The 69,903-nt window shown below is 53.9% G+C and overlaps 1 protein-coding gene across 6 annotated transcripts; it reads left to right on the forward strand.

The window, feature by feature from the left end:
* The first annotated feature begins 3,683 nt into the window (after positions 1 to 3,683).
* On the forward strand, positions 3,684 to 59,985 carry PADI2 (peptidyl arginine deiminase 2). 6 transcript variants are annotated; one of them, XM_070778087.1, is made up of 17 exons: positions 3,685 to 3,858; positions 22,903 to 23,086; positions 24,154 to 24,226; positions 33,058 to 33,119; positions 38,389 to 38,506; positions 39,278 to 39,403; positions 43,040 to 43,105; positions 44,299 to 44,477; positions 46,537 to 46,691; positions 47,292 to 47,403; positions 47,917 to 48,024; positions 50,181 to 50,332; positions 51,534 to 51,678; positions 52,433 to 52,526; positions 54,283 to 54,368; positions 56,209 to 56,337; positions 56,957 to 59,985. In XM_070778087.1, the coding sequence occupies exons 1-17, from the start codon at positions 3,767 to 3,769 to the stop codon at positions 57,188 to 57,190; spliced, it is 2,115 nt and encodes a 704-aa protein (XP_070634188.1). In that variant the 5' UTR covers positions 3,685 to 3,766; the 3' UTR covers positions 57,191 to 59,985. The 6 variants fall into 6 exon arrangements, with proteins under 6 accessions (XP_070634205.1, XP_070634188.1, XP_070634191.1 ...); XM_070778090.1 differs by having other exon boundaries at positions 46,588 to 46,691; XM_070778094.1 differs by lacking the exon at positions 43,040 to 43,105 and having other exon boundaries at positions 3,686 to 3,858.
* The last annotated feature ends 9,918 nt before the right edge of the window (positions 59,986 to 69,903 follow it).

Consider the following 69,903-nt stretch of genomic DNA (forward strand, 5'->3'; position numbering starts at 1 on the left):
ATGCCTGCTTGGGACGCACTGCAGAGGTTCTTAAAGTGTGTCATTAAATAACACGTACAGTTCGAAGACAGTTTTTATAAAAACTTAACTGTATACAAGCGTAGAAAAGAATTACCATCTACTAGAACTTGAGTCTGTGGTCCTGATGTGCTAAGCATTTTGCTCGGTGTCTGCTGGTTATTCCTTACAACCCTGTGGGCTGGGTGCTGCTAGTATCTCCTGTACAGAGGAAGAAACCGAGGCCCAGGGAGGCCCCCTAGCTCCTGAGGCGCTGAACTGGACTTGACCCCAGGTTTGCCAAGTCCAAAAGCCAGGCATGCTCTCACCTCCAGGCCGATTGCTGCCTCTGTGCAAACTAGGGATATTATTAGCTCCCAGCTCATAGGGCTGTTCGAGGATTAAATGAGCTAAGAGGTGTCAAGCCCTAGAGAAGTTCCTGGCACAGCCCAAGGGCTCAGTAAGCATGATCGCTACAGCAGCATCTCACTGCCTCTGCGTGGGCCCGGTGAGATCACCCCCCACAATGTTCACAGTGGTCATCCCTCTCCTGGGGTCGTGGGGGACCTTTTATAAAACTTTTTCCAAAATGATCAGGTAGGGGAATTCCCTGGCAGTCCAGCGGTTAGGACTGCGAGCTTCCTGTGCAGGGGTCACCAGTTCGACCCCTTGTTGGGAAAGTAAGATCCTCAAAGTGGCAAGGCACAGTCAAGATAATATTTGACCGTAGCATATAATAAGAAATACATATTACTTATGTGTTTCTTTTTAAATTCTTGCCCGTGTGATGCCCTAAATGAACTTGAGAACAAGGCAGGCTTGTGAGATATCTGGGTCATCTCCCAGCTCCCCTCAAGGCCTGGCACAGATCGCCCCCCAGTATAGGGTCCCAGCAGGGAGCAGCTCAGATGGGCTTCTCCCAGCCCAGATTCTCCGGCCACTTGCGTGGCAGGAGCCAGAGTGAGTCGGGGGTGTGGGGTGCAGGTCGGAGCCAGAACTGGCCCCAGCTAAGCCTGTCCTTTGCTGGCCTTCCCCAAAAGGCACAATGAGGTGCCCCGTGGCTCTTCCTGGCCCCAGGGGAGCAGCCGTGATGGGTGAGACCTCCGGCCCTGAATCCACCAACAGCTGTGACCACTTCAGCTATTTTAAACCCTTGGGCACCCGGAGGCTCCTGTCCCACCAACCACGCGCTCTGACCCAGCATCACAGGCCCCAAGCCAGGGATGGGAGCCCTGTAGGTGGGTGTGCCAGGCCTGGGTGGGATTTTTTTTTTTTTTTTCCAGAAGAGGGAATTTGATTTCTTGAGTGCTCGTCTTGTACCAGAGACTGTGCTAATGTTTTCCATACATTGTCACATATCAAGTCATCTTTGTATCTAGGCTGAGAGATCACTTTGTTCACAGATCAGGTAAATGAGGAAAATGAGGTCCCAGGTCCCACAGAGGCACGACTGGGATTAGAGCTTGGGCTTCCTCGTCCGCCAGGCAGGGGCCAGCATCCCTCCCTGCTCTCACCCGCTTTGCCCCACCCCCACCTCACCCACACACACACCTGCACAGTTCCTTTCCTGGCTCTGTGCTCTTAGGCGCTACGAGACCGACCAAGGGCAAATTCTCGACCGCTTCTGTGGCTCAGTTTCTTCACCTGTAAAGTGGCGGGGTGATTGGGAGGGTATAATGATCTCATTCTAGTGCATGAAAATGCCGCTGGAGCAGCGCCCAGCACACAGAGGGCGCGTGCTCGGGGCCCGCTGCCCCTCCTTGTCTCCTGGCAGTCGCCACCTTCGCCTGGTTTTCTCTCTCCCCTGCACCTGTGATGACCCGCCCAGCCTCGGTGGGGGTGCGGTACTGTCCCCCCATTCTGGGCCCCAGCGGGTGACGTGAGGGTGCTGGATTCTATGACCCCCAGGAAGGTGGGTACCCTGGCATATGTCCCGTATCTGCCACATAGTAGGGGCTCGAAACTAATTTTGGTAAAGGACGCCCAGACAAGAGTCCACCCTGGGGGCCTCGGGGTTAGTTCTGAGCTGCACGAATACTGTACCATTTTGGCAGGGGGCCACCCTGCCTTCTGACCGGACGGTGCACTCAGCAACTGCGGGAGCCTGTCAGAAGTTACCAGGTTTTCCCAGGTGTGTGCACCTTGGGGGCAGATGCATGCCCCCAGCCCGACTCAGGCCTTCCCCCTTCCCCAGCTGTGTGCCTCCTAGATCTCAGCTACCCGGGAGCAGCTGGGCTCTTGGCCGTCTCCTAACGTGGGCCTCTCAAGGAGGCCGCTGGGGTCAGGCATCTGGGTGTGTCTCCGCTCTGAGCAGTTGTGAGCCTGAACCCTCTTACTCAGACGCACCCTGTCCCATGGCTCCCCTCCCCCAGCAGACTTACCCACTTCCCGTGTAAGCATCCTCTCCAGCCTGCACGTCCTTCTTACAACCTCTGCCCTCTCAGAAACACCCCACTTCCGGCCCCTTCTACCAAGGGCCACTCAGTCCTTTGTGAATTATTTGGCTTGGCTTCAGAGCTGGAAGGGTCTGGGATGGGGATCCCGCCCAATGCCATCGTGCACCTCCAGTGGGCCCACAAGTCACAGGCTGACCTCTGCAGGGGCAGCCTCTCTTGCCCAGGGCCCCAGTGATCGATCCCTCACTGTCCCTGCACGGGAACATCAATATTTCAGTCCACAAACACTGGTCAGATAATCCTCTCTCTCCAGAGCTCTCAACAGCCCAGCAGGGGTCTTTGTCGACCCTGCCCAGGACACCTCCTGGCACTCCATCCAGGACAGCCAGAAGGGCCTCCTTCAATTCTGCCCCCAGCCACTCCTCACTGAGGACCCGTGCCAGGGCTCTCATTGCCCACCCATCAATCAATGCCTTGGCTTGACATTCCAGCCTCACTGCCACCCCCCTCCCCACTTCCCGTCTGTAATATTGACCTGATTGTTGGGGGGTTAATGGGGGCAGTCAGGCTGTATCTGGCTTCCCCATTTGGTCAGGAAGCTCCCTCTCTGCCCTTCCCTTCAGTCTGCAAACCCCCCCTTTTTTTTTTTTAAAGTTATTTATTTTAATTGGAGGATAATTACTTTAAATCCTGTGATGGCTTTTGCCACACTTGAGTATGAATCGGCCATAGGTGCGCGTGTGTCCCCTCCACCCTGAGTCCTCCTCCCGCGTCCCTCCCCACCCTCTCCTCCAGGTCGTCACGGAGCACTGGCTCTGGGGCCCTGCTCCGCACAGCAAACTTGCCCTGGTTCGGGCAGAAGACCTAAACAGACGTTTCTCCAAAGAAGACACACAGATGGCTAAGAAACACAAGAAAAGATGCTCAACATCGCTCGTTATTCGAGAAATGCAAACCCTTCCTCCAATAAGGCTCACTCCCCAGCCCTGGCTGGGTCAGCGCATCCACTCGCTCTGTCCCCGCCCCTGTGGCGTTTGCATTATCTGCCCGCGGGGCTGGAGTCGCCCAGAGGGGCAGCTGGCTCTGCGTCCTGGCGCCGGCAGCTGGGGGCCAGTGGAAAGTCTGTTGAAAGAAAGAATGAGCAACTCAACTGCTGACGTCACCCTGACCAAGCTGGGGGTGGGGCGTGGCCACGCTTGACGGACGGGCCCGCGGCCCATTGCGCGAGGAGGCCACGGGCTGCCCCGCCCACCGGCGGCCCGATAAAGGCGGGGCGCGGGCCGCGGGCGGACTGTTGCGAGGGGCTCACCTGCGGCAGGTGCTACGCCGAGCGGCCGGGCGAGGACGCGCGCGGGGCCGGGCGCTGCGCGACGATGCTGCGCGAGCGGACGGTGCGGCTGCAGTACGGCAGCCGCGTCGAGGCGGTGTACGTGCTGGGCACGCAGCTCTGGACCGACGTCTACAGGTGAGCCGGGCCACCGCGCCCCTCCGCCTGCTGGCTGGGCCCGAAATCTGGGCCCAGAAAACCCGAGACCCTCGCCGGACTCGGGGACACGAACAGGCTGCCTCCAGCCCGAGTCGCCCCTCGTCCGAGGCCCCCGCGCCCAGAAATCCTGAGAACCAGCACCCAAAACTTGTGTCAGACTCCCCCATATACAGAGACCCCCCCAGATATGCAGACACAGCATGGGAACCCCCACTACCCCTTACCAAGAACCCCCGCCGCTTCTCCCCAGACTTCCCGCCCCCGACCCTCTCCAGCCCTTCTCCAGGGACGACCTGGGCACCCCTCGGCTTCCCCAGCCTCTTCTCTTTCGCCTCCCCGCTCTGCCCTCAGCAGCGCCCTGAAGCCCCCAGACTCTCTGGCTCACCTCCCACCGCAGCCCAGACCCTCCCCCGACTCCCGAACCAGCTGAACTTCCTCCTGGATCCGCCTGGGGCATGGCCAGGGGGAACCTGGCCAAGGGGTGGCCTAGGCTCCAATTTCGCCCTGTGGGGGCTCCGGGTGATTGTCTGTCCCCAAGCACTGGCCAGGAGCACCCTGTCCCCAAATGCCTTCCCCTGACTTCACCCTGGGGTCAGGGAGGGGCCTTGTTCCACCAGAGGGAGGGTGTGGACGTGCGGGTTTTTGTCAGAAGAGCTCTCCTCATTCAGGACCCTGTTCCCACTGGCCCTGTTCTCCCGTCCTCAAAGTCTGGTGGGGTGCAGGATTCCTGGGACCGCAGGCCGTGGGATGGGGGAATGGAATTAAGCACCCCACTGCTCCCGCCCCCGCCAGGAAGCGGCCAAGTCCCAGACTGGTGCGAAGGAAGTGGTGGAGAGTCCCAGGTGGGACCCTGCAGCCCTCTGCTCCGGGTCCTTGAAGTGTTGCGCATTGCTGGCATGGGAGGGCTCGGTGCTGAGAGGAGGGAGCAGGGAGGACTTGGGGTGGGGACCTCATGCTGATGCCTGTGGGCAAGTCCCCCGATCCACTCTGTGCTTTGAGTGGCTTACTGCTCCCACGTCATTCTGTCATCGGGCACCCTGCCTCTCCCAGCCTCTCTGACACCCCATCCCTGTGTCTTCCCCCACACCCTCCCAGCGCATTCCCTCTGTCACCTCCAGTGGCCCTGCCAGCCCTGCCAGGCCAGTCCCCTGCCCCCTTCCTCCTCAGCAGGCACTGGCCGACCCCGAGGGCAAAGAGCCGGTCACCCTGCAGACCTGGGGGCCCTGTCCAGCCGTGGCCCCTGCCTCCAGTCTCCGTGTGTGAACCTCAGGGTCACAACTCAGAAGTGCAGTGTGGTCCAGGCCTCAGTGGCCCTGGGGGCGCTCCCCTCCCTTCCCCACCCCTGTCCTAACTGGGCACTGCCAGCGAGTGGGCCAGGAGCCAGGACACTCAGGCCTCTAAGCCTCAGCTGTCACCATACCCGCCTGTTTGTCCACCGGGGCACTTTTAGTGCAGCCTGAGAGGCTGGCACGATGCCTCCGTTGCGGGGTGGGGAGTCAAGAAGGGGTCAGGCTCAGGCCCACCCTCTGTCAGAGGGGGGCAGAGAGCGGGGAAGGAGGTGCTCATCCCCCTCTAGCAGGGCGCAGAGGTGTGACCGTCCCCTCTGTGCTTTCTCAAGAAGCCAGTCACAGCCCCTGCGACCCTCACCTCCTACCTGCATTTGGCCCAAGACCCTCTCACACCCCCCGCAGAGAAGCAGTACACTCTAGACCCCTGTTGTCCAGTGGAAATAGAATGCAAGCCACAAAGAGAGCCTTAAGGTTAAAATAAGCAGGTAAAGTTAATTATAATAATATATGCATGTGTCGCTTCAATCGTGTCTGACTCTTTGCGACCATATGGACTTGTAGCCCACCAGGCTTCTCGGTCCATGGGATTCTCCAGCCAAGAATACTTGAGCGGGTTGCCATGCCCTCCTCCAGGGGATCTTCCCGACCCAGGGCTGAAACCCATGTGTCTCACATCTCCTGCACTGGCAGGCGGGTTCTGCACCACTAGCGCAGCTGGGAAGCCCTAGTCGCTAAGTCGTGTCCGACCCTTGCGACCCCATGGACGATAGCCTGCCAGGCTCCTCTGTCCATGGGATTCTCCAGGCATTAATACTGGAGTGCGTTGCCATTTCCTTCTCCGTGGGATCTTCCCAAACCAGGAATGGAACCTGGGTCTCCTGCATTACAGGCAGATTCTTTACTAACTGAGCTACGAATAGCTTATACTTTAACCTCAGTTCAATTCAGTTCAGTTCAGTTCAGTCTCTCAGTCGTGTCCGACTCTTTGCGACCCCATGAATTACAGCACTCCAGGCCTCCCTGTCCATCACCAACTCCCGGAGTTCACTCAAACTCATGTCCATCGAGTCAGTGATGCCATCCAGCCATCTCATCCTCTGTCGTCCCCTTCTCCTCCTGCCCCCAATCCCTCCCAGCATCAGGGTCTTTTCCAGTGAGTCAACTCTTCCCATGAGGTGGCCAAAGTACTGGAGTTTCAGCTTTAGCATCAGTCCTTCCAAAGAAATCTGGTCTCCTTTAGGATGGACTGGTTGGATCTCCTTGCAGTCCAAGGGACTCTCAAGAGTCTTCTCCAACACCACAGTTCAAAAGCATCAATTCTTCGGTGCTCAGCTTTCTTCACAGTCCAACTCTCACATCCATACATGACTACTGGAAAAACCATAGCCTTGACTAGACGAACCTTTGTTGGCAAAGTAATGTCTCTGCTTTTGAATATGCTATCTAGGTTGGTCATAACTTTCCTTCCAAGGAGTAAGCGTCTTTTAATTTCATGGATGCAGTCACCATCTGCAGTGATTTTGGAGCCCAAAAAGATAAAGTCTGACACTGTTTCCACTGTTTCCCCATCTATTTGCCATGAAGTGATGGGACCAGATGCCATGATCTTCGTTTTCTGAATCTTGAGCTTTAAGCCAACTTTTTCACTCTCCTCTTTCATTTTCATCAAGAGGATTTTTAGTTCTTCTTCACTTTCTGCCATAAGGGTGGTGTCATCTGCATATCTGAGGTTATTGATATTTATCCCGGCAATCTTGATTCCAGCTCTTGCTTCTTCCAGCCCAGCGTTTCTCATGATGTACTCTGCATATAAGTTAAATAAGCAGGGTGACAATATACAGCCTTGGCGTACTCCTTTTCCTATTTGGAACCAGTCTGTTGTTCCATGTCCAGTTCTAACTGTTGCCTCCTGACCTGCATATAGGTTTCTCAAGAGGCAGGTCAGGTGGTCTGGTATCCCATCTCTTTCAGAATTTTCCACAGTTTATTGTGATCCTCACAGTCAAAGGCTTTGGCATAGTCAATAAAGCAGAAATAGATGTTTTTCTGGAACTCTCTTACTTTTTCGATGATCCAGTGGATGTTGGCAATTTGATTTTTGGTTCCTCTGTCTTTTCTAAAACCATCTTGAACATCTGGAAATTCACGGTTCATGTACTGCTGATATTTTAACCTAATATATCCCAAATATTAGCATTTCAATATATAATCAGTATAAAAATTGTTCAGAGCTAGTTCGACATCCTCTTTTTCATACTAAGTATTGGAAACTCAGCGTGTGTTTCGTACTGTGCAGCACGCCTCGGTGCGGACTAACCGCATTTGAGGCACTCGATGGGCGCCGCTGGCCGTGACCACTGTGTGTCCTGCGCAGCACAGGTCTGGGCGACGCGCCTCAGCCTCGGCACCGCTGCGTTTGGGCCAGGATGGCTCGTTGCCACCAGGGGTGTCCTGGGCACTGTGCCATGTTTAGCAGCCTCCCTGGCTTCTCACCCCCCAGATGCCAGTGTGTGCTTAGTTGCGTGCTTAGTCACTCAGTCGTGTCCGGCCCTCTGTGACCCCATGGACTGTAGCCCGCCAGGCTCCTCTGTCCATTGGATTCTCCAGGCCAGAATACTGGAGTGGGTTGCTGTGCCTTCCTGCAGGGGATCTTCTCAACCAGGGATCAAACTTGCGTCTCCTATGCCTCCTACAGTGGCAGGCAGTGCTTCTCCTACAGTGGGAAGCCCATGGATGCCAGTAGCAACCCCCAGCTGTGACACCTAGAAACGACTCCAGATAACCCAGCCGCCCCTGGTAGGCCAAGTCGCCTCCAGCTAAGAACCGCTGGTCAGCGGAAGGAAGCCCCTCCCGATACCAAGGAGACTGAGCTGTTGTCACTCCTGATAGCTGTAATGATAAGAACATCTGTCAACATGGCAGAGGATAAGAGGTTAGACAGCATCACCAACTCAAGGGACATGAATTTGAGCAAACTGTGGGAGATAGTGGAGGGCAGAGGAGTCTGGTGTGCTGCAGTCCCTGGGGTCGCAAAGAGTCATGACTTAGTGACTGAACAACAACATACCACGTGCATTATCTCCTCTTTTCCTCCCCGCAGACCTTGGAGATTGTGCTTGGATCATCTCATTTCGTAGATGAGGGAAGTGAGGCTCAGGGAGGTGAAGCCATTTGCCTGATGTCACACAGGACTCAGGTCTAGTCCTGTCTGGCTCAGAACTCATGCCCTTAATCTCCTCTCTAACCTCTGTGTCCTCAGCCACTTAAATTGTGTACGACTCTTTGTGACCCCATGGACTGTAGCCCGCCGGGCTTCTCTGTCCATGGAATTCTGCAGGCAAGAATACTGGAGTGGGTAGCCATTCCCTTCTCCAGGGGATTTTCTGAACCCAAGGATCAAACTCGCATCTCTTGGGTCTCCTGCACTGCAGGCAGATTCTTTATCACTGAGTCACTGGGGAAGCCCCTCTAACCTCCAGTTTAGATTGAATTAGATGACCCTCTTAACCTGTGTCCCTCCCAGCCCCAACCAGGGCCATGAGACACTGCTCCCGGAGACTTCACCCACCCCCAACTGACCTTCCGCTTCCCTCCCCACCCAGACACAAGTCCTGACTCAACCCCCGCGTGATGCCCCAGGGTCTCCAGTCTCCAAGGAGACACTGAGGGACAAGGTGGTGGGCCTTGGGCCCTGTCAGTGAGGGAGTGGTGTCTTGACCCCTCGGTCCTAAATCACAAAGATGAGTGAACAGACCGCAACACCCACCTGCTTTCCCAAGGGCTCTGGGTCCCCTCTCCTGAGACGCGCACAGACCTCCTTCACCTCCAGACGCAATGCAGGGCCTCGCCTGCCCCTTCCTCGGCTGGCCCTGAGGGCCACCCACCCTCTCCCAGCAAAACCGGTCCTTTGGGGATGATGACCTGACCCAGCGACATTCTGAGGGCTGGCCTGCAGCACGCTAAAAACAGATGCACAGAAAGAAGGAAGTAGGAAATGTTTTTGTAGAGATTTACTTCGGGATCCTTGTTAAAGACACTTGCTGTTTCCTCTCCCCTCCCTGCCCCCCACGCAGCGCGCTTATCTGAGGTCTGGGGCGGGCCTCGTCTGCGCACCGGCCTCCTCTGCGCGGTCTCCCCCAGCGGTCCCTTCAGCCCACAGCTGCTGCTTTGGTGGGCCGACCTGAGTCCACATCTGATTCTGACTTGTTGTTGGAGAGAAAGCGCTGCGTGAGTGGCACCCCCATGTCAATTTCATCCTGCTGCTCACCTCCGCCAGGTCCCCTGGGAGCCTGGAGAACGCACAGCCTTGGAATAAGGTGACAAGGCGGCTGCACTCTGCCTGACTCGTCCCCTGACCCACAAGCCCTGGGTTCATGCATCTGACCAGGAGGGGAACAGTGCTTGACTGGGTGGTGAGCTCTCTCCATACCCGTTTCCTGAGGTCTGCAGGAGCTTCCGGGCAGAGGTGATGTCATCGGTCGCCTCTTGCTTCTGTAGGGCTTTCTCTTGGCTGCATTTGACCTCATGATGAGCCCACGAGGTTGGAAGTAGAGTGAGCCTGGGTTCCTTCCTCTGAGATTCCCCAAGGCAGAGGCTGGCCAGCCATTTCTCCCAGCAGGGCCTGGCCCGCCACCTTCCGACCGAAGACAGGAGAGGGGGTAGCAGGGAAGGAGTCCCAGACGTCAGTGCAGTAAAATGCTGGGCAAACAGGGCTCAGGGCAGTTGCACATCCTGCCTTGGGGGCACCTGTGTGCTCAGTCGCTAAGGCGGGTCCAACTCTCTGTGACCCCATGGACTGCAGCCCGCCAGGCCCCTCTGTCCGTGGGATTCTCAGGCAGGAATACTGGAGTGGGTTGCCATGCCCTCCTCCAGGGGGTCTTCCCAGAGACAGAACCTGTGTCTCCTGCAGGCTGAGCCACCTGGGAAGCCCCCAGCCTTGGAGGAGAACCTGCCAAAGCTAAATGCAACCCCACGTCACTCCCTCAACTCAACTCAGATCGCCCTCTCTCTGACTCTTTGTTGGTGTGAGTGTTTTACAAAGTGTCCTTAGGACCCGATCGAAGGGCTAGGGCCTGCGGTGCCTGAGCGCCCCCGCACCGGGTGTCAGGCCCCCCCTCCTGCTGACCCACCTGCCTCCACTCCAGCTTCGCCGGTTCTGTGGACGCTGCTCTTGGCCCCTGACTGCAGCTCCTCCTCCCTGCTTCCGGGCCTCTGCAGGTGCTGTTCCCTTTGCCTGGCACGTGGCCCCCAGACCTCTGCAAGCCTGGCAAGACTCAACTCCTGTCACCTCCTCCCAGCTTTCTGAACTCCTCCCCACCCAGCCCGCATTTCGCGGTGCCGACCCCAAGCCCCAGGCGCTCCCCACCTCAGGACTGCTGCTTTTCTTTGTAGATCTTATTATTTACTTAATATTGCTAGCTAACTTATTCTGTACCGGGCAGCCTTATGGGCACTTTGTACATTCATGACATATGCATTTCATAATTTGAGTTCAGTTGCTCAGTCGTGTCTGCCTCTTTGCAGTCTCATGGACAGTAGCCTGGCAGGCTCCTCTGCCCAGGAAAAAATACCAGAGTGGGGTGCCATTTCTTACTCCAGGGATTTGACAATTTATTTGTGTTTAAACCTCACAGCGGGCTTCCCAGGTAGCTCAATGGTAAAGAATCCACCTGCCAATGTAGGAGACACAGGTTGGATCCCTGGGTCGGGAAGATTCCCCTGGAGAAGGAAATGGCAACCCACTCCAGTATTCTTGCCCAGGGAGTCCCATGGACAGAGGAGCCTGGCGGGCGACAGTCCCTGGGGTCGCAGAGAGTCGGAATGACTTAGTGACTGAACAGCAGCAACAAAACCCGCAGCAGCGTCGTGAGCAGGTGCAGTTATGGGGAAACGCACTGGGGGAGCTTGTCCACGGTGGCGAAGCTGCATGATGGCGGCGGCGCGGAGCCCACGCCTGTGGCCGCCCTGGCAGGCCATCTTCTGGGACGGGTGTTGTAGGCGCGTCTTCCCCCTGCTCAATGCCTCCCTCGTTCCTGTGAGCCTCCTGCCCTCAGGTCATTGATGGCTCCTTGGTTGGCTGGATGGATGGATGGATGTGGCCAGGGGCGCACATAGACTGGATTGTCACCAGGCTCCACCACCAGCCTCAGGGATGGGCACCGCTGGACGGAACGGCGGAAGGCCAAGGGCATGTGGCCGAGCTTGGCCAGGGCAGTGTTGCCCCTGAGAGAATGACAGAGGTGGAATTCAGGCCAGGCCAGGTGGCCCCATAAATTAGAACAACACCCAGGGCCCTCAACTCTTACAAACAAGGAAAGGCTCTGGTTCCAGGCTAGTCCCCAGGGAGTGGCAGCTCCCTGTGGTCGAGCCCATCGCTCCCTGCACGGCTGGGGTCCCCCAGATCTTCTGTCCCTAGCCACAGGGCCTGAGTCGGGTGGGAGCACAGTGGCAAGGACTCACCCCAGTGCCCATCCCCAGCTGGACAGGCACGTGATTCAGCTTCGGGGGAGGCCAGTTTTTGGTGGCAGCTTTGTCCTGCCCAGCAGTGCCCGGCCCCATGCCCAGGACACTGACAGCTTGCCTTGGTCACTTATCCTAAGACCCAGGGTAGGATGCCAGCTTTTGGTGTCCACTCTCTGGACTGATGCCCACCTGCAAAATAAGTGGGGGCTTCTCGTTTGATCCTTTCCTGACCCAGGCCTGGCACTCCCCCTCCTTCACCAGGTGCCCCTACCCAGATGATTTTTAGGGAGGACTGGAACCCCTGGATCTCTCCCAGGACAGGAGCAGCCAGGCCTGGAGCTCAGAGAGCTTCAGTTTCCCCCACATCCTGCCTGTCTCTGTCCCTGAGACTCAGAGCAAATGCCTGCCCTCTGTGGGCCTCAGTGTGCTCATCTGTAAAACGGGATGACATTAACACGGGCCTCGTGGGGTTGTCAGAAGGATAGACTGAGATTACGTGGGCTTAGGACTTAAAACAGTGTCCAGCACGCAGTCAGTCGTGGTTTTCGTGAATTGGTATTGGGTTTTGTGCATGCTGAATCGACTCTCTATGACCCCATGGACTGTAGCCCACCAGGCTCCTCTGTCCATGGGATTCTCCTCCAGTCAAGAACACCGGAGTGCTTGCTGTATCCTCCCCCGGGGGATCTCCCACCCAGGGATTGAACCTGTATCTCCTGCGTCTCCTGCGTTGGCAGGCAGGTTCTTTACTGCTACTGCCACCCGGGAAGCCCGTTGGGTTTATTATATTATTAAGACAGATAACAATGAACTGTGGCCTCAAAACGCTTAGAATGTTCACGGGAGAGAAATGTTGAAGACGTGTTAAGTATTGTTTGAAGCACCAGCACAGGGAGGGAGAGGTGGGTCCTGGCTGATAGGATCGGGGAGGACTTCCTGGAGGGGGTGGCAACCCAGCTGGAGGATGGACGGGGGTTCACAGTGTGACCCGGACAGGCCATGCAGGAGCAAGGTGCCTGGCAGGAAAGTAGGGACACTGGGGGGCAGAAAGGGCGTAGTTTCTGTAGCCTGAGTGTAAGACTAGAGAGTGGATTCGTTTAAACCTGGGCTTTGAACGCTGGGATCAGGCATTAACCTTGGATCTGCAGGGAGTGGTTGCAGGTGTCTGGGGAGAGAGTGACCATGGATTAGATTGTTTCTTCCCTAAGGAGAGGGCCCCTGGGCAACTGGAGGCCCCAGTGCCTAGTGAGAGACGCTGCTGAGCCCACCAGGCACAGAAGAGGGCTGGCTAAAAACAAGAGTCACGGTCTGCCTTCACGGATCCCAGTCCAGACCAGCTGCCCACTCCAGGGCTCCAGCTGCCTCCCCCTCAGAAGGCTCCGGGAGGGTGCTCGCCGTGGGGCTGCACGCCAGGCTGGCACCCACAAACTCCCTCAGATTCTTGCAAAGACCTGGGGACAGGATGTCACACCCAGGCTGCCAGGAGCTGGGTTCACAGTGGAGTAAGCCCTGCTGGTGTTAACGAGGCCCAGGGCAGGTGGACAAGCTAGGAGAGCCAGATGCCAGCAAGCTGCAGGCACGTCCTGCCCTCAAGTCTGGGGCAGAGGGAGCGTCCCAGCCCTGCAAGGCCAAGCTGGCCCTCCCCACTGACTACGGGAGGACCACAGAGGCTGATGGCTCCCTTGAGGTCACACGGCATCTGTGGGGCTGAGCAGATGTTAGGCTGCAGCCCCCAGAATCCCCTTGGGCCAGGCACAGTAAACACGCCTCTTCTTCATCTGACACTGCTTTCCAGTCTTGCTCACAGTTCCTTTGTTTGATGCCCGCTGACTGGCCGTGTCCCTCCATCTCCCTGGCCAACACCCCGCCCCACGCCACCGCCAGCGCTCCCTTGGACAGCTGCAGCCACCTTCCCACTGGTCCCCAGCCCCAACGCTCTCCTGACTCTGCCTCCCACCCTGCGCCCTGGAGGAGCTGTCTGTCCCTGTGCAGCGGCCTCGGGGCCTGCAGGGGAGCGGCCGGCTCCTCACCGTCGCCTGGGTCCTCTCCCCGCTGCTCTCCCTCTGTCGTGCTCACAGACTCCAGCCACGTTAACCTTCTTCCAGTTTCTCGAACATGCTGGGCTGACGTCCACCTCAGGCCAGCACCCACGCTGTCCTTGCTGCCTGGAAATCTCTGCCCCTCTTCCTCTCATCGCTTTGGGCAAATTCAGCGGTTCCCACACTGGTCCCTGGACCAACAGCTTCACCTGGGAGTTTGTTAGCAATGCGGTTGTCTCTCACAGTATGTGTATCACATCTTCCATTTATACTCTTTCAGTTCAGTTCAGTTCAGTCGCTCAGTCGTGTCCGACTCTTTGTGACCCCATGAATCGCAGCACGCCAGGCCTCCCTGTCCATCACCAACTCCCGGAGTTCACTCAGACTCACGTCCATCGAGTCAGTGATGCCATCCAGCCATCTCATCCTCTGTCGTCCCCTTCTCCTCCTGACCCCAATCCCTCCCAGCATCAGAGTCTTTTCCAATGAGTCAACTCTTCGCATGAGGTGGCCAAAGTACTGGAGTTTCAGCTTTAGCATCAGTCCTTCCAAAGAAATCCCAGGGTTGATCTCCTTCAAAATGGACTGGTTGGATCTCCTTGCAGTCCAAGGGACTCTCAAGAGTCTTCTCCAACACCACAGTTCAAAAGCATCAATTCTTCGGTGCTAGCTTTCTTCACAGTCCAACTCTCACATCCATACATGACCACAGGAAAAACCATAGCCTTGACTAGATGGACCTTTGTTGGCAAAGTAATGTCTCTGCTTTTCAATATGCTATGTAGGTTGGTCATAACTTTCCATCCAAGGAGTAAGCGTCTTTTAATTTCATGGCTGCAATCACCATCTGCAGTGATTTTGGAGCCCCCCAAAATAAAGTCTGACACTGTTTCCACTGTTTTCCCATCTATTTCCCATGAAGTGATGGGACCAGATGCCATGATCTTCGTTTTCTGAATCTTGAGCTTTAAGCCAACTTTTTCACTCTCCACTTTCACTTTCATCAAGAGGCTTTTGAGTTCCTCTTCACTTGCTGCCATAAGGGTGGTATCATCTGCATATCTGAGGTTTTTGATATTTCTCCTGGCAATCTTGATTCCAGCTCGTGCTTCTTCCAGCCCAGCGTTTCTCATGATGTACTCTGCATAAAAGTTAAATAAGCGGGGTGACAATATACAGCCTTGACATACTCCTTTTCCTATTTGGAACCAGTCTGTTGTTCCATGTCCAGTTCTAACTGTTGCTTTCTGATCTGCATCCAGGTTTCTCAAGAGGCAGGTCATATGGTCTGGTATTCCCATCTCTTTCAGAATTTTCCACAGTTTATTGTGATCCTCACAGTCAAAGGCTTTGGCATAGTCAATACAGCAGAAATAGATGTTTTTCTGGAACTCTCTTGCTTTTTCGATGATCCATGCAATTCTATTTGTCAGTTCTCCAATAAAGTTGCAGGGAAGAAATGCATGTTCCTCAATCTGCTGAGTCAGAAACCCTGGGGTAGCCTGACAATCTGCATTTTAACAGGCTTTGCAGGTGTGGCCAGTGCAATTCAAATTTAAGAACCACTGATCTAACAAACTCCAAGCTATAATTTAGAGTGTAAAATTAAAACCTCAACTCAAATGCCACGTCTTCCAGGAAACCTTTCTCGACCTCCAGACCAGGACCTCGTGGAACCCCATACTTTTCCTTTAGAGCAGTTTTCACAGCTGTCATCAAAACTGTGCAATCCATCAAGAGCCTTTTTCTCTTCCACTAGAGTATTTGCTCTATGGCCCCAGGAGCATATTTTCTATTTTGCTCTATCCCAGGACCTGCTGCTGCTGCTAAGTTGCTTCAGTCATGTCCGACTCTTCGCGACCCCATGGACTGCAGCCCACCAGGCTCCTCCATCCATGGGATTTTCCAGGCAAGAGCACTGGAGTGGGGTGCCTAGCACACGCCTGACACATAAAAAGTCCTCAATAAATTCTGTCACATGAATGGCCACATATGCAAGTCCCCTCTTCCAGCCCTTCCTGGGGCGAACATTGACTGACCGCATGCCTGTGCTAAGCTAGGTGCTGAAAGTGAAAGAAAATACACTCTCTGCCTCCAAGAAGATGAGCTGCCACCAGGGAGAATAAACATGGATGGAGCCAAATCAGTTGAGTTGAGTCATCCGGGAAGGATGAGTTGCCAGGCAGAGAAGCCGGGGGAAAGGGTTACAGGTGGAAGGGCCAGCACATGCAACATGCATGGCGAGATGAGACAGCGCCGGGAGTCGGGACGGTGGGGCGTTGCAGGCGGTGAGGCGGGGAGTCAGTTTGGGATGGGGTGGCTGAGTACCACTGTGTGAGTATCAGGCCCCAGAGTCTGAATTTTACTGTTTGGTGGTCACTGAAGAGCCACTGAGTATTTTCCAGCAGGCAAGTAACCTGATTTCTTTCCCTTTTTTTCAATCACTCTGATAATACAGTTTGGAAAACCAAGAAGGGTGGGTCCATTCATTCATTTATTCCTGAAATATATACATTGAGTGTGGCCGTGTCCTGGGTGCTGGGATATGATGGGCGGTGCAGATGTGGCCCCCGCCTGTCCTTCTGTCCACATATCTTTAGCCTCTTTCTCGTAAGCCGGAGGTCATGGCCACCGTGATCCCAGCTCTGTCCCCTCCATAACTGTCCCCCTGAGCCCCTCCCTGCAGCCTCCAGGGAGAAGCGAGATGCCCACAGCCCCTGGCTCTTGGGTTTCTGCAGGGGATTCTAAGAGGTTCTTCCTGGGGAGGGAGGCAGCCAGCAGGCTCCACAGGGAACAATGGGCGCCTTTGTTGCTTCTGCCAGGGCCACTCCATGAATAGCTGTTTGCTCAGTTCAGAGCAGGGCTGGGACAGGAGGCTGTGGGGCTCTAGAGCTCCAGTGTAGGTGAGGTGTTAACCCCCAAGCCTCTGGGGCCTCCTCTAGTTTCTCACTGGCTCCGAGGGATGAAGGAGGTGGGGAGCATCACTCAGAGCGACCATTGTCAGAGTCGGGCCCTAAAAGATCATCCTGCCCTGTGAGTTTACAAAGCAATTTTTTAATAGAGTTGTATGCAGAAACAAAATGAAATAATAGTGCTCTGGTTAAAGGGGGTGGGCGTCTAGCAGAGGGATCCCCGCCTGGTCAGCACCTCTTCGTCACCCCTTTGTCCAGACCCGCCCCTCTGCGCTCCCCAGACTCCAGCCAGCCTTGTCCTGGTCCCATCCTTTCCCTTTACTCTTGAAACAGAGAGGACAAGTGCTTTGGCCAAGGCCATCCAGCAGCTTTATGGTCAAACCCAGGGCTTGCACTAGAGTGATATCTCCTAGACCTGAGCGCACAGCTACCCAGACTCCCATGATTTTTACCAAAAGCATATTCTAACTCTAGTATCATTGACTTAAAATTTTCTTTAAACCATCTCTTATTTTTCTTATAACTTTAAGTGGAGATCTTATATCATTACCATAAATGCCAAGCCTTTATCAATTTCCATAAAAGATAACACGTTTAATGAATACCTATCTTCTTTTAAATTATGCCACCTAAAAGTATCTCATGGGTACCCACATCTCCTTTTGGGATTTCCAGCCTGGCATGTCTAAAAGGTTCACTTCTGTCCTGCTCAGAACATGTGAAAATGTTAGTCACTCAGTCATGTCCAACTCTTTGTGACCCCATATACTGTAGCCCACCAGGTTCCTCTCTCCATGGAATTTTCCAGGCAAGGATACTGGAGTGGGTTGCCATTTCCTTCGCCAGGGGATCTTCCTGACCCAGGGATCAAACCCAGGTCTCCTGCATTGCAGTTGGATTCTTTACCATCTGAGTGACCAGGGAAGTCTGTCCTGCTCAGCTCCACCCCCTCTGCTGAGTGGGTGTGATGTGCTCAGCCCTGTGCTAGGCTCTGGAGGAGAACAGACCTTGCCCTCAGGGCCTTACAATCCAGAGGAGACAGATTGGCATCCTGTGGCAACAGGAGACGTACCCCGCCCCAGGGAGGAAAAGACAAGGCCTGTAGGATGGGAGGGATGGGTGGTCATTCTTCATCTTATGGGTTGACAAGTGGACACTCAAAAGGTGCAAGAGACACACTCAAGTCCCCCTCAGCATGTCAGTGGCAAAAGGGGTTGAACCCAGATTTTTGGCACATATCCCCCCAAGCCAGGGTTTCTGCCTTCTGCCCAGACTCTGTGCCACAGCACACCACAGCCAAGTGTCCCCATGATGGGCTGAGTGGTTTGGAAGAAGACAGACAAGAAACAGAGTGATTCTGAAACCTTTTTTCACAATCTCCTTTTCCAGCCCTGGGCATGGGGCTGCCCAGCCCTTGCTGCTCTCTCCTGACAGTGCCCGGGAACGCAGTAGTCTTCACCAGTAACTCTCACCGTCTGTGGCCTGGATCAACGAGGCCCCGCCTGGTGGTCTGTTTGCCTGGTGGTCTCGGCAGACTCCCACTCACGGCCTTGGCCACCTGTCCCAGGACTCTAAGCACCAGAGTGCAGTGCTGCACGTCTAGACCAGTGGCTCTCGAGCTGTGGTCCGTGGAGCAGCAGGACCAACAGTTCCCAGAAACATGATAGAAATGCAGCTTCTCAGGCCCCACTTCAGGCCTCGTGTTCAGTTGCTAAGTTGTGTAACTGAGTCCTTGCGATCTCCTGGACTAAAGCATGGCGGGCTTCTCTGTTCTTTGCTACCTCCCAGAATTTGCTCAAATTCCACTGAGTCAGTCCCACTATCTACCCATCTCATCCTCTTTCGTCCCCTTCTCCTCCTGCCCTCAATCTTTCCCAGCATCAGGGTCTTTTCCAATTAGCTCTTCATATCAGGTGGCCAAAGTACTAGAATTTCAGCTTCAGCATCAGTCCCTCCAATGAATATTCAGGGTTGATTTCCTTTAGGATTGACTGGTTTGATCTCCTTGCTGCCCAAGGGACTCTCAAGAGTCTTCTCCAATGCCACAGTTCAAAAGCATCAATCCTTCAGCACTCAGCTTTCTTAATGGTCCAGCTCTCACATCCATACATGGCCACTGGAAAAACCATAGCTTTGACTAGACAGACCTTTGTCAGCAAAGTCATATCTCTGGTTTTTAATACGCTGTCTAGGTTCGTCATAGCTTTCGTTCCCAGAAGCAAGCATCTTTGAATTTCATAGCTGCAGTCACCATCTGCAGTGATTTTGGAGCCCAGAAAATAAAGTCAGCTACTGTTTCCACTGTTTCCCTTTCTATTTGCCATGAAGTGATGGAACCGGATACCATGATCTTCATTTTTTGAATGTTGAGTTTTAAGCCAGCCTTTTCACTCTCCTCTTTCACCCTCATCAAGAGGCTCTTTAGTTCCTCTTCGCTTTTTGCAGTTAGAGTGGTATCATCTGCATATCTGAGGTTGTTGATATTTCTCCCTGTAATCTTGATTCCAGCTTGTGCTTCATCCAATCCGGCATTTTGCATGATGTACTCTGCATATAAGTTAAATATGCAGAGTGACAGTATACAGGCTTCTTTCCCAATTTTGAACCAATCTGTTGTTCCATGTCCAGTTCTAACTGTTGCTTCTTGACCTGCATACAGGTTTCTCAGAAGAAAGATAGGATGGGCTGGTATTCCCATCTTTTAAAGAATTTTCCACAGTTTATTGTGATCCTTGCAGTTAAAGGCTTTCATGTAGTCAACGAGGCAGATGTAGATGTTCTTCTGGAAATTCCTTGCTTTCTCCATGATCCAGTGACTGTTGGCAATTTGATCTCTGGTTCCTCTGCCTCTTTGAAAACCAGAATCGGAAATGCTAAGAAGGGGCCAGATAACCCATGCTTTGACAAGCCCTCCAGGTAATGGTTCTGCTGCTGCAGCTGCTGCTCTGAACTCTGAGGACCGCTGTTCCGAAGCTCGCATTCATCCCTGGCCACTGCCCCAGGCGCACTTCCGTCATGCCAGCCGGACTCTCTGAAAATGGCACCCACAAATCTGTAGCCGCTAAAAACAAGAAAGTGAAGGTTTAAACAGTACCCGCTAATGATTCTGATGCCCGATCATAGTGGAGAACTCTTTGGAAGCCCGAGAGCATCAGGCCTTCGAGACAGCAGCTGTGCCTCTGAGGCAGACACTTGCACCTATATCTTTGCCTAAACCCCACGAGAATCCGCTTAAATCCCTCTGAGCCCTCTTGAGCTTTTGGGAACCTTCAGACCGTGGGCTGGAGATTTAGCAAAACCGTCAATCCTGGGCGCCTTCCTCCTCTGTCTCCCAGTCCTTCCTGTTATCGCCCTGTAAGTCGGAGTGTTAATCTGCTTGAACTGCCGAAACAAAATACCACGGGCTCAGTGGCTTAAAAACAAACATTTATCTCTCCCAGGTCCGTCGGCTGGAGTCTGAGATCAGAGCACCAGCCTGGCTGTCCCCCTGGTCTGCACCCAGGGCCTTCCGGCTGTGGGCTCACACGGCCCCCCCTCGGTTCCCGTGGAGGAAGACCGCACTCTGTCAGCCTCTTCTTACGAGGAGACAAGCCCTATCGCTTAGACCTTACTCTCCTGACTTCATCTAATGTTCAACGATGATCACACTGGGGGTTAGAGCTTCAATGTGTGAATTTGGGAAGACTCAAACATCTAGTCCACAGCAACCAGCTCAAACCAGTTATTTTCCAGCCCCGAAATCTTGATGGCTTCTCAAGAATTCTATTTCCCATTCAGTAGAAAACTCCTCCAGAACCCCGAGGAATGACTCTCAAATAGGAGAATTCCAAGCCGTGAAAGCTGCAGCGAAAAGGAGGTGTCTTTGTGCAGAGCCCACCCACCCCTGCCCATTAAGCTCCTAGTTCATGGCTCCGTCTGTGTGCAAACCCAGCACCTGGAAGCCTGCCTCCTCGCCGGCAGCCGAGCTCCCCTGGTCTTCAGCTCAGACACTGAACAGGGCTTGGGAGACAAGAGTTCTAGGCCCAGCCAACTGTCTTTGCTGCAAATTCGGTCTTCTGTCTGAGCCTCAGACCTCTACCCTTAGAGTAGCAGGTGGCTTCCAAGCTGGTTGCCCATCAGAAATACAAGGAATCTTGTTAAGGACTCAGGTCCCCAGGAGGGATGACTAGGTGGAGCACAGGGGATTTCTAAGGCAGAGAAATTATTTTGTACAATACTATGAACGTGTATACTTGACACTGTGCATTTGACAAAGCTCATAAGACTACAATGCAGAGTAAACTCTGGACTCTAGTTAATAATAGTACATCAATATTGCTTCATTAGTTATAACAAATGTATCACACGAATGCAAGATATTCATAATATGGGAAACTGCATAGAGGAGAAGGGGTATATGGGAACTCTCTGTACTATCCAATCAACTGTTCTGTAAACCTAATACTGCTTTAAAAACAAAGCCTACTAATTTAAAAAATAAAAGCAGATTCCCCAGGCCCCAACCTGGAACATTCTGAATCAGTGGGTACAAGATTAGCCCAGGGAATCCATATGTTTCTTCTAACTTATTTATTTTTGGCAGTGATGGGTCTTCATCGCTGCTTGGGCTCTTCTCTAGCTGCGGCGAGTGGGGGCCACTCTTCGCCGAGGCGGATGGGCTTCTCACCGCAGCGCTTCTCCTGCTGTGGAGCACAGGCTCTGGGCGCGAGGGCTCAGTAGTTTGGCTCCCGCTCCTGGAGCCCAGGCTCAGCAGTCGCGGTGCACGGCCTTAGTTGCTCCTTGGCGTATGGGATCTTCCCAGATCAGGGGTCGAGTCCATGTCCCCTGCATTGGAAGGTGGGCTCTTCACCACTAGCACCACCTGGAAGCCATACACATACAGACTCTTTTTCAGATTCTTTTCCTTCAGTCCAGTCGCTCAGTTGTGTCTGACTCTTTGCGACCCCACGAACCACAGCAGGCCAGGCCTCCCTCTCCATCGTCAACTCCTGGAGTCCACCCAAACCCATGTCCATTGAGTCGGTGATGCCATCCAGCCATCTCATCCTCTGTTGTCCCCTTCTCCTCCTGCCCTCAATCTTTCCCAGCATCAGGGTCTTTTCAAATCAGTCAGTTCTTCGCATCAGGTGGCCAAAGTATTGGAGTTTCAGCTTCAGCATCAGTCCCTCCAATGAATATTCAGGACTGATTTCCTTTAGGATGGACTGATTGGATCTCCTTGCAGTCCAAGGGACTCTCAAGAGTCTTCTCCAACACCACAGTTCAAAAGCATCAATTCTTCGGCTCTCAGCCTTCTTCACAGTCCAACTCTCACATCCATACATGACCACTGGAAAAACCATAGCCTTGACTAGACGGACCTTTGTTGGCAAAGTAATGTCTCTGCTTTTCAATATGCTGTCTAGGTTCATAACTTTCCTTCCAAGGAGTAAGCATCTTTTAATTTCATGGCTGCAATCACCATCTGCAGTGATCTTGGAGCCCAGAAAAATAAAGTCTGACACTGTTTCCACTGTTTCCCCATCTATTTGCCATGAAGTGATGGGACCAGATGCCATGATCTTCATTTTCTGAATCTTGAGCTTTAAGCCAACTTTTTCACTCTCCTCTTTCATTTTCATCAAGAGGCTCTTTAGTTCTTCTTCACTTTCTGCCATAAGGGTGGTGTCATCTGCATATCTGAGGTTATTGATATTTCTCCTGGCAATCTTGATTCCAGCTTGTGCTTCTTCCAGCCCAGCGTTTCTCATGATGTACTCTGCATGTAAGTTCAATAAGCAGGGTGACAATACACAGCCTTGACATACTCCTTTTCCCATTTGGAACCAGTCTGTTGTTCCATGTCCAGTTCTAACTGTTGCTTCCTGACCTGCATACAGGTTTCTCAAGAGGCAGGTCAGGTGAATTTTCCACAGTTTCTTGTGATCCACACAGTCAAAGGCGTTGGCATAGTCAATACAGCAGAAATAGATGTTTTTTTGGAGCTCTCTTGCGTTTTCGATGGTCCAGTGGGTGCTGGATTTCCATTACAGGCTTCTGCTGTTCCCTGTGCTCCTCAGTAGGTCCTTGTTTATCCGTTTGATGTATAGCAGTCTGTATCAGTTCATCTCAACCTCCTAATTTATCCCTCCCACACTGAAGGAACCTGTATTTTTAGCCAGTGCCCTCTTCACTACCGGGTGGTTACCTTACAGCTGAGTCCTCTGGGAGACCCGGCCGCCTGGGGAGCCCTGCAGCCTTGCCCCCCAGGGGTCTCTTCCTGAAGGCCCTGGCCCCTCCCACCCAGCGGTCCCTGTGACGCCGCCTCCTCTCTCCCTCCAGCGCGGCCCCTGCGGGGGCCCAGACCTTCGGCCTGAAGCACTCGGAGCGCGTGCGGGTGGAGGTGGTGCGCGACGGGCAGGCCGAGGAGGTGGCCACCAACGGCAAGCAGCGCTGGCCCCTGTCGCCCAGCACCACGCTGCGGCTCACCATGAGCCAGGCAAGCCCCGAGGCCAGCAGCGACAAGGTACCGTGGGCGGGGCGGTGCTCCTGCGCGGGCCTGGGGGCCGGGGGCCAGGCCGGTATCTGGACGGGCCGGATCCGCGCGGGCAGGAAAAGCCGAGCATGGACCACACATGTCGGTTTCAGTTTTCTCACAACCACATTAAAAGAGCAAAAAGAGAGACCTCCCCGGTAGTCCGGTGGTTGGGACTCCACACGGTCTCTGCAGGGCTCATGGGCGCGATCCCTGGTCAGGGAACTGTTAATAAGGTTCCCCTATACTGGGCGGGATGGCTGATAAGTAAGTAAGTAAAAGAGCAAAAAGAAATAGATGGACTTAATTTTGATGATTTTTTTTACTTAACTCCATATATCCAGATACTGTCATTTCAACGTGATATCAATATAAAAAACAAGACCAAGGTTTTCTCCACGCCGAGTCTAAATCTTCTGTGCATTTCACACCTGTAGCCCATCTCAGTTCAAACCAACCACTTTTTAAGAGCTCAGTAAATCAGCTCATGGCTACAGCCACAGAAGGATGAATTCATGGCAGGTTAATGTCACGGGACTCTTAGCACAGACTCTTAGACTACTGGAAGCGACGGCCACGAACGTCCTTGGTTTCATTGTGTATCAGATGGGATGCTGGGCGCCCATGCCCAAGAGATAGAGCCGAGACCAGACCCTTTGTTCCCTGGGTTCTCTAATTATTAACATGAACGTCACATGTGTCCCGTGTCAGAGATGGCACTGGGCGTCGTCCAGTGAGAACAGCCTAAGCTCCATTGTTGCTGAGTGGGAGCTAGATACACACCCCAGTAGAAGTGGGGGCCGGCAGCAGGACGCACAGGGGGGCAAGTAGCAGACAACACCCTGGATGCCCTCTGAGAGAGGGGAGCCCCCTGTCTACTTAGATATTCTGAGAGAAACAGCCCACCAAGCCAGGAGCACTTCCTGGAGGAGAGGGTCCAGCTGGTTAGAGCGGATTGGCTTGACAGACTGTGAGGTGGTCCCTGCGGGTCTGCCTGCCTGTGACCTGTCACCTCTGTTCTCTCCCTCCCCCTGTGCCCCTCCCCCACCCCCATCAAGGTCACCGTCAGCTACTATGAGGAGGAGGGGATCACGCCCGTCGACCAGGCTGGGCTCTTCCTCACGGCCATCGGTGAGTCTGCGTGGCTCCGGCCTGGGCGCCTTTGTTCCCCAGGGGCTGGCACTGCTGCCCTTCCCAGGCGCTTGGACTGTTCTCAGTGCTGCCCGCCTGGCACTCGGAGCTTCCTCTAATAATGCAGGCCTGGGGGGTGCTGCGGGGGGAGGTGTGCCTTGGTCCTCCAGCAACTCAGCTGGCTGTCACAGTCCCTGTCACAGGCTCTGTGGACCGTGGGGAGAAGGAGCCAAGGCTGCTCCTCCCCCGTCTCTGCCCTGCAGCCCGGAGAAGAGCTCGCTTGTCAGAGGAGAATGGCCTGTCTACAAAGCCTGCACTGTCCTTCCCAGCCCCAGCTGCACCCCTGCCTTCCCCAGACCCAGCCCTCAGGGTGCAAAGATGCAACCTGGGTCCTTAACCCACCTCGTCCTAGCCCTTCATTTGATTCACAAGGACACTGAGGCCCAGAGAGGCTAGGGACCTGGTTCAAAGTCACGCAGCAACACGGTGCCGGTTGGGGCCAGAGCTCAGGCTCACTCCTTTGCGGGTTCTTCTGTTTGCGCCGCGCTCCCCTCCCCTGGATGCCAGGGCACGTGGAATGCGAGGTTCCAGGGCTTCACCCCATGGGCTCTTCTGCAGTGAAGGTATTACTTGTCCTTTCCGTTTAGCTCCTATAATGTTTAAGCCAGGGGGACATTTCAGTGAGTCCTTAGTTTAACATTGACAGAGTGGCGACAGGTCAGGGGAAGGTAAGCTACCTGTTCCTGAGCATCAGCTATGTCCTGAGGGCGTTGAAGATAACAGTGATGTCTATTTGCTGAATAGCTGCTCTGTGTCCAGGACTTTGGTGTGGAGGTGGCGATTACTGAGCACTGACAGTGTTTCAGGCTGCAGCGTGAGGTGGTTTAGCTATCATGAGCTCAGTCTATTCTCACATCTATTCTAAGAAGACAAGCTATTATAGTCCCCATTTTACAGATGAGAAAACCAAGGTTTGCCTGGGGCCACACAGCAGAATGTGGTCTATGGGACACCCAGCCGTTTCAATTATGTCATATTCTCCCGGGGCGTGGGGGGGGGGGGGGAGTGGGGGCGCGTAGGGGGGATATAGGGGGGTGTAGGGGAGGTGAGGGGGTGGGCTCAGAAATCCCCCCACAAAACAACTAGCTCCCAAGCCAGCCTTTCCTTCTCCAACCCTGTGCTTTTAGCCCCAAACAGGCTCAGTAGTATTGCTCTCCCACTTCTGAGCTGATTCCCAAACGGGCTTGACTGCCGGTCACTTGCCCCTCTTTCCGCACTGAGGGAGTGAGTGCCCGGTCTCTGGGGGCCAGTCCTCAGGACTACGTGGCGGGAAGGGACCTTGGGAGAGTAAACCAAAGCTTCCGGCGCTGCAGCTGAGGGCTGGCACGTGTGAGCCTCACGGGTACACGGTGCCCCAGGCTGTCTCAGGTGACCGTCCCTAGGAAACCCAACCCCACAGAGGCAAGGACACTTGAAGACATCAGCGGGACGGGCAGCAGCCCAAAGCCTGGCAGAGGAGGGAGCTCCCAGGGGGCTAACAATGCCACTGACGATACTCCCGCAAAACGCAGCGGCCCCGGACGGGCGGCGCTGTGACACTGAGGAGGCCGGTGCGGGCTCAGGACGGACGGCGCAGTGACACTGTGAGGAGGCCGGCGCGGGCCCAGGACGGATGGTGTAGTAACACCGTGAGGAGGCAGGTGCGGACCCAGGACTGACGACATAGTAACACTGTGAGGAGGCCGGCGTGGGCCCAGGACTGATGGTTGTTTAACACACTGTGAGGAGGCAGGCGCGGGCCCAGGACGGACGGTGCAGTAACACTGTGAGGAGGCCGACACGGGCCCCAGAAGAATGGTGTAGTAACACTGTGAGGAGGCAGGCGTGGACGCAGGACGGACGGCGCAGTGATACTGTAGGGAGGGAGGCGCCGGCCCAGGACGGATGGTGTAGTAACACTGTGAGGAGGCCGACACGGGCCCAGGACGGACAGCGCAGTGACACTGTGAGGAAGCAGGCCCGGGCCCAGGACAGATGGTGTAGTAACACCGTGAGGAGGCAGGCCCGGGCCCAGGACAGATGGTGTAGTAATACTGTGAGGAGGCCGGTGCGGGCCTAGAACGGATGGTGCAGTGACACTGTGAGGAGGCCGGCGCGGACCCAGGACTGACGACATAGTAACACTGTGAGGAGGCCGGCGTGGGCCCAGGACAGACCGCGCAGTGGCACTGTGAGGAGGCCGGCGCAGGCCCAGGACGGACGGTGCAGTGACACTGTAGGGAGGGAGGCGCGGGCCCAGGACGGATGGTATAGTAACACTGTGAGGAGGCAGGAGTGGCTTCCCTGGTCTTTCAGGGGCAGAGAGTCCGCCTCCCAATGCAGTCGACATGGGTTCGGTCCCTGGGTTGTTGGGAAGATCTCCTGGAGGAGGAAATGGCAACCCACTCCAGTATGCTTGCCTGGGAAACCCATGGACAGGGAAGGCTGGGGGGGGAGCTACAGTCCATTGGATCACAGCATCAGACTGACTTAGCGACTACACAACAGCCAGGAGGCAAGCGAGGGTGCCATAGGGCTGAGACTGGGCAGAAGATACCGAATACATGATGAAGGACCAGGCTTGTCCTGGGGTGCTGACACTTTCACTGAAGAGTTATTTCTGTAACTGCCACAAGTTCCAGATATTTAGGCTCCATGGGTCAGTAAAATGTCCCCTCCCCTCCCCACCAAATTAGTAGACCTAACGATTTTGAAGGTTGGCCGAAAAGAAACAAAGACATTAATAAAGTAATTTACCATCAATTATTACCATCTTGTTAACATGTTAGCACCTAAAAAGTAGGCAGGGCATGATCTCAAACTACCCCACAATTGCACTCATCTCACACACTAGTAAAGTAATGCTCAAAATTCTCCAAGCCAGGCTTCAGCAATACGTGAACTGTGAACTTCCAGATATTCAAGCTGGTTTTAGAAAAGGCAGAGGAACCAAAAATCAAATTGCCAACATCCGCTGGATCATTGAAAAAGCAAGAGAGTTCCAGAAAAACATCTATTTCTGCTGTATTGACTATGCCAAAGCCTTTGACTGTGTGGACCACAATAAACTGTGGAAAATTCTGAAAGAGATGGGAATACCAGACCACCTGACCTGCCTCTTGAGAAACCTGGATGCAGGTCAGGAAGCAACAGTTAGAACTGGACATGGAACAACAGACTGGCTCCAAATAGGAAAAGGAGTATGTCAAGGCTGTATATTGTCACCCTGCTTATTTAACTTATATGCAGAGTACATCGTGAGAAACACTGGGCTGGAAGAAGCACAAGCTGGAATCAAGATTGCCGGGAGAAATATCAATAACCTCAGATATGCAGATGACACCACCCTTATGGCAGAAAGTGAAGAGGAACTAAAAAGCCTCTTGATGAGAGTCAAAGTGGAGAGTGAAAAAGTTGGCTTAAAGCTCAAGATTCAGAAAATGAAGATCATGGCATCTGGTCCCATCACTTCATGGCAAATAGATGGGGAAACAGTGGAAACAGTGTCAGACTTTATCTTTTTGGGCTCCAAAATCATTGCAGATGGTGATTGCAGCCATGAAATTAAAAGACTCTTACTCCTTGAAAGGAAAGTTATGACCAATCTAGATAGCATATTAAAAACCAGAGACATTACTTTGCCAACAAAGGTCCATCTAGTCAAGGCTATGGTTTTTCCAGTGGTCGTGTATGGATGTGAGAGTTGGACTTTGAAGAAAGCTGAGTGCTGAAGAATTGATGCTTTTGAACTGTGGTGCTGGAGAAGACTCTTGAGAGTCCCTTGGACTGCAAGGAGATCCAACCAGTCAATTCTAAAGATCAGTCCTGGGTGTTTATTGGAAGGACTGTTGCTAAAGCTGAAACTCCAATACTTTGGCCACCTCATGCAAAGAGTTGACTCACTGGAAAAGACTATGATGCTGGGAGGGATTGGGGGCAGGAGGAAAAGGGGACGACAGGGGATGAGATGGCTGGATGGCATCACGGACTCGATGGACATGAGTTTGAGTGAACTCCGGGAGTTGGTAATGGACAGGGAGGCCTGGCATGCTGTGATTCATGGGGTCGCAAAGAGTCGGACACGACTGAGCGACTGAACTGAACTGAACTGAATCTCAAAACAGAAGACAGTCGTTCACATTGCAGAAATAATGCTTTATGAAAAACTCACCCCCACTGAATTTATGTTTCACCAGGAAGCCTGGTGAAAACTAGGTTTCCCTTGGGACCCATCCACTGGTCTGTCTGACCCATCTGGGTCTTGTCTTCCCTCAGGGATCTACCCCAGGAGCCCCACAGCCTAAGTGATCATTTGAGGGTGGCGGCTCAGAGGCAAGAATGCCTTGAATGACCCATGATGGTGGGACTGTCCCCCAGGGATGTATTAGTGTCCATCTCACCCTACTTCTGTCCTGAGTCCACACTGGGTAGAAAGAACACTGGCTTCAGAGTGCACGGAAATACAGTAGGTCTAAGTTCTGGCTCTCCCCTCTCCAGCCACATTAAGACCACCATTCCGCTGAGCCTCAGTTTCCTCATCTGTAAAATGGGTTTCCAGTGTGCTCTTGCACAGTGCTTATAGGGTTCAGTGGGATGGGGCATCCCCAGGCCTGGCAGGGGCTAGGTGCTGAGGTAATGCTCTTGCTTTTGTCGCTTCCTCTTGGGGCACGGGGCAGCCCACTTTCTCTCTGCCTATGTGACGCTGAAGAACCTTATTGTGCTTCAGTCCTCCTCCTGGTATCAAGAACAAAATCATGATGCCCTTGGTCAAATCAGGCTGTGGTTCTCGGTCCTAGTCTTGCCAAAAACCTGTGATATGCCCTCTCCCTGTAGACCTCACTTTTTTTTTTTTTTTTTGAGGGGGGGGACTGTGCCATTTGGCTTGTGGGGCTTTAGTTCCCCAACCAGGGATCAAACCCAGGCCCTTGGCCATGAAAGCACAAAGTCCTAACCACTGGCCCACCAGGGAGTTCCCTGGACCTCACTTTTTCGAGGCTATAAAGTGAGTTTCGAGCTCATTGATCCCGGAGAGCCTCCGAGCCCCTGGGTAGGGCTGATTCGCAACTTCCTCGCTGTTAAGGGGGTTTGAGGGGAAGATGGTGGAGAGAGGCGTAGCCTCACCCTCTTTGCTGAGGTCCTGCAAAGGGAGGAGCACGTGGACGGGACCCTGGAGGATTTTTTGCATCAACCTAAGGCCCTCGTTCCTTGTACCCTGTCCCAGACCCAGGATAACCGCCCTCAGTGACTGTCGGGGAGAGTCCCCTGCCCACCACACCCCAAGCTGCCCCGTCAGGCAAGAAGGCCTGGTGCCCCGCCACCATCCAGGGGCTGGCAGCCGCCAAAGCGCTCGTGCGGAAGCTGAGGCCAGTGTCTTGATTCCCCAGGGCAGGCTGCCTTGAGCCCAGTCCTGGTGACATTTCCAGTTAATCTATCTCACACCCTGGGTGCCACCTGACACCTTGGGGCTATTCTGGGGAGCTGAGGCAGGATTTGGAGCCTCCGGGAAATGTCTGGAGCCCAGAGGCCCTGAAACAGATGTCGCCTCCCCCTCCCCAGGGAGGACAGAGCGGCTCCGGGAGGCAGAGCCCTGGGCAGGCCACAAGCCTGCTCCCATCCCCTCAGGAGCATCCCATAGGAATTCAGTTAAACTGGACCTTGAGGGAAGCTTTGAAGGGGAGAAGTCCTCGAGGAATACCTTGTAACTTGGGGGAGTCTCCGAGGGAGGGCGGCAGGGTGAGGAGGCCGTTCCAACTGACCATAAAGTTTTGTCAAGAGTCACAAGAGAGAAGGTGTCAAGCACCGTGGGATGTCAGGAGGTGGATGATAAGGGAGCCCGATTATGTGATTTCATGGGAAGTCAGTGAAATTTGTCCCAATTGAATAAACCGAAGAAAAAATAATAGGCATATTATTCGGTATTATAGAGCTTCCCTCAGGCGGTGAGGGGACAGGCTAAACAAAGAACCCCTGGGTTTATTTAGAAGCTGTTTGGTACTCTCTTTGGGTTTTTTTTGTTTGTTTGTTTGGTTTTTTGTTTTTGTTTTCTTTTTTCACTTGTGCAAATATTACATTGATAACAAAAATTTAATGTAAGAAATTCATAATGGGGAGTTCCTTGGCATTCTGGTTAGGACTTGGTGCACACCACAGGTTCAGTCCCTGGTCAGGGAACTAAGAGCTCGCAAGCCACATGGCGCAGCCCAGAATAACGAAAAGTTCATAATGAAGTACAGGGAAATGCTCCTGATTTCTCTCCTGTGACCACTGCTTTCATGGACCACAGGAGCCGTGATGCAGTGGCGCCTTGCAGCCTAGAGACCAAAGCCACAGGGTCACCAGGGTGGGGAGTTGGCCCCTCCTCTGGGAACGACCTCTAGAGGAGTGAGTCCTGGGTCTTGGAAGGTGGGCTTTGGTTTTGGAAACAACCCAGGGCGGAGGTCAGCCTGAGACTGTGGAGAAAACAGCCAAGGGCAGGGGTCTGGAGTCCAAGACCTGAGGGCGACCCCTGGCCCTGCACTTTTCGGGGTCTTCATGGTCATTGCCCTGCTGGGAGCCTTGCTTCCTCCTATTTATGGCAGGATGGCCAGGGTGGTGACTGAGGGAAAACACCCATGGGAAGTGCGCTCCTGTCCACAAAGAACTGTACACCCAGGAGAGATTGTTTTCTTGAAAAGCAAAGAGTCATTCCTGGAGAGGGCTGGGTCTGCAGCAGGTCCCCTGGGAGAAGCTTCAGGAAGGCAACCTCCCCAAACAGCAGCATTCCCTGGGGAGTGTCCCGCTGGAAAGTCCGTGGCAGTCTGGGAGCCAGCATCAATATTGGTGCTTCTAAGCCTTCCGTCTCTAACAGTAGCTGGTGGGGCTGCCTTCTCCACTCTGTCCCTGGGAGTCTTATCCCGCACCAGCCCCCCAGATCATCAGCCCAGTGTGCTGACAAGTGACATCTCCAAGTCTGAGTTTGCTCGCCTATAAAGTGGGAACAATAATATTTATCTCATAGGACTTTCCCTGGGTGCTCAGACGGTAAAGAATCCACCTGTCGATGCGGGAGATCCGGGTTTGATCCCTGGGTCAGGAAGATCCCCTGGCGAAGGGATAGGCTGCCCACTCCAGTATTCTTGTCTGGAGAATCCCACGGACAGAGGAGGCTGTGGTGTACAGTCCATGGGGTCGCAGAGTTGGACACGAATAAACGGCCAACCACACACAGAAAAGACTGGGGGCTCCTTGAGAGCAGGCACTGTGGGCCGATTGCCCACCCCGCTCCCCATGTGTGGGGCCTAGAGGCAGTCGATGCTCAGTAGTGATTTGCTGTGTGAATGGGATCAATGGGAGGAGTTTATATAATTATTTCCTACAGCACCTAATGTGGGGCGCAGAAGTGGGGATACTGCCTCCCTCTCCCAAGGACTCGGTGCCCTTAGAACCACCCTCCTACCTCCTTCCAGACCTGGAAGAGCCGCATTCAGAGTGAGGAGGGAACTGGGCTGTGGGCAAAGGGAGGCCCTCCGTATAATCCCTGACTTAAGAGAGAGGAGGCACGCCACCCCTCCAGGGAGACAGCTCAGCTGCCAGCAGGACCGACCAGGAACCCGGTCATTCTCACCCAGCTCCGACCTCCGTCCAAGTCATGCTCAGCCCAAGGCCGAGCCCACAGGCTGTCCGCGACCTGGACCCAACTCGCCTCGCTCCGCGTATCGCTCCCACCACCTTCCCAACATTTCCCCTGCCTCACCCTCTTGGTCTCTAACTCAGGGGGCCATGTTGCCCCTGGGGGACCTTTGGCAATATCTGGAGACCTTTTGGTTGTCTCAGCTGGGGGAATGTTATGGGCACCCAGGGGGTAGAAGCCAGGGATGTGGCTAAACACCCTGCAATGCACAGGGTAGACCCACAACAACAGCAGCAGCAACAATCTGGCTCAAAACGTCAGCAGCGCCTACCGTTGCAATTAGGACAACTCATCTAATGGGAAAGCGCCTCATTTTTCAGGTAGAGTGACTGGGGCTCAGAGAAGCTGTCTAAGCCACCCAGCACCACACAGCTTACAAGCCGCAACCACGGTTCAAGCTCAGTCCTGTCTAATGCTGAACTTTGGGCTCATTTCATTGCCCCACGAAGTCCCCACAGCAGGCCTACGAACAAAGAAGGTCCCTCCCCCAGAGGAGGGACAGCGAGGACCCCATCCTGGATCCTCTATCTGGCGGCTTGGCCTCTTGGGCACAGTCAGATCAAGAGGAGCTGACAATGCAGTTTCCCACCCAAAGTAAAACCCTCGGTCCTTAGGTGTGGGGTCTAGACACCCTGGAGTTCTGGAAGAGAAACACACAGACGCATATGTGTACACACCCCCAGGACAGGCCAGGAAGGCAGGTAGGGAGTCCCGTGAAAGTTTCCAACATCTGAGCTTTGATTCACACGAAATGCGGTGTATGCTTCAGATCTCCTTGTGTGACCCTGTGACCTTGTGCCCTGGGCACGCGCCTTGACCTCTCTGAACTCCCAGATCTGCCCAGTGCGGCTCATCCCGCCCACCACCCAGAGCTGTAGAGGAGCAGCAAGGGGGCGGGAGACCCCAGACCCACCTGGCAGCACCTTCGTGAGTTTCGCAATCTGCACGGTATCCGCTCGTGTCTCCATCCAGCAGTGTGGTGTTGAGGCAGGGGGTTGGCTAAGGTGACCTCAGCACAGCTCTTCCCTCGGGTGAGCTGCACCGTAACCCCGTAGGTCCCCCTCCTGCCCCCTCCCCACCCTCTCTGGCCAGCCCAGCAGCTCACCCACCTGTCTGTCCCCAGAGATCTCCCTGGATGTGGATGCAGACCGCGACGGCGTGGTGGAGAAGAACAACCCAAGAAAGGTACCTCACTCCCAGGGCAGGCGGCCCTGAATGGGGGGCTTCCAGGGCCAGAGCCCCAGCCTGGGGCCTACAGGCAGCCGGTCCTCCCAGCAAACTCTCACTTTACAGATGAGAAGACAAGTTCCCAGACACACACACCATTGACAGAGCCCACCGAGGAGCAAGCTCCTTAGAGGAACAGCCACAGAGCTGGTCCCCAAGTCTCAGTGGCCCATCCAGAGGGTGGGGACACCCAGGTCATGCAGTTGGTGTAAAGGATGAACGTCCTGCCACAGAGGAAGTGCCGCCAAAGCATTTGCTCTTACAGTTTTGCCTTTTTGGGGTTTTTTTTTGGCCATCTGGAGCAGAAGATTGCAGTAATCATTCCCAATTCAAGGCGTGTCATCTCTAATGATGCACACACACCCTCTTCCTGGTTTTGTGTATTCATTTATTTGTTCATCCGGTCTTCCCTGGGGGCTCAGACGGTAAAGAATCCGCCTGCAATGTGGGAGACCTGGGTTTGATCTCTGGGTTGGGAAGATCCCCTGGAGGAGAGCATGGCAACCCACTCCAGTATTCTTGCCTGGAGAATCCCATGGACAGAGGAGCCTGGTGGGCTACAGTCATGGGGTCACAGAGTCGGACGCGACTGAGCACATTTGTTCATTCATCATTCACTCATTTGTTCATTCATTCATTCTCCCCAGTCCTACATTCCTTCACTCCCACTCTGCTCCCCTGCAAAGGGCCACGTGGATGATTTTAATGGGTCACTTTCCGTTCTTGTGATTCTTGTGAAACATGCAGTGTGGTTAGGGTGTGTGTATTTTTAACTTGTGTAGGCGGCATTGTGTTCTCCAAGTCGTCTTCCTCACCCCCGTTTTATCTATTTTTAATTGAAGGATAGTGGCTTTACAGTAATGTGTTGGCTTCTGCCATACATCAACATGAGTCAGCCACAGGTATAGATATATCCCCTCCCTCTAGAACCTCCCTCCCACCTCCCACCCCATCCCACCTCTCTAGCCCTGGTTAAAGTTCCCGGAGTCGTACAGCAAACCCCCACTGGCTGTCTAGTTTATATATGGTAGTGTGAATCTCAACCCCATTTTTAAGTTCCGCTGGTTTTGCTCTGTGCACATCCTGGCTTCTATTTTCCATTTTCTGCTCTTCTAGAGCACTTAGATGTTTGCCATGGGCATACACTACTTTTATAACAACAACCTGTGTGCTGGTTTAAATTATATGGAGATGGGTACTTTAAAAAGTAATTAAATACAGCCCAGTGAGAAGCCTGGGGCCTGGCAGCCAGCTCCAAACTCTTGACGTGCCTCTGGGGGTTCCTCGGGGCTGTAGGGGAGCTGGCTCCCCGAGGTTCCCAAGGAGGGGCGTCCGCCCAGCCCTGCCTTCCTGAGGCCGAGTCAGCCCCACAGATCTGTGCTCAGTGTCTGCGGCCACATGAAGGCAGGCCCCAGGGCGGCCCCTGAGGCATCCTGCTTCCCCCGAGGAGCTGGGGGCTCACCCAGCCCCTGTGGGCCTGGACTTGCCCTGACTTCCTTCATCTGGGCCAGTGCAGTTTAATGTGATCTTCATTCATCTCATAAATATTTTTAACTTCATTGAAGTATGGCTGATTTACAGTGTTGTGTTAATTTCTGTTATGCAGCAAAGTAACTCAGCTCCACCTGTGCATTATTTTTCATGTTCTCTTCCATTACGGCTCATCACAGGACATGAACACAGCTCCCTGTGCTAACCAGTAGGGCCTTGCTGTTCAGCCATCCTGTATGTACTAGTACGTCCGCAAATCCCAGGCCCCCGGTCCTCCCCCGCCACCGCCTGGGCAACCACAAGTCTGCTCTCTATATCTGGGAGTCTATTTTTGTTTTGTAGATGTGTTCATTTGTGGCGTATTTTAGATTCCACGTGTAAATGCTGTCACTGGTATTTGTCTGTTTCTGACTTATTTCCCTTCGTATGACACCTCCTAAGTCATCCATGTTACTGCAGACGGCGTGTACCATTCATTTTGGTGGCTGAGTCCTATTCCATCATACCCATAGGCCGTCGTGCGCGCGCTCCACAGCCCCTCCGTTCGTCGTCGATGGACACGGAGGTTGTTTCCGTGTCTTGGCGACGGTGCCTAGTGCCGCAGTGAACGTGGTGGAGCATGTATCTTTTCATATTATGCTTTGTCTGGGAATATCTCCAAGTATGCGATTGCTGGATCATGCGGCAACTCTGTTTTCAGTTATTTGAGGAACCTCTGTACTTTTCTCCACAGCGGCTGCATCAGTTCACATTCCCACCAACAGTTCCCTTTCATCCACACCCTCTCCTGCATCTATTATTTGCAGACTTTTTAATGATGGCCGTTCTAACCAGTGTGAGGTACCAGTGTGTGTTGTTGTTTTGATTTATCCCATAAATATTTTTTCAGCGTCTCTTATGTTTCACGACTGGGTCAGGCCTGGGGGATGGCGAGAGCAGGACAGACAGCAGCCCCTGCCACCGGGGCCCGCAGTCCAGGGGGCATGGGGGCCACGGTGAAGGAAGACTGGCGGCGGTTTCGGCACAGTTGTCCTGAGTCCGCCCCAGAAGGAGCGCGTGAACCCAGGGAAAGCTGCTTTGGTCCAGAATATCAGAGAGGCTTCCAGGAGGAAGGGGGGTTATGCTCTGGGACCGGAAGGAGGGGTGGACTTGGCGAGGTGAAGCGGGGCAGGGCCGCTTTCCAGGTAGAGGGGGCAGCGCGCGAAGGCCCGAGCTTGGAGTCTTCTGGGAGCCGGGAGGCGGCCAGCGAGGGGGAGGCGGACGGAAAGGGGCCGAGGCGGGCAGGTCTCGCGGGGCCCCACGGCCCGAGTCAACAGGGGCCCCTGACAAGGCGTGAAGCAGGGAAGCAACGCGATCCGGTTGGAGTTTGTCCTAATATCGCTCTGGCTTCAGTCTTGAAAAGGAATCACCTTACAGGTCCCACTTGGAGCACTCAGAGCAAGTTTGAAAATGGCCGGGTGTCCGTTCACCCGAGAGCCCTGAGCCCCTCTGGGTGCCTCTTCTTCCCTCCAGTGTTACGGAGATATAATTGACGTATATCAGCGTGTATGTTTAAGGTACCGCAGAATGGCTTTGTTTATTGATTTGGGCTGCGTCGGGTCTTGGCTGCAGCACTCGGGGTCTCTGTTACACCGTGCGGGATCTTTCGTTACAGCGCGTGGACTCTCTAGCTGTGGTGCGTGGGCGCAGTAGTTGCCGCAGCGAATCCAGAGCACACGGGGCTCAGTGGTGGTGGCCTGTGGCTTCAGTTGCTCTGTGGCACACAGCCTGGTGATGACTCACATCATGAAATGGTCACCGCACTCAGTTCAGTGTAAATCCATCATCCCATATAGGTACAGAGTTGTTGCTCAGTCACTCAGCCGTGTCCGACTCCTTGCGACCCCGTGGACTGCAGCGTGCCAGGCCTCCCTGTCCTCCACCAACTCCTGCGGTTTCTTCAAACTCACGTCGTTGTGTGGGTGATGCCATCCAACCAGCTCATCCTCTGGCGCCACCTTCTCCTCCTGCCCTCAATCTTTAGAAATAGAAGAAAAGAAAGTTTTCCTTCCGATGAAAACACTTAACATTTACTGTCTTCACAGCTTTCATTTATAGTACATGGCAGTACTTGTCTCTCTCTGACTTACTTCACTTAGGTTCATCCATGTTGTTGCAAATGGCAAGATTTCTTTTTTTTTGTAGCTGAATACTATTCCATTGTGTATGTGTACTGCATCTTCATTATCCAGTCTTTTTTTTTTTTTTCTCACTATGTGCCAGGCACTTTTTTTTTTTAACTTTACAATATTGTATTGGTTTTGCCATACGTCAACATGAATCCACCACGGGTGTACACGTGTTCCCATATCTATTCATTATTGATGGGCACTTAAATTCCTTCCATATCTTGGCTATTGTAAATAATAATGCAGTAACATGGGAATACATATGTCTTTTCTAATTTGTGTTTTTATTTTCTTCAGATAAAGACCCAAGAGTGGAATTTCTGGATCATACGGAAGTTCTATTTTTAATTCTTTGGAGGAATCTCCATACTTTTTTCCATAGTAGCTGCACCAACTTATATTCCTACCAGCAGTGCGCAAGGGCTCCCTGTACTCCCCATCCTCGCCAGTGCTTATTCTTCGTTGTCTTTTTTGTGGTAGCCGTTCTGACAGGCGTGAGGCATTTCATTGTGGTTTTCATTTGTATTTCCCTGTTGATTAGAGATGTTGAGCGTCTTTTCACATATCTGCCCCCCTTTGTATGTCTTCTTTGGAAAGAATGTCTGTTCAGCTTTGCTGTCCATTTTTAAAATCAGGTTGTTTTCTGACCTTGAGTTGTATGAGTCCTTTGTATATTGGGGGTGTTAACCCTGATCAGATGTATCTGTTACAAACGTCTTTGCCCATTCAGTAAGCAGCTCTTTTATTTTGTTGACGGTCTCCTTTGTCGAGCACAAGCTCTCTAGTTTCGTGTGATCCTGTTTGTTTTCGCTTGTGTTGCACTTGCCTGAGGAGATAGATCCCAAAAAACTGTTTCTAAGACTGATGTCAAAGAGCACACTGCTTGTGTTTTCTTCTAGAAGTTTTATGGTTTCAGAGCTCACATTTACATCTTTATTCTACGTTTATGCTTGTGTGTGGCATTTGTAAGAAAGAAGCCCAGTTTGGTTCTTTGGGCATGGCTGTCGGGGTTTGCCCAACACTGTCTGTTGAAGAAGCTGTCTTGCCCAGTGTAGGCTTGCCCCTTGTCGTGGGCTGACGGCCCCGTAAGTGTACTTCCTCTCCGGCTCTGTCCGCGCCAGTCGTCTGTGTGTCTGTCTCCGTGCCCTCACCTTGCTGCTTTGACTGCTGCAGCTTTGTGGTTTGGTCTGCAGTCAGGCCCCGTGTTGCCTTCCCTCTGCCTTGGAGCCCGTCATAAAATGTCTGCCTGTCCATTTCTCTGGGCCCTGCCTCCCCACCCCACTCCAGGCAGTGGGGCACCAGATGTGAGGCTCGTGATGCCCGAGCCAGCCTTCTGTATCTGTCTCTCTGCCTGTCTGTCCCCACCCTGAGCCTGCCTTGGCGCTAACCCTGGCTCTCTCCAGGCATCAGACGAAGGACTCATGCTTGCCAGGTCACAGCTGCCCCCGTGGCTGCTCTTGAGTCTCACCCTGGGCCGTCTCCCCAGTGTCCTGTGGGGTCTGCACTGAGGTTGGGAACATCTGCAGAAGTAGAGACAACAGCGTTGCCCTCTCTCCTCGCCGACGCAGGCATCCTGGACCTGGGGCCCTGAGGGCCAGGGCGCCATCCTGCTGGTGAACTGTGACCGAGACACACCCTGGTTGCCCCAGGAGGACTGCAGTGATGAGAAGGTCTACAGCAAGGAAGGTGCGCGGGCTCAGCACTCGGGGCTGCGAGGAGGGCAGGGAGGGGCAGTGGGGACATTCGGGCCAAGTCTTGGGCAAAGCGGGAGGCGGGTGTGACCTTGGCTCTCCTGAGGACTGGACTCAGGTATCCACTCTTGCTAAGAGCAGATGGCAAAACTATCAATACCGCTCGGTTGGATTGGAACCACGCTCTTTACGAAGCTGCACCTATGTTAAAAAAGGAGCAGAAGGATGTTCCAGAAGTGTTATGGGAGGTCATCTGTGGTGTTGGAGATAGCAACTAGTTCTTACACTTTTCATAATATATACGTTTCCATAATATATACGTTTGGGGTTTGCTTTGTCCTGCTTGTAAAAGTAACAGGCCAACATTCCAGCCACAGTTCTCCTTTGTTTTTCTTTTTTAATTGAGATATGATTGACATACAGCAGTATGTTAGTTTAAGGCACACAGCACAGTGATTTGATTCCCATACATCATAAAGTGAGTATCTCAAGAAGTTTAGTAAACATCCATCATCTCATATAGGTACACAATTAAAGAAATAGAAAAAAAAATCCTTGAGAGGAGACCTCTTAGGATTGACTTTCTTAACGACTTTCACGTGAGACGTGCAGCAGTGTCTGAGATCAGTCGTGTTGTTCCTCACATCCCGAGGATAACTGGAAGTTGGTACCTCCCAAGTACCTTCATCCAGTCCCCCCGCACCTCGGACCCCTGCAGCCCAGAGCGGTTCTCTCAGTTCCAGCATCCTCTTGCCTCTGCCCGCAGACCTGAAGGACATGTCCCAGATGATCCTGCGGACCAAAGGCCCTGAGCACCTCCCTGCCGGCTACGAGATCGTCCTCTACATCTCCATGTCGGACTCGGACAAAGTGGGCGTGTTCTGCGTGGAGAGTGAGTGTCCCCTGCCCACCCTCCAGCGGCTTCTGCCCTCGGGGAGCGTGCTTCACCCTCTAAGGCTCCCCAGGGCCCCTTAGTCATCACAGGGGCAGGTGGCTGGAGAGGTCCAGGACTGGCCTCTTGGTAATGGACCAGCCATCATCCAGGGCCACCTCGGCCCTGTGAAGTCAGGGCCCCAAGGGCGCGGCCTCTCCGCCCTCAAGGAGTCAGCGGTGACAGTCACGGGCTTTGTGAGTCATCCTCCCCAGACTCCTGTCGCCTTCATGACGCCTGAGGCAGGGACCCACCCTCTCCCCGGCCGGTGTTTCTCCTCTCCGACTTTCTGAAAATGAAAAACTGCCCCGACTTTTTTTTTTTGGCATGCCGGGTCTTCATTGCAGCATGGGGGATGGTTAGTTATGGTACGTGGGCTCATGTGGGCTCACGTGGCCTCTGGTTCCCTGACCAGGGATCCATCCCGGGCCCCCTGCAGTGGGAGCGTGGGGTCTCAGCCACTGGACCACCCAGGGAAGTCCCCCCGCCCCGACTTTGAAAGAGCCCCTGATGATGCTGTGTGCACCCTCAAGGAGTAGACCCCTAGTTCATCTTGCCAAGGACAGGGCGTCCGGGGCCCCTTGTGTGGGAAACATGCTTTGCAAGGGGCTAATGCCCACAGCTGCCCGCTCAGTCTCATGCCTTCTGTGGTTGGCTGTTGAGCCCCTCCGTGCCGGGTGCTGGGTCTCAGCACCAGGATCCCTGGGTCAGCACCCTGCCCTCAGGGAGGGGACAGCCTGTGAGGGAGACGTCACGGGGAGCTTGACAAGGCAAGGACACAAAGCAAGTCGTAGGGGACAGCAGGTGGAGGCGGGAGCCACTGGCATAGAGGGTCGGGGGGCCTCTCCAAGGGGGGCGACGTCTGAGTCGAGACCCAAACCAGCCATGAGAAGTGCTGAGTGCTCAGTCGCTCAGTCGTGTCCGGCTCCCTGCAACCCCACAGACTGCAGCCTGCCAGGCTCCTCCGTCCATGGGGTTTTCCCAGGCAAGAATACTGGAGTGGTTTACCATGCCCTCCTCCAGGGGATCTTCCCAACCCAGGGATCGAGCCCAGGTCTCCCGACAGTGAGAAAGAACCAGCCATTCCCAAGCTGAGGGAAGAGTGTTGCAAGCGGAGGGAACCGGTTTGGAGCACTGGGGGAGCAGGCAGCAGACCGCAGCAAGGGATGTGTTGGAGTCAAGGTCGGCGGACTGGGCAGGGGCCAGGGCAGACAGAGGGCTTGGATTGACTCTAAGTGCAGCCAAAAGCCATTAGAGGCTTTTAAGCAAGCGACTGTCAAGCTCTGATTTATGTGTTAAAAAGCTCTCTCAGCAAAATAGTTCGCTTTGCAATTTGCCATGGTGCGGGGTGGAGCTGCCCTGCGTGCCTGTCCCTCCAGGAGCCTGGGGTCTCCTAGCTCTGGAACCCACCTCACAGAACAGGCCCACTCAGAACCGGGGCAGGTCCCGGTGACCCCGGGCCCTCGCCTCCAGGAGGGGCTCTGCCAGGACCGCAGTGGACAGCTGCCACCTGAAGCCCGTCCTCCTGCTGATCCACCCCGGGATCGGGCAGTGACTGCCTCGGGCTGGAAGGTCCCCAGTCAGGCCGGCTCCACTGCCCCAGGGGGCCCGAGCCGTTGCTGTTTACCCCATCCAGGCCGGGGTTACCACGGCGGGTGGGGCTGCTGGCCGGGCCGGAGGGGTACGGGCGGCCCCTGAGGTCACATTGTGACGCTCGGCCTGCTGCTCCCGGCGGCCCCCAGCCGTGACCTGGAGGCCTTTCCGAGGGTGGCGGTAGCCTCAGGTGTGGCTCGGGATTACGTCCGTCCCCCACCCAGCCGTCCGAGCTGGGCCCCGAGCAGACGGGAGCCGCCGCTGGAAGCGCTTTGCTGCGCCATCCCCAGGCTGTTATCGGGTTGCCATCCCGTGGAGGGGCACGGCCTCACTGACGCAGCGATGAGCCCGGGAGAGTCCGTGTCCCCCAGAACCGAAGCCCCGGGTGAACACTCGGCACCAAAGAGCAGGCTGAGAGGGATTTTGTCGATGGCGCGGTTTCCTTTTCTTCCTTTTTGCGACATTTTGAGGTCTCTGCCAAACTCCAGGTGTACCGTGGGTGAGGCTGTGTGGTGTTACACGAATGTCAGGTGCCACTCGTACCCAGCGGCCAGGGGCTGGGCTGGGGGCTCAGGGGCCCTGAGACGCCGTTCTGGAGCCCAGGGGCTTCACATCCTGGGCGTGGGCAAGTCTCAGCAGGCCAGCCCTTGGGTACCTCGTGTGGGATGTCACTCGTGGCTAAGGAGAGGCCTGACTGTCCCCCTGGCGACAGAGATCAAATAAGAAACATGTCAGCACTCAGCAGCCGGTCCGTGGAATGCTCCCTGTGGATGACACTGCTTCTCAGGGGGCTGTTACTGTGATCGTTGATTACAGTCAGTGACGTGGACAGGCGTCCCCAGTGCTGTTAGGAAGGCCCAGGCGTGTGTGCCCCAGCCTCAGACTCTACCCTCGGGTCTCAGAGGTCGGCTCCTGACCTTTCTCTGCGGGGGTCGGCTCCTGACCTTTCTCTGCGGGGCTGCGGTGACCGGCTTGCACCAGTTTTCCCAGGACTGTCCTGGTTTTGCACTAAAAATCCCTCATTCTGATAAGCCCCTCAATCTCGGGCAAACCAGGACAGTTGCTCACACTCTCAGAGTCTCCTTGGGAGGTGGAATGACTCCACCCTGACCGGAAGGGTGATGTCACGTGCCAGCCTGCGGGCCAACGCCTAGGGCTAAGGGGAGGTCAGGGTGGCTGGCGGGGCCAGCCCGAGGCGCGTGGGCTGCACCATAGAGGGGCATTGTTGGTTCCTGCAGGGGGAGCTGGCCACGCGGAGGCAGGCCCGCGTCCAACTGGGGATGGGAGACAGGGGAAGGAGGCTCCGGGGACAGTGGCTGATTGTTCCACCGAGTGATCGATCTGCCCAGAGCTGGCCTGAGATACTGTGGGCCACAGACAGAAAAGACTACACACAGATGGGCCAAAACGTGTCCTCGTACCCCACCCAGCTCCCCTGCCAGAGCCCCACCCTCCCAGGCCCAGGGGGAGCACACACGCACACACATCCCACCTAGCTGCCCTATTCCTAAACCATTCAACGAGAAAGTCGTGTTTTTCAGTAAAGGGTCTGCCGATACATTCACAGGTTCTCATAACAGTAATACCAGCGGGTCCCAGCTGTGTTACCGGTTGTCACCCTTGGTTACCAAGCTTACCTCGGTTCCTGATTTTATCTTGCAAGCACCTTGTGGCATGAATGTTACTGTCTCCCATTTAACAGATGAATAAACGAGGCTCGGGAAGGTTAAGTGAATTCCCTGGGGTTTTGCAGCTTGAAAGCCAAAGAGGCATCTCTCTGACTCTGGAAGTCATAGCCACTCAGGTAACCCACCCTCAGGGAGCTGTATTTATAACCAAGATCTAATTGAGCACCTTCTCCTATGTGAGGTGCCATCCCGAGCCCAGGCCTCGCTGGTTCCTCTGTTCATTTTGCACACGTTGTAGCCCTCGGGCGCCTGCTCATTAATCGTTCCCTTTGTTGTTGACGACAGCACTAAGCTGAGCCTTACTCTGCCCTTCCAGCTCTGCAGGGCATAAAGAAACTTCTCCTGGAACTGCCTAGGGTCCTACCTCCATGCGTTTGGCAATGCAAGTATTGCATCTTCTCGCTGTGCCCACCTCTGCCACCCCCAAGGGCATCTCAAAGGCTGCCTTTCTTCGCTCAAACTCCTCCCATCCCGCTCCCTTCCTCTGCCTCCCAGTAACCCCTCCAGCTCACTCACCGCAGAGCTCTACTGTGACGCTTCCCTCACCTGTGCGATCTTACCACCAGCTGAGCCTTGCGAGGGGCCACTTCTTGACCCTCTCTGTCTCGTGCAGAGGTCCTTGCCCATGTGGTCAGAGAGCAGTAACTCAGTATATGCACTCTCAATTGGCCTGAAAGTGCTCCCATATGGTGACATGGGCGCACTGGTGCATTCAGCAGATGTTTATCAAACCCAACCTGCGCTGGGCCCGGCCGGGCCTGTCTCAGCCATCATGCAGGTGACAGGCTCTGGGGGCCAACAGCTGAACACTGAGATCATGTCCGTTTGGGCTGGGACAGGGAAGGCCAGGGGTGCAGACGCTGCAGACAGAGCCCCTGGCTTGGTCTCTGGGGGATCTGGGCGCAGTTCAGAAGCCTGAAGGTGGGAGACAAGCCTTCTAAGCAGAGGGAACAGCACTGTGAGGAGCCAGGAGATTTCAGTGGCCTAGGAGTGTAGGAGAAACCGGCCTTTCCTCCCAGCTGCAAACGTGTGCAACCAGGAAAAAAAAATGCACAGCGAGAGACCCACACGCTGATACGGCTTCCACTGTACAGAGGGGAATGGAGGGCATAAGTGGGTGTTTTCTTTATATAAAGGGGAGGAGAGATTGGGGTTCAGAATTAGGGATTTGATTCCCAGCTCAGCTACGTACTGGCTATATGACACCAGACAAGCCATTTTCCCTTCTGGGACTCAGTTTCCTCCTCTGTAAAATGCGAACAATAATTCCCTTCTTCGCCACCACTGGCTGCCCAGTCCTCAGCTTCTCTCATCTCTGTCTCCTTCCTGGGGAGAGCTCACTCACTCTATAGCCGAGGAAGCTGGAAGCTGGGAGGGTGTCTGGTCCGGGGCCACAGGGCTAGGGCCCAGCAGGGCTGGGACGGTGCCCGGGCCGCGGCCCTTCCGGTGGCGTTGGCCGCTCGTGCTTTCCCTGTGTGTAGAGGACAAGGGGCTTTGCTGTCGCGCCCCCATCAGCGAGCCCGCCCCACGGTCGGCTGGGGGAGCGGGGCCTGAGCTGGGTCCTTCTTCCTCCAGACCCCTTTTTCGGCCAGCGTTACGTCCACATCCTGGGCCGGCGGAAGCTCTACCACGTGGTCAAGTACTCGGGCGGCTCTGAGGAGCTGCTGTTCTTCGTGGAAGGCCTGCGTTTTCCCGACGAGGGCTTCGCGGGCCTGGTCTCCATCCACGTCAGCCTGCTGGAGTACATGGCCGAGGTGAGGGCCTTCGCCGGGAGGGGCTCCCGGGGGCGGAGCGGGCTCCCCTTGGAGGAAGCCCAGGTTTGGAGATCTAAGTGCTCCCATCACCTGCACACATCCGCCAGGGCCTCCGAGCCCCGCCCTGGGGGTCCTCCTCACTGTACCTCCTCCCGAGGATGCTCTTCGGGTGTGTCTCTGACCTCACGCCTGTCCCCAGGTCTGCCTGCTCCCTGGAGAGAGTGTGTGTGTGTGTGTGTGTGTGTGTGCGCTCAATCACTCAGTTGCATCTGGCTCTTTGCAACCCCGTGGACTGTAACGACGTGCCCAGAGCAGAAACAGGAAGGCTGAGCCTGGCCCGATTATCATGTGAGCTGACTTCAGGAAGAAAACTTTGATGCAGTGAGATCAGACATTACTTGAGGAGCCAGGCTCCTCTGTCTGTGCAATCTCCCAGGCAAGAATATCTGAAGTGGGTTACCATTTCCTTGTCCAGTGGTTCTTCCTGACCCAGGGATCCAGCTTGCGTCTCCTGCGTTGGCAGGCAGGTTCTTTACCGCTGCGCCAGCTGGGAAGCCCCCATCCATGTGCAGGGTGGGTGTAGTTCTGGGCACAGGGAACCATTGGTTGGCACGAGGAACAAACTAAGCCACGCGCGTGTGCCCTGCTCTTCCCTCCCTAACGGGCCCTGCACCCTCGCCGTGGGAGCTGCCGAATCACAATCCTGAACCACGTCCCCCTGCTGCGGCCGGACATCTCGCGCACGTGCGCTCCTGGTTTGCAGAAAGTGAGCGGGGAGGCGAGTACTCGCCCCCTAGGGGAGCGGTGCCCCCAGCTGAGGCTGCTTCCCACCCGTAAGGACCTCTTACCAAAACTGCAGCCCCAGAGCCCTGGCTCTCAGGCCCCCTTCGCTCAGATAGAGGGAGGGCCTGGCTGCCCCCTCAGACACGGGCTTGCTCCTCTGCTTCGCCTCTCGACCACTTCAAGGCGAGATGCCATGGGCTCGGCCGCAGGTGAAGCTGGGCCTCAGGGTTATGAGAAGGAGCTCGAGTCAGACTGCCCGGGTCTGAGCCCACGAGACATTGGGCAAGTGAACTGGCCCCGTGTGCCTTGGTTTCCCCACGTGGAAAATAGAAATGACACATGCTTCTGCTTCCTGGGGTGATTGTGAGCATCCAAGCTTGGAGCAGCTCATTCACAACGTGCTCTCGAGTCCCTGGGAGGAGGGAAAGGCAGAAAAAACAGAGATAACGAGATGGGGCGGGGAGGGGCTGCTCCTGCACCCGCAGTGCATCAGGGTCTCAGAGTGGCCCCTCCAGCGGACACCAGCGGAAGGCAGACCCATGCGGGAAAGGCCACCCCTGTGCTCCCCACCAAGGGCGGGACGCGGCTTCCTGTAGCTTTCCAAAGCCAGCCATGCAACGAAATCTTACCTCATCTTCCCTCAGGTTCCGGGCAAGCTTCCCGAACCTTTCCTTAAAAAAAAATCTGGACAGAGCAAAATTTCGCCCGATAACATTAAAATGTTCACACGTAGAAAAGAGCAAGGTACCCAGAGCAAAAACTGAGGAAGGCTGGGTCTGACTCAGTCATCGTGTGAGCCGATTTCAGGAAAAGAACTTGGATGCAATGAGATCAGATAGCAGTTGAGATTGAGCTCAACAGTCTGGGTTTAAATACAGGCTCACCCACTTACTGATCACTTGACCTTGGACAGCTTTGTACAGTTTGTGAATCAGAGGTCTGTGACTCAGTTTTCCCATCTACAAAACAAGGATTAAAATAGTATGTACCCCTGAGTATGGCAGAAGTGAAATCTCACCTGTCACAATAGGACCTGGCATACAGTAAGTGCTCAATAATGTACTACCATTGGGAAAGACTGAGGCAGAAGGAGAAGGGGACGACAGAGGGTGAGATGGCTGGATGGCATCGCCGACTCGATGGACGGGAGTCTGAGTGAACTCCAGGAGTTGGTGATGGACAGGGAGGCCTGGCGTGCTGCGATTCATGGGGTCACAAAGAGTCGGACACAACTGCGCGGCTGAACAGCAGTTATTGGTCTCACCTACTTTGTTAGACAGGAGTGAAAAGCACCCTGACAAGACCTCCTGATCTCTCCCACGCCCAGGAGATCCCTCTGACGCCCGTCTTCACGGACACCGTGACGTTCCGCATCGCTCCGTGGATCATGACCCCCAACATCCTGCCTCCAGTGTCGGTATTTGTGTGCTGGTAAGCGGTAGGCACAGTGCAGACAGGCCAGGCGGCTGGAGCTGGGGCTTCAGGAGGTGAGAGACCTGGGTCAGGTCACGCTCGTTGCTTCTCGGCTGCGTGACCTTGAGCACTAACGTGACCTCTCTGTGCCTCTGTTTCTCTGAGATGGTGACATCACAGAGTCTCTGCGAGGATTAAGTGGGGTGAAGCAGGCAAAGCGTTTGTCAAGGTCCTGGAGCAGTTTTTGTGCTCTAAAAGCGATAGCTGCGTTTCCTTTCCCATATCCTTTGGGCCTGTGCTGTCCATGTCCTAAGCCCATCCCCTACCTCCGGGTTAGGTTAGCTGTTTCTTGGAAATCTGGGAGTCAGAGGTGGAAGGCTTTCAGGAGGTGGGGTGAGAATTCCCCTCCTCGCTTTGTTCATGACCGTGGCAGACACTGCAGGAAGGGCTGAGTTTGCACGGCCCTTGACTCCAGCAGCCTCTGCACAGGTGAGCACAGAGGGGCTTCACCTGCCCAGCAGGGCCCAGCCCAGGGGCCCGCTGCCGCGCCTCCCCCATGGCGGGCCTGTGCCTCCTCACGCTCCCTCCTGGTCTCTCCCTCTTGCCCACGCTTCTCAGCATGAAGGACAACTACCTGTTCCTGAAAGAGGTGAAGAACCTGGTGGAGAAAACCAGCTGCGAACTGAAGGTCTGCTTCCAGTACATGAACCGGGGAGACCGCTGGATCCAGGTGAGGCCCCCAGGCTGGGAAGGACGCGGCTCAGGACTCAGGCAAGAGGGGCAGCTTAGTGTCAGCAGCCTGGCAGCCAGCTGCTCCGCACGTGTGAATTCTATGTCAGATCACGCGTGTGCGTGTGCACAGGGACATAAACGCACCAGGCGGCTCACTGCAGCTTCTTAGAGGGGCGGAGACTGAAGCAACGGAGACATCCGTCCGTGGGGAGGGGCGACTGCGTGACCGGTCGCCTCTCTGTGGAGCACCCTACAACAGCCAAAGAGGAGCCCATCTGTGAATACAGCATGGCTCTCGAGTTAAGGTGTTCCTTGCAGGAAGATGCACACAGGATGTTACCAGCTTTTTACAGCGGGGTCAGTGAGTGCAAGCACACCAGGGGCCTGCAGAGCCTCTGAGGAAGGCTGCATAAGAAACTCCTGCCGTCGTATGCGAGGGACCGGGGAGGCAGCTGGAGTTCCCTGGAGGCCCCCTGGGCTCACTGGATGGCTCTTCCCACTGTCCCCACAGGATGAAATCGAGTTTGGCTACATCGAGGCCCCGCACAAAGGCTTCCCCGTGGTGCTGGACTCCCCCAGAGACGGAAACCTGAAGGATTTCCCGGTGAAGCAGCTCCTGGTGAGAGGCTGAGGGCCGCCTTGCCGGATGGGGTCGGGGTGCAGCCCGGGGCTGCAGGGCAGAGCAGTGGGGAGGCCTCGGGCACCCCTCTGTCCCCGGGAGTCTCAGGCAAGAACCCCGGAACGGGTTGCCGTTCCTTCTCCAGGGAATCTTTCGGACCCAGGGATTGAACCCGGGTCTCCTGTGTTGCAGGCGGACTCTTTACCGTCTGAGACACCGGGAAGCCCCTTGGCAAATTAGTCTGTTGCTTCCATCTTCTCATCTGCAGAATGGGTCATTGGGATAGTAACCTCCAACATCCCTTCCTGCTCTCATAACTGATTCTATGGGAGACAGAGATCTGCCCCTGCCCCCACCTCCAACTTGCAACAAAATACATTTCAAGGAGGAAACTTATAAGCAGTTGTTGGAAAGCCTGGTTCCAACTTCAAAGCTCAGTAAGGCTGTGATTTTTTAGTTCATGAGTTTTTAAAAAAGCAATCTAACCCCCACCCTTGATCCTAGAGGTCATTACCACTCTCTTTTTATGCCCTCAACAACCAATTGGATGAGGACAGAACCCAACTCAGTCTTCCTTGTCCTGACCTTCTGCCCTGAATAGGCAAGGAGAGCTTGGCTGGAGCATAAAATGTAGGTTAGGGGTCTTTCCCAAAGTAACATGCAAGACAGCCTCCCTGAGACACCAGAGCTGCTCAGCCCTTAGCCAAGTCCGCACCTGCTGCTTGAGAACACTCACTAACCTTGTCCCTCATCACAGGAGATGGCAGGGCCATGAGCACACGGCTCTGGAACGCCAGATGGAGCTGGCCTCGAGTCCCAGTTCCGCCCCTTAGCAGCAGCGTGGCCTTGGGCAAGCAACTTAACCTCCTCAGGCCTCAGTGTGCTCGTCTGTGGAACGGGGATTGGAATGGCATCCGTCTCACAGACTTGCTGCAAAGACCGAAGGCGTGATCTAAGACACCCATGCTGCTCCCGACACAAGGACTATTATTAGCTGCTGTTCTGGTTCTCATTCCCCAGCCCTGGACACCGTCCTCAGTATGGACTGTCCACTTCCTCCAACACGAGGGGCAGTCATACCGTTCAGCAGTTGCCACAGGCCTGAGAACTGAGGCCTCAGATCCTGTTCTCACTTTCTTCCTGGCTCACCACTGCCTGCAGTGTTCCCGGCTGGCCTGGTACCAGTGCCCTGTGCTGCGTTGTTCCTGGAGGCCCGGGCCAAGCCCGGCTCTGTGCTGCGTGCCTGCCCCCCGCCCCCTGTGTGAGGCTATAAAAGCCCAGCTGCCCCAGCCTCTGGCAGATCACACCTTGCCGTCTGGGGCTCCCAGGAGAGAAAGCGCTAAGCTGCAGCCATTCACCCCTCTGGGCACAGCTGTCCCTTGAGCCTCTGAGCTGGGCCAGGATAAGCCACGTCTTCTCACTCTATGATTTTTATTAGCAAGGATGTCTGTCGGACAAGCTTCGTTCCAGCCCCAGTGCAAGCTCTCAAGCAAGATCCCTACCTTTTTACCAAAAAAAAAAAAATCATGAAAGGAAACTTAAAATTCAGGGAGTCACAGGGGCTTTACCATACTCATTACGGGGGTTGTATCATGTAACTCCAGTCTGTTAGAGCTCTGTGCTAAGAAGGAGTCTGAGGCTGCATCTGGGCTCAGTGAACACACATGGTTGGTTGGGGCTGGATTGAAATCGTATATGTTACTTATCTGACGTTCTTGCATGTTTGGCCAGCTTTCCCTTGGTAAGATCATAGTAACAAACAGCCCCCATCCGTCAATAGCTAACATCAGCAAAGGTCCGTTGCTTGCTCACATCAGCAGAGGAACAGGGATGTCAATGGCACAAAACAAGGACCAATCATGAAATCGCCAGTATTTCTCTGTGTTTAAGAAATAGAGACGGATGCAGAGACACAGATGTGCACGCGTGCACACACACACACACACACGCACGCTCATACCGACGTGCTCACAGTCTCCCCATGCCGGGTTCCTGCTCTTCAGCGGGAGTAACAAGCAAATGGGCAACCCCCAGAAGCTAAGTGCTCTCAGGGCCATACCAAAGGTGGTGAAAAGTGGTCCTCAGAGGGTGGCTGGGCTGGGACTGAGGGCTCCTGGCCACGGGGGACTAACCACAGGTGTGTGCCCCCTGCCCAGGGCCCAGACTTTGGCTATGTAACCCGGGAGCCACTCTTTGAGACTGTCACCAGCCTGGATTCCTTCGGGAACCTGGAGGTCAGTCCGCCAGTGACCGTGGATGGCAAGACATACCCGCTGGGCCGGATCCTCATTGGGAGCAGCTTCCCTCTGTAAGAGAAGCCAGGGAGGGGCTGGCGGGGGGGGGGGGGGGGGTTGGGGGGTAGCGGTTGTTTCTGTCGGAGCAGACTGGGTTGCTCCAACATGGAGTGATTGGCTGGGAGAATTAACCTGCCCATGACTGACAAGATATAGACATTCTTGGAAAGAAAATCAAGTTAGCCTTTACATCTTAGTGTGAATTAGGATCTAACGTGAAGTGAAGTGAAGTCGCTCAGTCTTGTCTGACTCTTTGCGACCCCATGGACTGTAGCCTACCTACCAGGCTCCTCTGTCCATGGGATTTTCCAGGCACGAATACTGGAGTGGGTTGCCATTTCCTCCTTCAAGAGATTTTCCCGACCCAGGAATCGAACCCAGGTCTCCCGCATGGTAGGCAGACGCCTTACCGTCTGAGCCACCAGGAAAGAAACTAAGTAAATGACCCTCTTCCCCAAATGGGAGGGTATATGATGAGATTATAAATGCGGTGGGGAAGGGGCGCAGGAGCTGGAGGAGGGACAGCACTGAGAGAAGATGCGTGGGGGCCTCGGCAATATAGAAAACAAACGTGGGGGCAAGCGGCCAAGCGAGGTACTTCTGGGTGCTAACAGATGCAGTGAGGAAGATAAAGCAGGCACAGACAGAACAAGGAAGAGTAAGGTGAAGTAGGAGACATAGACGGGGCCCAGATCAAAAACGAATCTTCTAGCCACTGTGAAGATCTTGGGTTATAGTGTAAGGGTAACGGGCAGATTGAAGACCTCAGGGAGTGTAGAAGTCAAGAAGGGCTTCCTGGAAGAGGCGTCACTTGATGGAAGACTGAAAGTGAGATGTTACTCGCAGAGAGGGACATAGGCAGGGGCAGATTGTGCAATGCTGCCTGAGCCTTAGCCCCTCCAGCAGTCCAAGAAGGACCCCTGGGCACGAAGCTGGCCTCCCTGTACCCACTGACACCCTCAGGGCCTAAAGGCCGGGCTCCATGCCCTTCACACACACCGTGGCTGCAGCTGACACTTCCTTATTCCCCCCTGGACTCAACTGCCTTTCTGGCTGGGCAGTGTCTCTGCAACTCAGGTTCCTTCTCATGACTTTTCTGCTGATGCCACGCTGGGTCCAGGCTGGGTTCCAGGGGCTGAACTCCTGCAAGCCCTCTGGCGAGACAGGCACCACGGGCAACCTTCTGAAGAACTGCCCCCTCCCAACCCCACCCAGGTCCGGTGGTCGGAGGATGACCAGGGTGGTGCGGGACTTCCTGCAGGCCCAGCAGGTCCAGGTGCCCGTGGAGCTCTACTCAGACTGGCTGACCGTGGGCCACGTGGATGAGTTCGTGACCTTCGTCCCCATCCCAGGCACCAAGGTGAGCTGACCTCTGAGGCTGGAGCAGGGAGGCTGGTGCGGAACCCCTGTACTACCAGCTCTTGTCAGCAGCGGGGTATCTAGTGGAAATGGACTGTACAGAGGAAGAAGGAAGGAGGCTGAAGCTGGTTTATATGTTGTTGCTGTGGCCAGTAAATGTTTAACCCAATAAATCTGAAATTTTAGCATTTCAACATGTAATCATTATAAAAATTAATAATGAGAGGTTTTACGTTCTTTTTTCATACCAAGCATTCAGAATCTGGTGTATGCTTTATTCCTCACACATCTCCACTAAGACCAGCAGCACTTGAAGTGTCCGATAACCCCACAGGCTGGCGGCCACGGTACTGGCCGTAATGCCCTGGAGAGCAATGGCCTATGGGCCTGGGGCCCTAGAGAGAGTCTTTCGTTTTCTGAAATGCAAAGAAATGTCTGCAACTTAATAACCCTGGAAATCTGGAGCAAATGGCCGGGCCTCTTGGCCCCTTGGAGATGCTCTCCCTCTCTGTCCAAGGTCACCTTTTACTCGGAGCTTCGACTCGACGGCGTTGCTGAGGCAGGAAAATTTCTGTGGCAGGAAGGGTGAGAAATACTCCTCTGAAATAGAGAAATCCTGCCAGGCAGCCTTCGCCACTCGGTGTGGGTGGCTGAGACAATGTGCAGGCAGGGCCCCGGGTCTTCAGGGCGGGAGCCCCCCACGCAGCTCGGCCACCTGCCCTCTGCTGACCGGCCGGCCGGACGGTCTCTCGCAGAAATTCCGGATGCTCATGGCCAGCACCTCAGCCTGCTACAAGCTCTTCAGAGAGAAGCAGAAGGAGGGCCACGGGGAGGCCATCATGTTCAAAGGTGAGTGCCCACGGGGCCCTGGCAGCGAGCCAGGCCCCCAGGGGGCCTTTGGGAGGATGGGGCTGGTAAGCGCTTTGTCCCGGACAGCCAGCTCCACTTCCGGTCGTCCAGCCCGCTCTGAGGCCGTGGGGTCATCCTGGTGGGAGGCGGCCCTGGCCTCTGTGGGCCTCGCGGTCGTCACCCCCACCTCAAGCCGCCCACCGCCCCTTATGACCCTCGACAGTGGCCTGTGGTTCTTCGGGACATGGTGTGGGACACTTCAAATGGCACCAGCCCCGAGGAGAGTTAAATGGTTCAAAACCAAAGTGCCATCTGCACTCGGGGACCTTGCGCTTTGGAAACGAAGCTAGAGAAGAGCGTACATCCTGCAGTTTAGGGGCAGGAAGAAGAGCAGAGCTGATGACGCAATGCAGGACAGCTTCACCATGAGTCCCGGAGCGAGAAACCGTCTGCTTAATTCAGACACGTAATTGAGACAGACAGACTGGGAGGAGCTTTGCTCTTAAATTAACCATGGAAACAAAGGGAGCTGATCAGGTGGATTCAGTGAGGCGCCATGACAGTTTCTTAAGTGTTTTTCGTAAATTAGTTGTTGTCACTTTTCAGGTTGGCATCTCTAATCCACCTGATCCCAAGAGTGTATCCCTCAGACTGGTTGATACTTAGTTACATGACCACCCTCCATGTCCAAAGGCAGCGTTCCTGATGGTGACTAGTGTCTGGGACGGACAAGATAAGACCACTATCCTTTTTTAATTCCCACCGATAGGAACGTTTTAGGTTGGCAGGCATGAGTCTCAACTTTCTGAAAGCTTCTTTCTATATTAACCCCTCAAAGCCCCCCATAGGGCACAGGAGCTGTTATCTCTGTACAGATGCGTCCAAGGGGTTGGAGACCGCTCAGCAGCAGCCCCCATCTGTTTGCCACTAACAAGCTAGGAAACGCAGTGGACCAGCATCAGACACGGAAGAAAGGAGTCAATGGCTGGGCTCTGCAGTCTGGCTTCCTGGTCTGCTTACGGGCTCAGCCACCAGCTATAAGGCCTCGGATGAGTCAGGGAGCGTCTCTGTGCCTCCGCTTCTTCATCTTTAATGCTGGAAGCTACCTGATAGAGATGGGGGGAGACTATTGAGCTACTGCGGTGAATTTCCAGACGGCTCCCTGCTACATAGCGGGTGCTCCCTAAGCGTTGGGGGTCACCAATCAGAAACCACACAGGTCCCCACGAGCGGACAGGAGATAGATGCAGGCCCAGCACAGCACGGGGGCGGGCGTGAGGCGGGCCTGAAACAGGAGGGCATCGCTGCCTGGCCCCCTGCTTCTGCCACCCTCCCCCCTGGCCCGCTGCTCGTCCTTGGAAGGAGGTCGCTTCTGCCACCCGCCCCCTGGCCTGCTTCTCATCCTTGGAAGGAGGTCGCTTCTGCCACCCCACCCCCCCCCGGCCCGCTGCTCGTCCTTGGAAGGAGGTCGCTTCTGCCACCCTCCCCCTGGCCCGCTGCTCGTCCTTGGAAGCAGGCCTCTTGTGCCACCCCACCCTCGGGCCAGAGAGAGAGCAAGGCAGCGGCCCCCCTCTTCCCTGGCCCTAGTGACATGGCCAGCCCTGGGGAAAGAAGCGTCCGCAGGGGCTGCCCTCCCACGCTCCTGCCTGTTCCTGCTCCATCGGCCTCGTCCTGAGAGAGCCCAGAAGCTGAGAGTCTTGGCAAAGAAGAGCACGAGGCAGGACATAGACCATCCCCTGTCCTCTCACCCCCACAGGCCTGGGCGGGATGAGCAGCAAGCGCATCACCATCAACAAGATTCTGTCCAATGAGAGCCTCGTGCAGGAGAACCAGTACTTCCAGGTGAGCGCGGGCTGGGCCTTGTGGGAGGGAAGAGGCTGCGCCTGTCACAGCCTTGGGGCCGCCCTAGGGGATGGCGGCCCGCCTGCCTGACTTACTCCCTACTGGAAGCTGAGTGTGTGACAGCGGTGGGAGGTGCAGGCCAGCAGAGGCCAGAAGCAGACAGGAGACCTGGGAAAGAAGATGTACCAAGCGGTGCTCAAGAGCCGAAGTTTCTGTAAGGCTAGAGCCCACAACATTTGGGGGAGACCCACAGACAGCAAAATACGAAAACTACAGACCTACTTCCAGGAAAACTCTTATATGAAGATATGCCCTGAAGTTTTATTTTTTAGGGGTCACAGATTCCTGAAGTTTTCTCTCTATGGATGAATCCTACTTTCTGAATTCCTAAATCTCAAAATTATATCCAGAAGTAGAAACCAGTGAACAGGGTCCTATTTAGTTGAATTAGATCTCTGTTTGCATGGGCATATTTAAAGCACCAAGTTTAAAAAAAACTCGGACATATTGAGACAAAAGGGCACGATTGGCTCATACAAGTGGAAAGTTCGACAGTGGCGTGGATTTCAGGCGTAGGCTCATCAGGGCTCTGGCTCCATCCCTGCACTTGGGCTCTGCAGGATTCATCAGGGCTCTGGCTCCATCCCTGCACTTCTTGGGCTCTGCAGGCACCCTCCTGGCAGAAGCTTAGTTGCAGCAGTTCAAGGTCGTCCATCCACCCCCCATACCTCCACAAAGAGAGAGGTCTTACATGCCGCCAACAATTAAACAAAAGCTTTGCATTTCACTCTGCGCTAACCTGAACCGATTCTTATAGCCAGAGGAATTTCATATGCTGACTGCCTCAATCCTAGTTTATTGCCCTTGAACTGACCCCTGGAACAAAGAGGCAGGGGCACCAGCCGTCTCAAGGAGGTGACAGCTCAACCCAGCGACTGGCTGCTGCATTTCAAGGGGAGGGGTGGAGGGATGCTGGAGAAGCAACCCCAAGTTTCCCAAAGGTCCCCAAACGTCTCACGGCCGGTTGAAAGTTGACTTTATCACAACCCCTCTCTGTTTCACTTTTTGGCATCAGGTAGATCTGAGATCAGACCACGACCCCTCGCTTTCCGCACTGGGACTCTGGGCCGCTCACTAAGGAGTCTGTCTTAGCTTCCCTCGTCTCTAATACTCGAGATGTGTGTGCTCAGTCGCTCAGTCGTGTTCGGCTCTTTGTGACCCATGGACTGTAGTGCAACAGCTTCTCTGTCCATGCGATTTCCCAGGCAAGAGTGCTGGAGTAGGTTGCCGTTTCCTTCTCCAGGGATCTTCCCGACCTGGAGACTGAACCTGAGTCTTGTTAGGCAGATTCTTCACCACCGAGCCACCTGGTCTCCAATAAGGAGATACTAACAGCGTCCACCTCACGAGACTGAGGTTGAGACAAGGAACGTACGTACAGCACTCAGAACCGTACACTTAGGGTGCTCGTACATGTTAGTTTTTATTATTATTAATCAAGACCATCGTCACTGTTACTCTTTCCACCTGGGGTGGCCTGAGGATTCAGTGGGACGCTGCATGGCAAGCGCTTAGGGTCTGACTCGTAGTTGGTGATCAGTAAATGAGTGCTGAGTATCATTGCTGTGAGCTCCTGGTACGAATTCTGTAACTTTCTCGCTTCTCCATTACTCCCAGTGCGGGTGGGAGGGGCATGGGAGAGGTGCCCCGTGCTGGAGGAGCCCTGCACGCTCCCTGGAGTGCTGGGGCCCCGGGTCTGATGCCTCAGGCAGGGCTGAGGTGGACAGAGGTGTTGGGGTGCCCCTCACTCGCCCGCCCTCCCTTCTTCCCCGTCACCCAGCGCTGCCTGGACTGGAACCGCGACATCCTCAAGAAGGAGCTGGGACTGACGGAGCAGGATATCATCGACCTGCCCGCCCTGTTCAAGATGGACAAGAACCACCAGGCCAGGGCCTTCTTCCCAAACATGGTGAGGTGTTGTGGGCTCCGGACCTCACCCAAACTGTCAGTAGGGGCGGGCCAGACTTGGAGGGACCCCTTGCTGAGGCTGGCCGAACGGGAGGCCCAGACCCCAGGCCCGGCTGAGCTGCCGTGTGGCCTCCCACCCCAGCACTCACCCTGCCTGGAGGACTGCTCCTCCTGGTTGCCCCTTGGGATCCTGGGGGAGGCTTCAGCTTAACACAGTGGAAAGTGCTTTGTAAATTCAAAGGCCTTTATAGACGAGAGAGATTCTTGTTATCATAGAGGAGAGTCTTCTAGAGCTAGAAAGAGGTTAAAAAACTCACACACAAGAAACACAGCTGCGTGTATACGCACATGAAAACACGCGTTCACGCGTGCAGTGCACACACCGATGCACATGCAGCTGCATGCACACGTGTGTCCACACACACACACGGGGCGGTTGCTAGGCTTTCCATGTAGCTGTGCCGTGTATGGAGTGCTGAGCCCCCTCTGAGCCTCCGCTTCCTCATCTGTAAAGTGGGGATACTCACAGTCCCGGATCGCAGGGCTGTTGGAGGGCTTGGAGCAGGGCGGGCAGAGCAGGCGCTCAGTGACGGTGACTGCCGCCCCCCTGCCCGTCCCAGGTGAACATGATCGTACTCGACAAGGACCTGGGCATCCCCAAGCCGTTCGGGCCGCAGGTGGAGGAGGTGTGCTGCCTGGAGACGCATGTGCGCTGCCTGCTGGAGCCCCTGGGCCTCTGCTGCACCTTCGTGGACGACATCTCCGCCTACCACAAGTTCCTGGGCGAGGTGCACTGCGGCACCAACGTGCGCCGGAAGCCCTTCGCCTTCAAGTGGTGGCACATGGAGCCCTGACCTGCCCGGGGCTGCCGTGAGCGGGCCGCAGCCCCACGGCTGCCGTGCTGGTGCCGGACCAGCCTCTGTGGTTCTTAGTGTGACTGCAGGATGCCCTTCAGCGATAGCCATCAGGGAACTTGGGGGAAACGTTTCTACTTTCAATTTCACTTTACTTACAGGACCCGGAAGTTGCCTGGCACACTGGGCCACACAGCTAGGTCGTGGGGAGAGAGAGCCCAGGAAACTGGGCCTCTGCTTGCATGCGAGTTGAGGGTGGGGGTCTGGTTTTTCGAGGGCTTTCTCTTTCTTGGTGAATTTTAAATGGGAGAGTGGAAATTTAAAGCGAGGGAAGAGGGGGGAAAAAAGGTAGCCCCAATTGTCAGTTATCAGAATCAACTAAGATCTCTAGAAGAGAGGGCCTCAGTGAGGGGAGGCGGCCTGGCTCCTTACCTGGTCACGTAGCTGGCAGTGTGTTCACTCAAGGTCACCATGTTTGAAGTGAGTACTCAGCAACCAAAGCCGAGTCAGGCGCTTGTATGACAAAAAGGAGGAGACCCAGCTGTCGGGGCTGACACCACAGGGCCCGGGTGCCCCCCGCCCTCCCTGACTTCTCCAGACTCTTCGTACCCCCAGAGCACCCCCTGCCTGGACTGGACTGCGGGCCGCCCCTGAGGGGCCTTCCAGCACTGGGGACGGGTGTGGGGTATCCGTGCCTTGCCTCCCTCAGAAGGGCCTCAGCACCCACAATGTCATCTCCCCCGTGACCCTCCACGTGGACCGTCCTGAAAGTAGCTGAACGTTTGGCCAGAGTCTGTGTAGCCCTGATGTGAAAAGCAAGCCAAAAACCCCAGGGCCCAGAACCTTCCCCAGTCTTTAGTCTGTTGTCCAAAGCGGAATGAGAGGAGACGGGAAGAGGCTCTGGGACGGCCAGTTTGCCCAGCAGCCGTGCCCCGAGGGCCAAGGCAGCCGGCATGAGGGGATTCTGGGATCCAGGTGTACCTAGAACTGCCGTCATCCTTTGAAATCCACTGCTGTTTGTCCAGGGGGCCACCCCATTTATTCATTCCTTTCCAGGCTGCCGCAGATCCCCTTGCTTGCCCTCTGCAGTGTAGACACCACTGGCAGCTCCCCACTCCCCGAGGGTCCAATCATCGAGCTTAGACCCTTCGCTGGCAGCAGATTTTATCAGCACAGCCTTCTCCATTTCTGAGATGCTCCTTCTGCCTCATCTTTCTCATGGACCCAGGCTCTCCCAGATGTTTGGGAGTTCCCCACCCCCCGCCCCGACCCCAGCATCCTCATGGCCCCAGAGTTCCATGTGCAAAGATGCCCCAGGGTGAGCTGTGTTACCCATCTTCTCTGCTGGGTTCTCGATTCTCTGGCCGCCCCTGACCCATCTCCTCTCATGGCCTCCACTTCCTGCTCTGATGCCGTCTCTCCAGGCAGCTAGACAAGGACTTCTTCCCCACCAGCCACACTCAGACCTCCCCGCCACAAGACACAATTAAAGACCCACCTCTCCTCTCCAGATGTCAGGCACAAGACATAAAGACCCTGCCCTAACCTCCAGCCCCAACAGCCAGTTCTGGGCCAGATACTGGCCTTAGAGATGGACCGATGATCCCCACTGAAGTTTATTAGTACATGCTGAAAATCCTCTCATTTGGACATAATCAGATTCATTCTCTGGCTCCCACTGAAAAGACTTAGTTTCAGCTTTAAAATTTCCTTTAAGGGCAGCTGACTTCAGAGAATAAGTGAATTATAATTCCACTTCGAGAGTTAAAAAGGAACTGATTTATAACCAATGAAAAGGTTGTAAATTTGGATTCCTGAAGAATGAGATCTTGGATTATTCACTCATTCAGCAAACCTGTATTGTGTGTCTGAGTGCCGGGCACAGTGGTGGGCTCTGAGGGTACAGGGCCCGGTAGCAAGCAGGTTCTGGCCCTTGCCTTGCCTCCAGGAGGCAGCCACCCACATTTAAATGTCCACATCTGCCCTTCCGGTGATGCACTCTTTAGAAATACCAGTTCACTATATTCAGGGAATGCACAGGGTGCAGAGCTTCCACAAGTCGCTGTCGCAGTGAAATGAGAGGGGTGGGTCTTCTTTAAACAAGCCTCCTGCCCGTCCAGCGGGGCCAGTGCCCCCCAGCAGATGGGGCCCCAGCGCCTTCAGAAGCTGCTGTTCCCGCTTTGGGAACAGCGGCTCCTGCCTTTGGGGCCCAAGCCCCAGGTTTCTCCAACCCCAGAGCTGAAGACACCAAGTGCCTATTTGTGAATGTTTATCTGGAGACTTAGAGTTTGCTGTGTGTTTTTGTGCTTGGTTAATGTGTGTGTGGGGCTTTCATTTTTTCTTTTTTAGTCTGCCTTAAGGGGAAGCGCGCACTTCCCGTGTGGAGACGGTGTGTATTTCTGGATTTTTCTAAGGCTCTCCCCATCAGTAAGTTAGCAGTTGCTGATGACTCTGAAGCCCCCAGGCCTCAGACGGCCTTCCCCGTCTTGCTTGCCCACCCGTGCGACTGCCCTTGCCGTGGATATCCCCCCAGCATCCCTGGGCTTGTGATTCTTTCCCACCCACCACCTTCTATAAACATAGGCCTAGAATACACTCCCGTGTTGCAAAACTCAGCCAAGGTCCTGTTTCGATCTTTACTTTGAAATCTTTTAAATAAGAGAGCAGAGGGTATTGTGAAGATGACGAGAGGCGGGGCATGGTTTCAACTTTCTGGACAAGAGGCGATGCTGGAGATGGCGACATGTTGGGAAAGAGCCTGATTAAGCAGCAACAAAATAAATGGTCGGAGGGAAGTCCTGTGGCTGCTGGTGTGATGTTCATGGTTGCTTCATGGCCATACACGGGCCCTCTCCTGGCCCTGTGGTCGCTGCCCTTCTACACACACAACCAGGGGTCTCAGGAAGGGTACCCCGAGGGTTTGGAATCCCACACAGTCGATGGATGTGTAGTACCTGGCCACCACCCAAGGTCAAGACCAACACCCACAATAAAGTCTGACTGTTTTCTGGTGGGGTTCCCCAGAAGGAAAGCCAAAGGTGAGCTTTTGGGAACAAGTGACTTATGAAGGAAATGCCTCCCTGAGAAACCAGGAAGGGAGCGCAGGGAGCAGGACCAGAAAAGGGAAGAGGCCAAGAGTGTGATTTCAGATGTAGCCTCAGCCTGGTCACAGGAGGGCTCTGAGCAGAAGTGGCAGCTCAGTCATTCCATCTGGGGCCAAGTCTCACAACCTACACCAGTCAGTCACTGGCCGTGGGGACTTGAACTCTGAACGGGCAAGGGGGTCCCTGGAGCCCACCGGCAATCATCTGAAGGGGGTCACAGCTGTAGTTTTGTGTTTTGCCATGCCTCTCGGCTTGCGGGATCTTAGTTCCCTGACCAGAGATTGAACCCGCACCCCCAGTGGCTGTAAAAGCATAGGGTCCCAACCCCTGGATGGCCAGGGAATTGCCCACAGCTTGTGCTTTTTAGCAGAGGAGTCCCAGGAGCTGGGGGATGGGTTCCCAGAACAAGAAAGGGATCTGGGCAAAGCGCCAGTGTGCCCACTGCTCTGAGTGATAACATATTCTCATAATGTGGAGTTGTCGCACAGGATGTACGATTTAACCCATGGCATAAAACCCATAGGCTTCCCTGGTGGCTCAGACAGTAAAGAATCTTCCTGCAAGGGGGGAGGCCTGGGTTCGATCCCTGGGTTGGGAAGATCCCCTGGAGGAGGGCATGGCCACTCACTCCAGTATTCTTGCCTGAAGAATCCCATGAACAGAGAAGCCTGGCAGGCTACAGTCTGTGGGGTTGCAAAGAGTCAGACATGACTGAGCGACTAAGCACACACACATAAATCCATAGCCATGATCAACAAGGTCTTTGTGAGTAAGTTCCTAAGGCCCTAAAATAGGATCACCTAGTTGGTTGCTGAAACTGGAAGCCACTTGCAAGCTCTTTGGGATGCACCTGGGGGCTTCTTACCTCTCAGCCCCATCTTGGGTTTCTGGACAGATGTTCTGGTGCAAAATTAAAATCTCCAGCTCTCTTTATTCCTGGACTTCACCCACAGGTCCAGCCCTCTGAGGTCATTCTTCTCCTTTGTACCCAACTAGCATTGCTGGAGCCCATCCTCGACGGGGGTTTCCTGACTCACCTATGTCGGGAACTCCCCAAGGGACGCTAGTGTACTGAATCCATCCTGCTGGTGTCTTCACATCTTGGCCACTCACTCACCTCAGAATTTCTGAAAGTCATCCGGAGACTTCCAATAGAAACAGTGCAAGCCACATATGTAATTTTAAGTTTCCTGGTAGCCACATTTTTAAAAGTGAAAAACAGGTGCAGTTAATTTAATAATGTCTTCTTTATAGCAGTATATCCAAATTACTATCATTTCAATAGGTAATCAAATTTTTAAAATATTAGTGAAATATTTCACGTTCTCTTTTTTGATAGTAAGTCCTTGAAAGCTAAAATATATTTTATGTTTAAATCACATCTCTCTTAAGACTAGCCACATTTTAAGCATTCAGTAGCCACAAGTGGCTACCATATTGGGCTTCCTTGGTAGCTGGGGGTAAAGAGTCTGCCTGCAATGCAAGAGATGCGGATTTGATCCCTAGATGGGGAAGATCCCCTGGAGGAGGGCATGGCAACCCACTCCATTATTCTTGCCAGGAAAATCCCATGGATAGAGGAGCGTGGTGGGCTACAGTCAGGTTTGCAAAGGGTCGTACATGACTGAAGTGACTGAGTGCAAGCTTGGGCACAGCTACCATATAGGATGGCAGAGTTATAGAATCATCTCTACCAGGCTGAGTCCCAGTTGTAGAAATAGGTACATTCCTTAAACCCTCAGAATCCAGCTAGACTGACTGCAATGGCTAACAAAAGTTGATTGTATAATACCAAAAAGAGAAATAGAAGATAGATATCAGCCCTCCTTGGCCCTCATGTGCAGCATCTCGCCCCTACAGAAGGTTCTCTTGCCTGGATCGTGGCTGCTGCAACGTTGCCAGGACTGGCCTCTCGACAAAGGGAGTGCCCTTGGCCAAGTCCCCTCTGCTCACGTCAGGAAGAGAATCCCCACCAGCACTGTGGAAAGGGAAAACCTAACTCCCCCACCTCCAGCCTCCTTCCTGTCACCATTCTCTGGGATACAACCTGATTCTGCATTTTAATATGTCTTCTGTTCCCAGGTAAGGGGCATTGGGGTCGTCATTATATCAGCCTCTTCATTCCAGATGGGATCTGATCCACACCCTGGCATAGCCAGAAGCCTGTGGAAGTGGAATCCCTCCTCCCCAAGCAAAAGAGCAGCCAGGGATAAACTCTGCCTGCCCAGGAGGACTTATCCAGGATCCTCGTCCAAGGGGCCTCAGCTCCAAGGGGCTGATGGCAGTGTTACTGATAATACAGTGTGGTGATACCAAATGACAGCATGTGGTATCTCTCCTCCAGCTGGACAACCAGATAAAAGACATATTCATGCAGAAAGCCCAGCTCTGCAGCCTTGTCTCAAGCCTGGATGATGTGAGCAATGTGATTTTCACCTGTGGCTCACTCCCCAGCCAACTGGGTTCCTGTTCAGCCCTGACCTTGTGCGCACCAGGACCCAGAGACCCCACAGAGACGGAGACAGAACTGTGTGTGAGTGTCTCCTGAGGAGGTACAGGTCAGCAGTGGACTGCTGCAGGGACAGGGGCTCTGGGTGCAGCAGACCTGGGTGTGGCACAAGCCCTCTTGGAGGAGGTCGCCAGTAACCCCATCATAGAGCTGCCAGAACTTACACAGGACTGGGGACACAGACTCTTGGAGGGCACACACAGAACCTTGTGCAAACCAGGACCCAGGAGAAAGCAGCAGGGACCCCACAAGAGACTGACCCAGACTTGCCCGTGAGCATCCAGGAGTCGCTGGTGGAGGCGTGGGTGGCGGTGGCTGCTGCAGGGTCGGGGGCCCTGAGTGCAGCAGTGTCTGCATGGGGCGTTTTGAAGGAGGTCGCCATTGTCTTCATTATCTCCACCATAGTTTGGCCCCAGGTAAATAACAGGGAGGGAACACAGAAAATTGGATTAGATTTACTGAGCATGGCCTCACCCATCAGAACAAGACGCAGTTTCCCCCTCAGTCAGTCTCTCCCATCAGGAAGCTTCCTTAAGCTTATCCTTCTCCATCAGAGGGTGTCCCTACATGGCATGGCTCATAGTTTCAGTGAGTTAGACAAGGCTGTGGTCCATGCAATGAGATTGCTTAGTTTTCTGTGATTGTGGTTTTCATTCTGTCTGCCCACCAAGGTTGTGTGGAGATGCCCCCGGGGTAGACCTGATGGCATCCCAGACTGACTTAGTTCCATAACACCAGGACCTTGGTTTGATTTGCCCTCTTCTTCTGATGCCTCCCGAGGTGGAGGAGAGTAGCTTTCCCAGAATGTTTCCCAAGCTAGGACTCCTAGGGGAAGTGTGTGAGTTGTAAAGGGACGAACAACAACCAGGATGTCCCTCCTGAGTGTCGCCACGCCGGTGTATGTGAGAGCAAAGAGGTGGTGGAGGGCTGGCCAGCGAAGGAAAAGTGATTTTTGTTCTCGAACTATCAGGGCCATTCCTTCCAGTTCATTTCGACAGATTCCACGAAAGGAATATCTAAGGAGTTGAGACAAAAGCCATCAGCGAGCCTCCTCTGGCCCGCTAGGAGCTAGCGCTACCAAAGGAGGAAGCCTGTTGCACTTCCAGCCTGACCAGACCCTGCAGCTCCCAACCTATGTCCTCAGAAGGCCTCACGGGCTCCAGCAGTGCTTCTCTCCACATAGACAGGAGGCACGGCTGTGACAAAGCCTCCCTTTCAGGTCGCTGACCCCTGGGGCAGGCAGCCAGGAGGGTGACATCTAGCCTGAGAGACGTTCCTGGAGCCAGAGCTCCTCCTCGCTCCATACGCACTCCTGCAACTTTGGGCTCCTAGCAAGGCCAGGCGCTTCCATACACGGGGTCCAAGTAAAAGTCATAATAACAGCCTGGATCACAATTCCCGTGAAAGTCTGTGATCCGACAGATTAGGTTAGTAGCTCTAATTCCCCACACAATTACAGAATGGTCAAAGAGATCAGGAAAAGCTGACCGAGAAAGGAAAGTTCAGTCCACGCGCTTTTCCCATCTCTGCTGCTCCCCTAGCAGGGACCTTGGGTGTCTCTTGGCCTTGGCGGGTTGGCATGAACCCCCAACAAGGCTCCCCTTTTGGGGGCTGCCTTCAGTCATTATGAGGCACCACAAAACTGCATAGCAGGGCTCATCACCTGCTTCACACAGGGCATGTCACTCACTCACACAAGGACACTGAAGAGCTAAAAAGTAAAGCAGACCATGTGTGTACTGAGACAGCAGGGAGGCTAGAGCTCTGTGTGTTCTTACCTTGTCCTGAAGATCCCGGACGAGCCCCCAAGAGGGTAGCTTACGGTGGACAGTGTCGGATCCGTGACCTCCAAAGAAGATTCAACTTCGGGACCAGGGACCAGGTTTGATGACTCAGGAGCTTTTGTGTAGCAGAGTTTTATTAAAGTAAGAAAATGGACAGAGGAAGCTTCTGACAAACATCAGAAGGGGATGGAGAGTGCCCCCCTAACCAGTGTCAGCAAGGGAGCTGTATGCTTTTAAATTAGGTATTAAAATAAATCAAAAGAATGTTTGAAGTTTGTGACAATTTTACGAGACTCACTCCCACAATTTACATTTTAGGATAACAGGATTAGAACTTAACAACAGAGAGATCCTACCAGACCCACTCCCATAATATACATTCTAAGATAACAGGATTAGGTCCAAGGCTTTCAGGAAGGAGAAACTGTCCTCAAGCATTGTTGTTATATAATCCCTAGTACAGAGTTTAAACTGAGTTGTGTAATCATCAGTTCCAGACTTAAAGAAAAAAAAAGGTTTTATGTGGCTAAGACTAAGGAATGTAGAGAAAAAAAAAGTTTATCCTTTCCTCCTCCTTGAGAATTCCAGACCCCTATCTCCTCCTGGAGAACCACAGACCCCTTTTGCCTCCTTGGGGACCCCAGACTTCTTATCAACCTGCCTAGGAATTGACTCTCTCACTCTCACATCCATACCTGACCACAGGAAAACCCATGGCTTTGACTAGATGGACCTTTGTCAGCGAAGTAATGTCTCTGCTTTTTAACATGCTGTCTAGGTTTGTCATAGCTTCTCTTCCAAGGAGCAAGTGTCTCTTAATAGTCAGTTCTCAGAAAATGTTTTGAATGAAAGAATAAAATGCCTGTTCAGTTAGGCCACGGAAGCCGAAATATCAATCCAATCAGATTGATACCGATCAGGGCTCTTGACCTTCTCCAATCAATAGAAATTGACTAGAGGTCAGATGAGAAATTCAGGCAAGGCTTTACCGAGATGCTTGTGCTGACTGCAGCAGGGAGTGAACAGAAGCAACTTGCTTGCTCCCCAAGGGGGCAAGGTCCTCCTTGCACAGCGGGGTGAGGATAGGGTGTCCAGGGGTGGGAAAAGGAGTACGTCAAGGCTGTATATTGTCACCCTGCTTATTTAATTTCTATGCAGAGTACATCATGAGAAATGCTGGGCTGGAAGAAGCACAAGCTGGAATCAAGATTGCCGGGAGAAATATCAATAACCTCAGATATGCAGATGACACCACCCTTATGGCAGAAAGTGAAGAGGAACTAAAAAGCCTCTTGATGAAGGTGAAAGAGGAGAGTGAAAAAGTTGGCTTAAAACTCAAGATTCAGAAAACGAAGATCATGGCATCTGGTCCCATAAATTCATGGGAAATAGATGGGGAAACAATGGAAACAGTGTCAGACTTTATTTTTCTGGGCTCCAAAATCACTACAGATGGTGACTGCATCCATGAAATTAAAAGACGCTTACTCCTTGGAAGGAAAGTTATAACCAACCTAGATAGCATATTGAAAAGCAGAGACATTACTTTGCCAACAAAGGTCCATCTAGTCAAGGCTAAGGTTTTTCCAGTGGTCATGTATGGATGTGAGAGTTGGACTGTGAAGAAGGCTGAGCGCCAAAGAATTGATGCTTTTGAACTGTGGTGTTGGAGAAGACTCTTGAGAGTCCCTTGGACTGCAAGTAGATCCAACTAGTCCATTCTGAAGAAGATCAGCCCTGGGGTTTCTTTGGAAGGAATGATGCTACAGCTGAAACTCCAGTACTTTGGCCACCTCATGCGAAGAGTTGACTCATTGGAAAAGACTCTGATGTTGGGAGGGATTGGGGGCAGGAGGAGAAGGGGACGACAGAGGACGAGATGGCTGGATGGCATCACTGACTCGATGGACGTGAGTCTGAGTGAACTCCGGGAGTTGGTGGTGGACAGGGAGGCCTGGCGTGCTGCAATTCATGGGGTCACAGAGTTGGACACGACTGAGCGACTGAACTGAACTGAGGGGTGGGCCGGGGGCGTGGCTTAGGTGGCTTGCCCACCCCTTCGTGGCGTTGGGTTGGGGGCATGCTCAGTACCCTGCTTTGGTTCCTAACACTCAGCTTCTGTTCCTTGCTCTTCAGAAATGGCAGATGGGTTTTCTGGGGGGTTGTATCTTTTGGTACAGAATTTCCCCCGGCTGCACATGCACACAATTTTTAGTTTCATCCCGTTTCTTTGTATTTTATAACTGGAAGAGAGCTGTGCCCAGTGCAAGCTTTACAGCAAAGGGTCCCAGGTCCCAGGCTTGCAGTGTTAGCCACCACGTCTCAAATGCTGATTGCCTGCCAGGCACCTGCCATGTTAAACTGTGTGACGTGCCATTTTAGAGCTGATGAGGGTCAAACAGAGATGGTTTCCTATGGTTCAGCCTAACAGTTCACACTCACTACCTCATCTAATTCTGACAACAAAGCTGTGAGGTTGATGCCAGAATCTTGGTTCCCTGTCCACCGCTGCCAAACAGAAACACAGAGACGGAGTTCGGAGGAAGGAACAATAGTAACTTTATTCTTTTCCAGGCAAAAGGGAAACACAACCGGCTCGCGCCTCAGTGACTCTGCCCCCACTTCCTGGTTTCATATCCCCATGAAGGTCTTGCATTTTTTTTTCTTTTGCAAAATTTCAAAACAGCCATGGTTGGCATCAGGCAACTTGGTAACTGGAGTTGGTCTTTTCTGCAGTTAGCGGCCTGTGGTCTTCTTTCTGAAGTGAAGCCTGCTACAAGAGAGCGCAGGCAGAGAGGAACGTCAGGGGCAGAGCACAGTTCAGATGGGGTCAGAGTGACTGGCTCTGGGAGGGCGAGCCCAGCAGTGAGTGTTAGTTAGTCGCTGTTGTTCAGTCATCCAATCACGTGCAACTCCATGTGACCCCACGGCTGCAGCGCACCGGGCTTCCCTGTCCTTCACTATCTCCTGGAATCTGCTCAAACTCATGTTCATTAAGTTGATGAAGCCATTCAACCATCTCATCCTCTGAGGCCCCCTTCTCCCTTGCCTTCAATCTTTCCCAGCATCAGGGTCTTTTCCAATGGGTTGGCTCTTTACATCAGGAGGCCAAAGTACTGGAGCTTCAGCTTCCGTATCCGTCCTTCCAATGAGCATTCAGGACTGCTCTGCTCTAGGACTGGCTGGTTGGATCCCCTGTTGCCAGCAGCAGCTGAAGAATAACCAAGATCGCCTGACTCTCGGGCCTGTTTGTGTTGCTTCCCCAGCCGGTTCATTGTGTCCTCATTTAAATAAAAGCCTCATTTCTATTTGTGCTGCAGCAAGGTTATTATCCCCACTTTACAGACAAGGAAACTGAGGCTCAGCAAAGAAGTGACTTGTTCCAGTTTACACAGCAGGAAGCAGCCGAATCCTGATGCACTCAGGTGTCTGACTCCAGAGCCCACAGGCTGAACTGCTGTTCTTGACTATCATATCTTAGGAGCAACTTTCTAACTGAAGTTCAATGAGTCATGCTTTAAAAAAAAAAAAAACTTTTTTATTTTGTATTGGGGTAGAGCCAAGTAACAATGTTGTGATGATTTCAAGTAAACAGTGAAGGGATTCTGCCGTACATATGCACGCATCCATTTCTCCCCAAACTCCCCTCCCATCCAGGCTGCCACGTGCCACTGAGCAGAGCTCCATCTGCTGTACAGCAGTCCTTGTTGGTTATCCATTTTATAGATAGCAGTGTATACATGACCATCACAAACTCCCTAACTATCCCTTCCCCCACCCTGACAACCATAAGTTCGTTCTCTAAGCCTGTGAGTCTCCTTCTGTTTAGTAGGTAAGTTCATCTGTCTCATTTCTTTTTGGATCCCACATAAGGGATGTCATACAATATTTCTCACCCTCTGTCTGACTTACTTCACTCAGTAGCATCACCATCCTTTTAATTAATAGACATTGCCTTTGCACCCGTCATTTTTCAGCATACTAGAGAAACTATTAGAATCTTATAACAAGAACACCTGCAAACAAGTGTCTGCAGATAATAGGATTCCTAGATGGTATCACTGACTCAGTGGACATGAGTTTGAGCAAGCTCCGGGAGTTGGTGATGGACAGGGAAGCCTGGCGTGCTGCAGTGCATGGGGTCGCAAAGAGTTGGACACGACTGAGTGACTCAACAATGACAAAACCCTTCAAAGACAGCAGAGTCCGGAGTGAAATAACCTCTATGTAATACAGAATGTATCATGGTCCATGTAGTCAAGGCCATTGTCTTCCCGGTGGTCACACACAGTTGGGAGAGCTGGACCATAAAGAAGGCAGAGCATTGAAGAATTGATGCCTTTGAACTGTGGTGCTGGAGACGACTCCTGAGAGTCCCTTGGACTGCAAGGAGATCCAACCAGTCAGTCTTAAGGGAAATCAACCCTGAATACTCATGGAAGGACTGATGCTGAAGCTGAAACTCTAATATTTTGATCATCTGATGGGAACAGCTGACTCACTGGAAAAGCCCCTGATGCTGGGAAAGATCAAGGGCAGAAGGAGAAGAGGGCATCAGAGGATGAGATGGTCGGACGGCATCATCGATGCAATGGACATGAACTTGGGCAGACTCTGGGAGATGGGGCAGGACAGAGAGGCCTGGCGTGCTGCAGTCCACGGGGTCGCAATGACAGCTGGGAGACTGAACGGTGCAGAATGCACCCTCAGGTCTTCCGCTCAGTCGAGTGGCACCTCAAAATCACGAAAAACAAATTATATTCATTCATCCACTCATTCATTTCTTTGTTGATATTGACTGTATGCATCTATCGTGTGTAAAACTAGAGAGATCAGAAAGTTTTTCATCTAAACCAGAATGACAGTTGGACCATAAAGAATACCAAGTGCTGAAGAACTGAGGCTTTCAAATTGTGGTGCTGGAGAAGACTCTTGAGAATCCCTTGGACTGAGAGGAGATCAAACCAGTCAATTCTGAGTATTCACTGGGAGATCTGTGGCTGAAGCTGAAGCTCCAATACTTTGGCTGCCTGATTCAAAGAGCGGACTCGATGGAAAAGACCCTGGTGCTGGGAAAGGTTGAAGGCAAAAGGAGAAGGGGGTGGCAGAGGATGAGATGGTTAGATAGCATCGCTAACTCACTGGACATGGATTTGAGCAAATTCCAGGAGACAGTGGAGGACAGAGGAGGCTGGCGTGCTGCAGTCCACGGGGTGGCAAAGAGTCAGACACAAGGTAGCGGCTGAACAGCAATATAATAATCCTACCAGTTTAACAGGTGAAAGTTGGAACCATGCTGAGCAAACCAGAATGTCT

Source organism: Bos indicus, chromosome 2, assembly GCF_029378745.1.
Source record: "Bos indicus isolate NIAB-ARS_2022 breed Sahiwal x Tharparkar chromosome 2, NIAB-ARS_B.indTharparkar_mat_pri_1.0, whole genome shotgun sequence".
NCBI classification, from domain to species: Eukaryota; Metazoa; Chordata; class Mammalia; order Artiodactyla; family Bovidae; genus Bos; species Bos indicus.

Excerpts from the sequence above, each read along its gene's own strand:
- PADI2 (XM_070778087.1), top strand. The coding sequence starts at position 3,767 with ATGCTGCGCGAGCGGACGGTGCGGCTGCAGTACGGCAGCCGCGTCGAG. Across the intron at positions 43,106-44,298 it reads ACCTCCATGCGTTTGGCAAT|ACCCCTTTTTCGGCCAGCGT; the intron begins GCAAGTATTGCA and ends TTCTTCCTCCAG. Across the intron at positions 52,527-54,282 it reads GGAGGCCATCATGTTCAAAG|GCCTGGGCGGGATGAGCAGC; the intron begins GTGAGTGCCCAC and ends TCACCCCCACAG.